Source organism: Triticum aestivum, chromosome 7D (genome assembly GCF_018294505.1).
Source record: "Triticum aestivum cultivar Chinese Spring chromosome 7D, IWGSC CS RefSeq v2.1, whole genome shotgun sequence".
NCBI classification, from domain to species: Eukaryota; Viridiplantae; Streptophyta; class Magnoliopsida; order Poales; family Poaceae; genus Triticum; species Triticum aestivum.
Genome location: NC_057814.1, coordinates 639,889,338 through 639,961,426, shown reverse-complemented (window position 1 = coordinate 639,961,426; position 72,089 = coordinate 639,889,338). Strand labels below are relative to the sequence as shown.

General features: G+C 45.4%; 2 protein-coding genes and 1 pseudogene across 2 annotated transcripts; 2 read left to right on the top strand and 1 right to left on the bottom strand.

Moving 5' to 3' along the window:
- Positions 1 to 39,629: 39,629 nt before the first annotated feature.
- Positions 39,630 to 40,970, top strand: LOC123164031 (uncharacterized). Its single transcript, XM_044581454.1, has one exon. The coding sequence runs from the start codon at positions 39,630 to 39,632 to the stop codon at positions 40,968 to 40,970; it is 1,341 nt and encodes a 446-aa protein (XP_044437389.1).
- A 1,210-nt stretch (positions 40,971 to 42,180) lies between these two features.
- On the top strand, positions 42,181 to 43,916 carry LOC123171518 (metal transporter Nramp3-like; annotated as a pseudogene).
- Positions 43,917 to 56,805: 12,889 nt separating this feature from the next.
- LOC123168879 (heme oxygenase 1, chloroplastic) lies at positions 56,806 to 59,386 on the bottom strand. The gene is made up of 4 exons (XM_044586742.1): positions 58,963 to 59,386; positions 57,685 to 57,908; positions 57,137 to 57,244; positions 56,806 to 57,045 (listed from the first exon to the last, which is right to left on the bottom strand). Exons 1-4 carry the CDS (start codon positions 59,354 to 59,356, stop codon positions 56,953 to 56,955), a joined length of 819 nt encoding a protein of 272 aa, XP_044442677.1. The 5' UTR covers positions 59,357 to 59,386; the 3' UTR covers positions 56,806 to 56,952.
- Positions 59,387 to 72,089: the final 12,703 nt, after the last annotated feature.

Here is a 72,089-nt window from a genome sequence, read left to right as displayed (position 1 = left end):
AAATGGGGAAATATTCAACACGAAAGTTGTGCACCTCGTCGAACCGATTGATTTTGATATAAAGATCATCCCAATCTGAGGTCGTATGCAGAAGTTAGAGCCCGCACAGCGCGACCCTCTAGTGAGCAAAATATGACGCCCGGAATCAGACACATATGTGGGTATGTCTGATGAGCTGCGTGAATAATTAGCTTTTTTGCGCGAGCGATTTGACACTCGAGATGACCTCTGATGAAAAAACGTCCAACACGAAAGTTGTTTGTCTCGTCGAAACGGTCAAGATTGCTTTTGGGCTCGTTTCCATCCGAGGTCGTTTACCACCTCAAAAAAGACCCACAAATTGCAGCCAGTTTTAAACCGAACCGTTTTGGAAAGTTCGGACAAAACTAATCTGAATTTGACTAGGGTTTTGGACGTGAATCCCAACCTTTTCCTTGCACAGGAAGTCCAGGCGCCTCTTATATACCTAAGGGGTGACGGCCGGTTGAACAACATACAATCGATCAATTCATCTACCACTTTTTATCTTTTATCTTTTCTCCTTAACCCTAGTTCTTCTTCTTCCTCGTTCTTCGTCTGCTCTTCTTGTTGCAGGGCGGCGAACCTCGACGCCCTAGGGGCGATCAGGTCGACCTAGGGTAGCCCATAGCTGCCGCGCGCCCTGACGGGGTCCCTCCCGGGCGTGTGGGGTTTCGGGTCATCTAAAGCGCCTGCCGGATTGCTTGAGTACCGCGCTTCCGGACGGGCCTCCTTCGATGTGAGCTGCGGTGCAACACCCCCGGCGTCGAGGGTACATGGTGACGTGTTCGTGTGCGAACACACTTTTTGGCGACTCCGCTGGGGACGAAGCTTTGAACGGTCTCCATCCCGATCTTGCTACGAAGAGATCGTCATCAAGTTGCTGCAATCTACAAAGGTAATATCAATACCCAATTCCCCTCTGTAGATGCAAATAATCCATATGTTGTTGCTGGATGACCTAATGAGCATAATGTATCAGCTAGCCCTAGTTTTATCAATCATGCATCTAATTATGCGCAAGAGCCGATGCAAAACAATCTTCATGCTTCAAATTCTTATGATTTTAGCAACGTACACCATATGTATCCAAACTCTCATGCATCGGCAACCCCACAAATCTATATGCCGATGGACAACATGATGGGTTTGGTTAATCAATTTGAAACACCTCATGTTAGAATTTCCAATGCCATGCAAGAAAGTGTTTCACCCTTTTATTCATCAACTAATGTGCAATATACTAATCCAACCATGCCCATGAATGAGAGAATTGGCCATGCTACTACTAGCTACTCGGCCAGTTACTCTCAACTGTCATATGCTACACCTCATGTTAGTAATTTTTCGGCACCATACACAACTGTAGATGCTCATAATTCGGCTTCACACCTTTCTGGTCATAGCCGAATAAATGGAAATTTTACAGGAGCGGTTGTGCCAAATATTGTAGAAGATGAGGTAGTGGTGGCCGCATTGAAGAGTTTAGCCCAGAATAAGAGGATTAGTGCTATTTGCCTTGAACAACATGAAAAAGGGCTATTTCCTGATTATGCCGCAATAAAAGCTAGAGTTTTGCAAGAAGATGAATCTTTGCCAATTGATAAAATTGGCGAGCAAAAATATGGTTTTACAACAATGCATATGCCTTCACCTAGTACTACATCATATTATACACACCCTACACAATTGCAAAATTTCGGCAACACCCTGATAACCCACAAGTATAGGGGATCGCAACAGTTTTCGAGGGTAGAGTATTCAACCCAAATTTATTGATTCGACACAAGGGGGGCCAAAGAATATTCTCAAGTATTAGCAGTTGATTTGTCAATTCAACCACACCTGTATAACTTAGTATCTGCAGCAAAGTATTTAGTAGCAAAGTAATATGATAGTAGTGGTAACGGTAACAAAAGTAATGGTAGCAAAGTAATATTTTTGGTGTTTTGTAGTGATTGTAACAGTAGCAACGGAAAAGTAAATAAGGGAAGAACAATATCTGAAAAGCTCGTAGGCATTGGATCGGTGATGGAGAGTTATGCCGGATGCGGTTCATCATGTAACAGTCATAACATAGGGTGACACAGAACTAGCTCCAATTCATCAATGTAATGTAGGCATGTATTCCGAATATAGTCATACGTGCTTATGGAAAAGAACTTGCATGACATCTTTTATCCTACCCTCCCGTGGCAGCGGGGTTCTAATGAAAACTAAGGGATATTAAGGCCTCCTTTTAATAGAGTACCGGAACAAAGCATTAGCACATAGTGAATACATGAACTCCTCAAACTATGGTCATCACCGAGAGTGGTCTCGATTATTGTCACTTCAGGGTTGCCGGATCATAACACATAGTAGGTGACTATAGACTTGCAAGATGGGATCAAGAACTCACATATATTCATGAAAACATAATAGGTTTAGATCTGAAATCATGGCACTCGGGCCCTAGTGATAAGCATTAAGCATAGCAAAGTCATAGCAACATCAATCTCAGAACATAGTGGATACTAGGGATCAAACCCTAACAAAACTAACTCGATTACATGATAGATCTCATCCAACCCATCACCATCCAGCAAGGCTACGATGGAATTACTCACGCACGGCGGTGAGCATCATGAAATTGGTGATGGAGGATGGTTGATGATAACGACGGCGACGAATCCCCCTCTCCGGAGCCCCGAACGGACTCCAGATCAGCCCTCCCGAGAGGTTTTAAGGCTTGGCGGCGGCTCCGTATTGTAAAACGCGATGAATCCTTCTCTCTGATTTTTTTCTCCCCGAAAGTGAATATATGGAGTTGGAGTTGTGGTTGATGGAGCGTCAGGGGGCCCACGAGGTAGGGGGCGCGCCCTCCACCCTCGTGGACAGGGTGTGGGCCCCCTGACTTGGATTTTTTTTCCGGTATTTTTCTTATTTTCCAAATAGATGTTCCATGGAGTTTCAGGTCATTCCGAGAACTTTTGTTTCTGCACATAAATAACACCATGGAAAGTCTGCTGAAAACAGCATCAGTCCGGGTTAGTTCCATTCAAATCATGCAAGTTAGAGTCCAAAACAAGGGCAAAAGTGTTTGAAAAAGTAGATACGACGGAGACGTATCAACTCCCCCAAGCTTAAACCTTTGCTTGTCCTCAAGCAATTCAGTTGATAAACTGAAAGTGATAAAGAAAAACTTTTACAAACTCTGTTTGCTCTTGTGGTTGTAAATATGTAAAGCCAGCATTCAAGTTTCAGCAAAGATTATGACTAACCACATTCACAATAACTCTTAGGTCTCATGTTTTCTCATATCAATGGCATAATCAACTAGCGAGCCATAATAATAAATCTCGGATGACAACACTTTCTCAAAACAATCATAATATGATATAACAAGATGGTATCTCGCTAGCCCTTTCTGAGACCACAAAACATAAATGCAGAGCACCTTTAAAGATCAAGGACTGACTAGACATTGTAATTCATGGTAAAAGAGATCCAATCATAGTCATACCCAATATAAATTAATAGTAATGAATGCAAATGACAGTTGCGCTCTCCATCTAGTGCTTTTTAATAAGAGGGTGATGACTCAACATAAAAGTAAATAGATAGGCCCTTCGCAGAGGGAAGCAGGGATTTGTAGAGGTGCCAGAGCTTGGTTTTGAAATAGAGATAAATAATATTTTGAGCGGCATACTTTCATTGTCAACATAACAACCAAGAGATGGCGATATCTTCCATGCTACACACATTATAGGCGGTTCCCAAACACAATGGTAAAGTTTATACTCCCCCTCCACCAACAAGCATCAATCCATGGCTTGCTCGAAACAACGAGTGCCTCCAACTAGCAACAGTCCCAGGGGGAGTTTTGTTTGCAATTATTTTGATTTAGTTTGCATAAGTCATGGGACTGGGTATCCCGGTGACCAGCCATTTTCTCGTGAGTGAGGAGCGGAGTCCACTCCACTTGAGAATAACCCGCCTAGCATGGAAGATACGGACAGCCCTAGTTGATACATGAGCTATTCGAGCATACAAAACAGAATGTTTATTTGAAGGTTTAGAGTTTGGCACATACAAATTTACTTGGAACGGCAGGTAGATACCGCATATAGGAAGGTATAGTGGACTCATATGGAATAACTTTGGGGTTTAAGGGATTGGATGCACAAGCAGTATTCCCACTTAGTACAAGTGAAGGCTAGCAAAAGACTGGGAAGCGGCCAACTAGAGAGCGACAACAGTCATGAACATGCATTAATATTAATAAACATTGAGTGCAAGCATAGGTAGGATATAATCCACCATGAACATAAATATCGTGAAGGCTATGTTGATTTGTTTCAACTACATGTGTGAACATGTGCCAAGTCGAGTCACTTAAATCATTCAAAGGAGGATACCATCCCACTATACCACATCACAACCATTTTAACAGCATGTTGGCACACAAGGTAAACCATTATAACTCATAGCTAATCAAGCATGGCATAAGCAACTATGATCTATAATTGTCATTGCAAACATGTTTATTCATAATAGGCTGAATCGGGAACGATGAACTCATCATATTTACAAAAACAAGAGAGGTCGAGTTCATACCAGTTTCTCTCATCTCGGTCAGTCCATCATATATCGTCATAATTGCCTTTCACTTGCACGACCGAACGATGTGAAAATAATAAGAGTGCACGTGCATTGGACTAAGCTGGAATCTGCGAGCATTCAATAAACAGGAGAAGACAAGGCAATATGGGCTCTTGGTTAAATCAACAATAATGCATATAAGAGCCACTTCAACAATTTAATTATGGTCTTCTCCTATCGACCCCCAAAGAAAAGAAAAGAAATAAAACTATTTACACGAGAAAGCTCCCAACAAGCAAAAGAAGAACAGGAAATCTTTTTGGGTTTTCTTTTTAATTATTACTACTACAGGAAGAAAAGTAAACTAACTAAAAGTTACGCTAATTTTTTTTGTTTTTCTTAAGGTTTAACAAACACACAAGAAGAAAGCAGGAAAAAAATAAACTAGCATGGATAGTACAGTGAAAGAGTATGAGCACCGACATCTAGCAATGAGTGTGTGTAAACATAAATGTAATGTCGGTGAGAAATATGTACTCCCCCAAGCTTAGGCTTTTGGCCTAAGTTGGTTTATTGCCAAGGATGGCGTGGCGGATATCTGTAGTTGTAGCTGGGGTCGTACTGAGATGAAGAGGACTCTGACTGCCACTGGCTGGCAGTCATCTCCGGATCCCAAAAGTAATCAGACTGTCGTGGAGGCTCAAATTATGGTTCCGGCTCCGGGGCTGGTGTAGGGTTCCGGTAAGCGTAAATGACCGCCCACGGAACGAGATACGGACCTTCAGATAAATTAAACAAGGAAGGAGCAAGCAAGGTAATAGTCTCAGGGTGATGTTTATCAAAGAACAATTTGTATTTAAGCTCCCCTTCCTTGTTCTTAACAATAAAGTCATGCGCTACCATACTCTTATAATCTAAATAAGCATTGGACAGCAATTTTTCTTCTTTCTCATAGAGCCTAATAGGTATGTTATAATGTGCAGCAAGGCGTGAAGCATAAATACCTCCAAAGATGGGACCCTTAGTACGGTTCAAACTTAACCGTTTAGCAATAATACCGCCCATACTAACAGTGTTATCGGAAAATAAACCATGGAACGAAATGATAATATCAGGAACACTAAGGTTTCCACAGTTTCCGCGACCAATAAAGCAACGACTAGCAAATATGGCAAAGTAGCGTAAAACAGGAAAATGTATGCTAGTGATTCTTGCATCGGAAACCTTCCTGGTTTCCCACCACAATAATGGTGTCAATAAACCCGTCCACATCTTTACGATGTGGTTCATCTAAGGTACCCTCGAAGGGTATTTTGCAAACCTTGCAAAATTCATCTAGTGGCATCTTCTTAACAACATCATATAAATGAAACTCCACTGAAGGAGGTGTTTCTTTAGGAAAGTAGTAGAAGTTTTGCACAAAAGTATTGGTGAGTAAGAGATACTGATGACGTTGGTCGCGGAGGAAGTCGGTGAGGCCAGCATTCTCAGCCAATGAATAGAAATCATCATAAATCCCGGCTTCTCTCAAGAAATCATCGGAAGGCCATTCACCCGGCCGGACCTCCGCGGTGCGAGGCAAATTATATTTGGGCCTCTGTGCTTCCTCACTTTGCTTTTCCTTCGAGCTTCGGCTCGATGAGCCCCTCAAAAATCTCTTCATTATTTTCTGAAAAATTCTGAAATTTTTAGTAACTTCAAACAAAAGTGAACCAAGCTCAACAAAATTGATAGCAACTTCACCTACAAGTGCCTAGAGCCTATATCAAGCATTAGAACTACTTGGAACCATATAAATTTGACATGCAAGCTCAAGAACATGGTCACCTAGGCAGCACAAATTTGCAATGAATAGAGCACTAGAACAAAAACTAATTGGACCAATGGAGGAGTCACATACCAAGGAACAATCTCCCCAAGCAGTTTTGTGAGAGGTGCTTTGAGCAAGGAGATCGAAAATCGCAGCAAAATGAGCTAGAACTCGTGCTTGAGCTGGATATTGGTGTTTGTGGGAGGAAGAAGAAGTGTGTGGGTGCAGGAATAAGTGGAGGGGAGCCACCGTGGGCCCACGAGGCAGGGGGCGCGTCCAGGGTGTAGGGCGCGCCCTCCACCCTCGTGGCCAGGTGCATGCCCCTCCTGCTGTGTTCTCAGTGCCAGATATTCTCAAATATTTCAGAAAAAATCATATTCCATTTTCAGGGCATTTGGAGAACTTTTATTTTTGGGGTATTTTTATATTGCACAGATAAATCAGAAAACAGACAGAAAAATACTATTTTTACTTTATTTCAACTAAATAACAGAAAATAGAGAGAGGGTACAGAAGGTTGTGCCTTCTAGTTTCATCCATCTCATGCTCATCAAAAGGAATCCACTAACAAGGTTGATCAAGTCTTGTTAATAAACTCATTCCGAATAACATGGAACCGGAGAAATTTTGAATAACACTATATTACCTCAACGGGGATATGCACATCCCCAATAATAAGAATATCATATTTCTTCTTGACAGTAGGAAGAGGAAATTCGAAACCTCCAAAAATAATCGATGGAATTTTTCCAATAGAATTTATACTGTGGACTTGAGGTTGTTTCCTTGGAAAGTGTACCGTATGCTCATTGCCATTAACATGAAAAGTGACATTGCCTTTGTTGCAATCAATAACAGCCCCTGCAGTATTCAAAAAAGGTCTTCCAAGAATAATAGACATACTATCGTCCTCGGGAATATCAAGAATAACAAAGTCCGTTAAAATAGTAACGTTTGCAACCACAACAGGCACATCCTCACAAATACCAACAGGTATATCAGTTGATTTATCAGCCATTTGCAAAGATATTTCAGTAGGTGTCAACTTATTCAAATCAAGTCTACGATATAAAGAGAGAGGCATAACACTAACACCGGCTCCAAGATCACATAAAGCAGTTTTAACATAGTTTCTTTTAATGGAGCATGGTATAGTGGGTACTCCTGGATCTCCTAGTTTCTTAGGTATTCCACCCTTAAAAGTATAATTAGCAAGCATGGTGGAAATCTCAGCTTCAGGTATCTTTCTCTTATTTGTAACAATATCTTTCATATACTTAGCATAAGGATTCATTTTGAGCATATCAGTTAATCGCATACGCAAAAAGATAGGTCTAATCATTTCAGCAAAGCGCTCAAAATCCTCATCATCCTTTTTCTTGGATGGTTTGGGAGTAAAAGGCATAGGTTTCTGAACCCATGGTTCCCTTTCTTTACCATGTTTCCTAGCAACAAAGTCTCTCTTATCATAACGTTGATTCTTTGATTGTGGGTTATCAAGATCAACAGCAGGTTCAATTTCTACATCATTGTCATTACTAGGTTGAGCGTCATCATGAACATCATCATTAACATTTTCATTGGGTTCATGTTCATTACCAGATTGTGTTTCAGCATCAGAAATAGAAATATCATTTGGATTCTCAGGTGGTTCAGCAATAGGTTCACTAGAAGCATGCAAAGTCCTATCATTTTCCTTTTTCTTCTTTTTAGAAGGACTAGGTGCATCAATATTATTTCTCTGAGAATCTTGCTCAATTCTCTTATGGTGACCTTCAGGATACAACGGTTCCTGAGTCATTCTACCAGTTCTAGTAGCCACTCTAACAACATAATCATTTTTCTTACTATTCATTTCAGCAGATCATTTTGAGCCTTAAGTACTTGTTCTACTTGAGTGGTAACCACAGAAGCATGTTTACTAATGAGTTTAAGTTCACCTTTAACATTAGCCATATAATCACCCAAGTGTTCAATCATATAAGCATTTTGTTTTAATTGTCTACCAAAATAAGCATTGAAATCTTCTTGCTTAACCATAAAGTTATCAAACTCATCCAAGCATTGGCTAGCAATTTTAGTAGGAGGGATTTCAGCTTTATCATATCTATAGAGAGAATTTACCTTTACTACCTGTGTCGGGTTATCAGGACCATGAGTTTCTTCAATAGGTAAAGGATTAAGATCATATGCTTCTTCAACAGGCGGTAAATTAAGACCGTGTATTTCTTCAATAGGAGGTAAATTCTTAACATCTTCAGCTTTAATACCCTTTTCTTTCATAGATTTCTTTGCCTCTTGCATATCTTCAGGACTGAGAAATAGAACACCTCTTTTCTTTGGAGTTGGTTTAGGAATAGGCTCAGGAAGTGTCCAATTATTTTCATTTGTCAACATATTATTCAATAGAATTTCAGCTTCATCCGGTGTTCTTTCCCTGAAAACAGAACCAGCACAACTATCCAGGTAATCCCTGGAAGCATCGGTTAGTCCATTATAAAAGATATCAAGTATTTCATTTTTCTTGAGAGGATGATCAGGCAAAGCATTAAGTAACTTGAGAAGCCTCCCCCAAGCTTGTGGGAGACTCTCTTCTTCAATTTGCACAAAATTGTATATATCCCTTAAAGCAGCTTGTTTCTTATGAGCAGGGAAATATTTAGCAGAGAAGTAATAAATCATGTCCTGGGGACTACGCACACAACCAGGATCAAGAGAATTAAACCATATCTTAGCATCACCCTTTAATGAGAACAGAAATATTTTAAGGATATAGAGGTACCTGGTTCTCTCATCATTAGTAAATAGGGTGGCTATATCATTTAATTTAGTAAGATGTGCCACAACGGTTTCAGATTCATAGCCATGAAAAGGATCAGATTCAACCAAAGTAATTATATCAGGATCAATAGAGAATTCATAATCCTTATCAGTAACACATATAGGTGAAGTAGCAAAAGCAGGGTCAGGTTTCATTCTATCATTAAGAGATTGATGCTTCCATTTAGCTAATAACCTCTTGAGCTCATATCTATCTTTGCAAGCTAAAATAGCTAAAGTAGCTTCTTTATCGAAAACATAACCCTCAGGAATAAAAGGCAAGTCTTCATCATCACTTTCATCAATATAACTAGTTTTAATAATTTCTTTCTCTCTAACCCTAGCAATTTGTTCATCAAGAAATTCACCAAGTGGCACAGTAGTATCAAGCATAGAAGTAGTATCATCATAAGTATCATGCATAGCAGAAGTGGCATCATCAATAACATGCGACATATCAGAACGAATAGCAGAAGCAGGTTTAGGTGATGCAAGCTTACTCAAAACAGAAGGTGAATCAACTGCAGAGCTAGATGGCAGTTCCTTACCTCCCCTCGTAGTTGAGGGATAAATTGTTGTCTTAGCGTCTTTCAAGTTCTTCATAGTGACCAGCAGATATAAATCCCAAGTGACTCAAAGAATAGAGCTATGCTCCCAGGCAACGGCGCCAGAAAATAGTCTTGATAACCCACAAGTATAGGGGATCGCAACAGTTTTCGAGGGTAGAGTATTCAACCCAAATTTATTGATTCGACACAAGGGGAGCCAAAGAATATTCTCAAGTATTAGCAGTTGAGTTGTCAATTCAACCACACCTGGATAACTTAGTATCTGCAGCAAAGTATTTAGTAGCAAAGTAATATGATAGTAGTGGTAACGGTAAAAAAAAGTAACGGTAGCAAAAGTAATATTTTTGCTGTTTTGTAGTGATTGTAACAGTAGCAACGGAAAAGTAAATAAGCGAAGAACAATATGTGAAAAGCTCGTAGGCATTGGATCGGTGATGGAGAATTATGCCGGATGCGGTTCATCATGTAACAGTCATAACATAGGGTGACACAGAACTAGCTCCAATTCATCAATGTAATGTAGGCATGTATTCAGAATATAGTCATACGTGCTTATGGAAAAGAACTTGCATGACATCTTTTGTCCTACCCTCCCGTGGCAGCGGGGTCCTAATGGAAACTAAGGGATATTAAGGCCTCCTTTTAATAGAGTACCGGAACAAAGCATTAGCACATAGTGAATACATGAACTCCTCAAACTATGGTCATCACTGGGAGTGGTCCCGATTATTGTCACTTCGGGGTTGCCGGATCATAACACATAGTAGGTGACTATAGACTTGCAAGATAGGATCAAGAACTCACATATATTCATGAAAACATAATAGGTTCAGATCTGAAATCATGGCACTCGGGCCCTAGTAACAAGCATTAAGCATAGCAAAGTCATAGCAACATCAATCTCAGAACATAGTGGATACTAGGGATCAAACCCTAACAAAACTAACTCGATTACATGATAGATCTCATCCAACCCATCACCGTCCAGCAAGCCTACGATGGAATTACTCACGCACGGCGGTGAGCATCATGAAATTGGTGATGGAGGATGGTTGATGATGACGACGGCGACGAATCCCCCTCTCTGGAGCCCCGAACGGACTCCAGATCAGCCCTCCCGAGAGGTTTTAGGGCTTGGCGGCGGCTCCGTATCGTAAAACGCGATGAATCCTTCTCTCTGATTTTTTTCTCCCGGAAAGTGAATATATGGAGTTGGAGTTGAGGTTGGTGGAGCGTCAGGGGGCCCATGAGGTAGGGGGGCGCGCCCTAGGGGGGCAGGCGCGCCCTCCACTCTCGTGGACAGGGTGTGGGCCCCCTGACGTGGATTTTTCTTCCGGTATTTTTCTTATTTTCCAAATAGATGTTCCGTGGAGTTTCAGGTCATTCCGAGAACTTTTGTTTCTGCACATAAATAATACCATGGAAAGTCTGCTGAAAACAGCATCAGTCCAGGTTAGTTCCATTCAAATCATGCAAGTTAGAGTCCAAAACAAGGGCAAAAGTGTTTGGAAAAGTAGATACGACGGAGACGTATCACACCCATGTGTCATTGCCGAAAGAATCTAAAAGCATTGGGGGGCAATCATATCCGGAGTGGTCTGAAATTGAGAAAAAGCTTAAAGCCAATTTTGCCGCTCACCACAAAAAACAAATAGAAAAAGAATTGACTCAGATAAAAGAAGCATTGCCAATTGGTAGTATCAATGAAAATAAGGATAATTCGGAACTTGAAAGTGCTTCGGTTGAAAAAGCCGAATCAAGTAGTACATATTCTGAATCCATCAAATCCAATGAGGCAAGCATTATTGAGAAAGGGCATGGCAAGCATAGGAAAACAACAGTGCTTGATTTTTCTGAAGTTAATGGAACCTACTTCCTGCCCTATGAGTTCTGTGTCGTAGAAATTGACAAGCTTCAAGGACAAGAACAAGTAGCCGAACAAAGTTCAGCCGACAAAAATCTTCAGTGTAATGATGCACGGAATCAAGAAAAGATGATGAAGAGGCGTTGGGGAGCCATCCAAAGGCGGAGCAAAATATTGTTCAAGTCGCACCACCATCATGCTCTCCCAACATATTTGAAGAGGTAAGTTTCGCAAGTAATTTACCTATTTTCAGATTTGGTCAAAACTTTATTGTTGATGCATCTATTAGAAAATTCCTCTTAAGTTATGTTGAAAGACCAATGAAGAAGGGTAATTTACTTGTTAGCAACAAAATCGTTATAGAACGTATCGGTCAACCCATTGCGCCATTTATAAAGGCCGATAATGACTTATTGTTGCAGCCAAAGCTTTCCCTGTTGCTTTATTTAAAGTTCTTATCTACATGGGTAGCTTTACTTGTTTCATACTTCGCTTACTCTTGGTTTCAATTGAGGCATGCATGTTCTAACTATTTTTGTTTCAGAAACATAAAGCCAATGTTAGATTCTTTTCAGAAAACCGATGCTAGTATAATATCTTATCCAATGACATCGGTAAAAGAATGCAAAATAAAAATCATAGCCGAATGGGGTGATACAAAATCTAAACCATTCGTTTGCTTAACTCCAAAGCCGTTTTCACAGCAAGATCGGCTAGAAAATAAAAAAATTACCTTCAATTCAAACATGTGTGATCAAATCTTTGATTTGTTGTTCAGAAATAATTCTATTAGAATTCTTGATCACCATGTTGAGCCAACTGTCCAGGGACGAATGTATTGTAAGTTGCATGATTCGTCCAAGCATAATTTTGAGGATTGCAACATGTTTCGTCAAATAGTTAAATCGGCCATTGATAAAGGACGATTGAAATTTGTTGAGACACCAAGAGATGACCAGTCTATTCCGATTGGTCCCGATGGCAAAAAGATTTTGCATCGGCTGCTTCAAGCCGATCATTTAAAGAGAAGGTAAAAACTGCAGGTGATGAGATCAAGCTTTCAACTAAAGAAGTTGTTGAAGAGCATAATGAACATAATCTTGAGGGCGAGAATTCCATCGAAGCTACAATAGAGACGCCAAGGACTGGGGGGCAGCAAGCAAATCCAACGATCGATGAAAGCAAACCAAAAGAAAACAAAGGCCGAAATAAGCGCAAGTGTAAGAGATCAAAAATCACCTTTGCTGAACTATTGGAAAAATATCAAAAGAAGAGTGAAGAGAGAATGCTTATCGGCCAAATCATGCAAAGAATCCAAGATCACCTCCAAGGCGCAAATATGAGGATCGGTATTGGCAAAGTGAGAATTTGAATGGAACATATTCATATCCTTATTTTGGTCCGTCAATACCAATGCCGTGGATGCCTCCCTATGCTCATATAGAATCATATCCATCATGGACATGTATGATACAAGGGCACATTCTCCATCTTATGTTAGACCATCTCACCAATATTATGCATCTCCGAGAAGATCAACATTTGAACAATCACATGTTAAAGACCGTTTCAATCATAAGGAATCGGTCCAGAGCTCAAGGAAGAAGAAAGAGGTGGTCAAGCAAGTTTACCGTGTTAAAAGAGATGGTCGTAAGAGTGCAACTTCAGATTTGATCTCAAGTGAAAAAGAGCCAATTAAAGTGTTGACATTGGCTACTAAAGGCAATGAGACAAAGCAACCAATTATTGAGAATCAAAGTGCCAAATCTGAAGAAAAGAAGTTGAGAGTGCATAAGGCCAAAAAGGAATTGCCATTGGCCAAAAAGAATTACAGCCGAGATGTCCACTCGGCTTATCATATTGACAAAAGAAGAAATTACAAAAACTTAGTGCACAAGAACTTGAAGAAAGGAACATGGCATGGGTTCCCAAAGGAAGTGCTCAAAATAAGAATTATGTGCAAGCTTCCATTATAAGAAGTGCGGCAAAGGTGAAGAAGGAAAAGAGTGAAAACTATGAAGCACCAAGCCGAAGGTTTCAGCATCTTCGGTCTACACATTATCAATATTCTTCAACTATGCCATTAATGCCTATGCCATGGAATTCGTCATCAGGTATGATTGGTAACCCTCAATGGGCTTATTTTAATTCATGGATGCAATATGATTTCTTACATCATGAAAGGGTATTACCAAGTCACTACATTTGATTAGCTACAAGTTTGTTGCTGATCCAATGGGCCGAAATACTTGATTTGTCATTTAATTTGTTTGTTTCGGCCATATGTACTTTGAACGAAGTTTACATGGTAATGGCCGATAGTTATCTATCGTCCTAAGAGTATGTCAATGCATGGCCGGTGTAGTATTCTAACATCGTCCTTAGTTCGATTGGAGAGTGAGAATAGGTACATGCTCATGGTAATTTATATTTATATTTGAATGGATTTGAGACATCATGATCGATGTCATTGAATACATGCTGCATAGACCAATTCATAGTTGCAAAATTGGCTAGTGGGCTTATACTTTGTTTGTATATGATTTGGCTTATGCATCTTTGAGATCTATAAGAGGCCAAATCATAGTTGATTTTATTACTGAACATCGGATTAATGACATGCATAATATTGATGTTAGCCTTGTCTCTCTAGTACTCTGGAGATTATGTTTTGATGGTTCAATCCGTAATGGCCAAAGTGTTGGTGTTGTTTATATATTTCCTTATGGCGCTATTTTTTGAAGCCTCATGCCGCTTAGAATAATTTTATGCACGATTAATCAAAGCCGAATATGCATTGTTATTCGGATTGAATCTTTTTACTTGCTATAGGTGCTATACATATTGAGGCTTTCGGTGATTCGTTATGAGTAGTACAACAAATATCCAAGGGTTATCAATGTTTTGACGAATCACTTATAGTTTATCTTGGGGTATGTCTAGATGCAAAATTTACCTTGGTTTGCTTTGAAAAATTTCATATATTTAGACATGACAATTCGAAAGAATTGGCACAGCAAACATCCGGCTACTATGTTAATCATGTTGTATTGCATTTCTCTCAATAACCGATGCTTAGTCTCGTCAACATAGGTAAGGCCGAACCGAAGTCCACAGCTTCGGCCACTAATGAAATTTTTATGCAGGCGAAAGTAAGGATTGGGGAAAGTTTAGTGTTGATTATCTACAAAATCCTAGCAAAAGGGTGAACAATATGGTTCGGAGGATGACCTTGAGATACATATCTATGGAACTTTATCATCGGATTGTTATTGAAGCTGAGAAGGTTTCACCCAAGTTTGCATCAAAAAGTTCACACAAGACATGGCCAATATATACTTATCGTCCTAAGAACATATAAATGGCCGATGGAGTGTTGACATCGTCCTTAGAATAAACTTGGTACAAGTTATTTTTCGGCACGCTAGCTTTGCCGAAAAACAGGGGGGGCATGTGTTGACACTCAAAAGTGGCACCATTATAAAAAGTGGCTTGAAGCTGTGCCAAGATTAATTCAAACTTACTATTGAAAGTCACCATGAGATGGCTCTCTTCGAGAAGATCAAGATGAATATGAAGATGGTCTAAAACGGAGCTCGGATGTAAAATTAATGACAAGTTCACAGATGCTCATGTCGACACCAGATTAAAGAATGGCTAGAAACCCAATTAAGGTGGCTTCAAATGGGGAAAGATTCAACACGAAAGTTGTGCGCCTCGTCGAAACGATAGATTTTGATATAAAGATCATCCCAATCCGAGGTCGTATGCAAAAGTTATAGCCCGCACAGCGTAATCCTCCAGTGAGCAAAATATGACACCCGGAACCAGACACATATGTGGATACGTCTGATGAGCTGCGTGAATAATTAGCTTTTTTGCACGAGCGATTTGACCCTCGAGATGATCTCTGTTGAAAAAACGTTCAACATGAAAGTTGTTTGTCTCGTCGAAACGGTCAAGGTTACTTTTGGGCTCGTTTTCATCCGAAGTCGTTTACCACCTCAAAAAATACCCACAAGTTACAGCCAGTTTTAAACCGAACAGTTTTGAAAAGTTCGGACAAAACGAATCCGAATTTGACTAGGGTTTTAGACGTGAATCCAAACCTTTTCCTTGCACGGAAAGTCCAGCCGCCTCTTATATACCTAAGGGGTGACGGCCGATTGAACAACATACAATCGATCAATTCATCCACCTTTTTTATCTTTTATCTTTTCTCCTTGACCCTAGTTCTTCTTCTTCCTCGTTCTTCGTATGTTCTTCTTGTTGCAGGGCGGCGAACCTCGAGGCCCTAGGAGCGATCAGGTCGACCTAGGGCAGTCCATAGCCGCCGCGCGCCCTGACGGGGTCCCTCCCGGGCGTGTGGGGTTTCTGGTCATCAAAAGCACCTGCCGGATTGCTTGCGTACCGCGCTTCCGGACGGGACTCCTTCGACGTGAGCTGCGGTGCATCACCCCGGCGTCGAGGGTACATGGTGACGTGTTCGTGTACGAACACGAAGCACAAGGTGCCCTCGTCGTTGACCATGGCACGGTTGGAGGCGGACACCGGCCGCCAGCGATACCTTGCCCGATGGAGGAGTACGTGCAACTGCCAACGAGCGGCGGAGCACATAGGCCAAATCCGGCAAAACCACATGACCATGCTCCTGGCTCCTCTCCGCAAGGTGAGTACCGGCGACCCTACGGACTGGCTCCGTCACGAGGTCCTCGCGAATTCCGATGACCTTCTGATCTCGATGTTGCCCGGATCTCCACTGTTGTGCGGTGTCCTCCTTGATCCTGAGTTCCATCTCCCAGCACCGATCTTCAACGACGAGGACTACATCGGTGTTGACTGTTGAGCACGAGCTAGTTGTATGACTGCATGGTGGCGTGGCGTGGCTGAGCAATTGGTCGCCGGAGCTGGATCAAGGAAGAGGCGGTTGTCGTATCCGACGATCTAGCTACACGGTGGAGACGACACTCCCTGTTCCGTCCAGATAAACGGGCTGCACGTCCAAGGTGGAGGAGGAGTCACATCCTCGGAATAAGAGGAAGATCCCTAGGCGAATCCACACCATGTTCAAACTGCAGGACCTCATCACGGTAACTTCCTCTCTCCCGTGGCATCCTCCATGGCCATGGCGACCAAGAGGTAATGGATTTTCAGTTTTTCATGATTTGAGGTTCCCCTATAGTGTGACAGAGATCAGGATTGAGTAGAGTTGATCTCCCTAACCCTTGGCGCTAGCTTACCGTACCCCCCTAGCTAGCTACCCGTCCACCTATGTAAGCAAGAGGTTGAGCGAAGCCTAAGGGAAAAGAGGCCAACGCTGCTCTGTGGTGGTCACGTGTCATGACGGCAATCTAACGATATGGTTGTTTAAAGTTGACCATGCTGCTGCATAATTGATACACTACCAATTGGACAACCTACAGAGGACAAAAAGCACATCGATTTGTCATCCGTTCTCAAACTACACAGGCAAGTAACCTATTCTGAAATTCTTTGAATGTGCTGCTTGATTTTAGCATGATACACTCATGACAAACCTAAAAAATTATTTTCATGCCGAGTGTCCGATCAAGAGAAAATTGCTACGTAGATGCCTATCCTTCTCTAAATCTGATTATGTTGTAGAGAAACAGAGTAGATTTAGCTGGGGTGGTTTGGATCATATCTAGCAACATCACATAATCCTTGAGGTAGGTTAAACAAGGAACAAGGGGCATATGTGGCGTCCCAGAACTCTGGCCTGAAGCTGAGAGATGTTCTTTGTCTAGAATTGCCCAGGAATTAATTGATGTCTTCCTATCTAGAGGGTGTGGTTGCTATATAGTTCTTTCAGTAGTTGATAAAACTCTCATTATACACATTGTACTATATAGCAGATTATTCTGCATTTTATTATCAAAGAAACACTACCAGAATAACTGCTTGCGCCGACGGCCTCATCTATGCCGACGGCCCCCGTCGATATAGATGGACCTATGCCGACGGCCAACGACAGGCCGTAGGTGTAGAAAAGCCGTCGGCGTACATCCATCTATGCCGACGGGGCCGTTGGCATAGACGAGGCCGTCGGGACCGCTTGAGATACGCCTACGGGGACCGTCGGCATAGGCGCGGCCGTCGGCATAGCCCGGGCCCACCTACCTGGCCAGCGCTGACTGTTTGACGGCGTTGAAGCTACGCCGACGGGAGGTAACAGCGGCCGTCGGCATATCTACGGCAGAGGTATGCCTACGGCAAGGCCGTCGGCATAGACCGGGCCCATGCCCCTCTGCCACGTCATCGATCCGTGTGCGCAGCTATGCCGACGGCCTTGCCGTCAACATATGTTTATTTAGTTTTATTTTTAGTTTTGCTTTATACTATCCATGGCGAAGGTATGCCTACGGCATAGCCGTCGGCATAGGCCCCTCTGCCACGTCATCGATCCGTGCGCCATGCCACGTCATCGATCCGTGCGACTGCACCTCCGTGTGTGCACAGATATGCCGACGGCCTTGCCGTCGGCATACATTTATTTTACTTTATTTTTTTATTTTTACTTTATTTTTTATTTTTACTTTATTTTAGTTTTTGTTTTTCAATAAGATAATTATGCCTTATCTAAAAAAACATACCCCGATGGTATATCGATTGCCCCCCGTTACGAACGTCGCTATTGCTGTGTCACGAAGGGGGGAAACGGTCGACACGGAGGGAATTCTTGTTGGTGGGGGGATTCGGGGTGTAGCTATGTCACCGAAACATCACACGGGTCCCCATGCATATGTGAAAGTGTTCAGGCATGCGTAGACGCCCGTTGTTGATTATGATGATGCTTATGCATATATTGTTGTGATGGTGACGGATGATACTTAGATGTGTTCTATATGTCTATTTCCATCTTATATATCTGCTGATATGTGATGTATATCTGAATTGAATTGATTTGAAAACAAACAGATAAAAGAAAAAAATCAAATACAAACTAGCCGTCGGCATAGGGCTGGCCGGAGCGCCCAGTTGCTGACGCGTGGCAGCTATGCCGACGGCCAGGCCGTCGGCATAGATTTAAACTAAGCCGACGGCTAGGCCGTCGGCATAGACGCCACGAGTCAGCAACTGGGAGCTCCTCGGCAAGTATATGCCGACGGCCTAGCCGTCGGCATACATATAAACTAAGCCGACAGCCAGGCCGTCGGCATAGCCTTGCCCCAGGAGAGCCCAGTTGCTGCCACGTTGCACGCCTATGCCGACGGCTTGCCACGTGGCGAGCAGGCGTTGGTCAGCACTTGACGGGGGCCGCCGTTACGACGTAACGTTGCCGACGGCCAGGGCCGTCGGCATAGATGTACGGACACCGTCGGGATAGGGCCTATGCCGACGGCCTTTCTATGCCGACGGCCTCCCGGGCTACGCCGACGGATATGTTGCCGACGGTCCTGTGCCGACGGGGCCGTCGGCATAGGCCTGTCCCGACGGCCAATCAGGGCTATGCCAACGGCCAGGGCCGTCGGCATAGTGTGCGATTCCGGTAGTGAAAGGTATACAATGCCTAGGCTCTGAAGAGTCCTGAAAAATTAAGTTAACTGAAAGGACTACTTGAATTGTAAAGGTTTCTCTTTACATGGTTCTTTTATTATTCGGTGAACGTGAACCATCTCCAGGCCGAGAAGCTGAGGTGGTGATCATGCGGACAGAGCCGCCATTATCATATCGCTCCAAGCTACTACACTTCCTTTCCTAATTGGATATTTTTTGACTGTGCAATTAACATTATGTAGACTTAGTGAAGCATTTATTTAACGATCCCATGTTATTTTATTGGTGGTTATATCAGTTTTTCCTGAACTGGCTTTTGAGTAATGCATTTGTGACCTCCTCTACATCAGGTAAACACGTTTTCTTTTTGCCAGTCATTACGTACCCTTGACTGTTTAATGTGGGAGCTCATGTACAAAGTTTCACTTACTACACCCATGGTGACAGGACATGTTTCTATCTGCAACACTCCAATTAAAAGTCATCTCAGGTCAGAAAAGAATTTGTTTACTTCTGCAGCTGAACTCGCGAACTATAATTTACCCAAAAAAAAACATGCAAGCAACACTGCAACCACGAAGTATTGAGTCTTCTGTTTGTACCATCGAATATAGAAAAAGTTCTATGTTTATTATAATCCTTGGGAAAAAAGTTATTGGCCAAGTGCACGTCTCTACTACTGATTGGAGTTCAATTTCTTGAAGTTATATTAGTGCAAGTCTTGAATTTTTTGACCAACTTTTGTCACTCACGAAAATTTTAGTTCATATTAAAGATATATATGCAATCTTTGTTGTCACAATACTATCTTGGTAAAGATTAAATTGTGCATGATTGCAAATGCGTTTTGCACATAAAATCGTTCCTCCCGTTGCAACGCACGGGCTTTTTGCTAGTATATACTAAGGAGGAAAGGGGTTAAAAGCGTACCTCATATCTTTGTTTCATCGGATTTACTAAGCAGGCCTCCATGTCATGGCTTGTGTAGAGGCGGCTTAGGTAGCCTGTGTGGATATCATTTGCATTGTAATATGAATATTCTTCCAAGTCCAATTTGGCTTTGCCCTTCTCCAGCGAAGGTGTTTCTTCTTTGGCCGAGTGCTTGGTTAAAACTCTGGAGACCTCGGGCGGCTTAAAAGCTGACCTGGTAACAGTGATGTCGTCAATATCAGTAGCGGCAGGATTCTTGTCAGTGGTCTTGGCAGGACTGGGCGGCTTAGGACTTGATGGATCATGATTGACAGCCGGGTTAATTTCAATATCCATTGGTTCAAGGACCGTAGCATCAATTTGTGGTGGCAGATCATTGACAGGCTCTTCGGGGCCTTGGATGGGGGCCTCAGGATTCTCCTTTGTTTGTTTCTCCGGCTTAGAACTCTTCGGGTCTTCGGAAGAGCCGCCCACCTTTTGTTTCTTGCCTGCTTTTGCTTTGCCCCTGTGACAAGCATATAAAAGTTTGTAAGTCTATAGCTACAAGGGTTTTTATACGGATGAAAATACTTACCCATGGGCAACAATAAAAGGAGGAAGTTATGTTCCGGTTGAGTCGCCAGAGGAAGGTGGCGACTCCTGGTAGCCAGAGTCAGAGGGATTAAGAGGATGTCTTATAAGACCAGCTTTGCGCAACAGGAAGGTTGGATTGTGTGGTACCTCAGCTAGGCGTTTACGGGCACAGGGTTCATTACTTAACCCGGCAACTAATTCGCCTGAGCGCCACTCCATGTCTGGCGTCTCGTCTCATGTTGAGCCTTCTTAAAAATAAAGTGTGGATCCAAGTGAGCATCTGGGTGAGAAAATTTTACTTTTCGGACAACCCGCCGCACTTTCTTTGAAGGGGTCGAGTCTGAACCAGATGAAACGGAAATTACCTCAATATCATCTGCCCGGCTTGTAGCAGCCTCTTACTATGAGGAAAGGGTGTCAGCTAGTAAAGAGTCGACCAAGCGAGTCAAGTTCTACCTCTGATGGGTTTTCAACATCTGCTGATTTGCCCATAGCAGCCGGCTCAGTAATGGTAACCGTCTTATTCTTCTTTACTTTCTTGTTGGCCCGAGTCTTGGCCACGACAGTTTTTAGCTTCTTGGTCCAGAAGGCGGAGTCGGCCTGTATGAGGGCAGAAAAGATTAAGTAAGCAAGACATGACGTGGATTTAAAACATATTGAGCCAGATGAAGACAAACACTTACAGGTGGAGCTGGATTTTGTTTCAAGAATGGCGGTAGGCCAAATTTATTGCAGTTTTCTTGAGACTCGCCAAGCAAGGTCCTCACAGTTTTAAAGACTTCTTCAGCTGCAAAATTGTCTTCAGTGTGCCGTTGTGGATCGTTTGGCTCACCAGAGTACTCACACATTAAGCCAGGATGGCGGCTTAGGGGGAGTATTTTCTAGGAGACCCAGCACCGGGTCAAATCAAGTCCAATTAACCCATGGGCCAATAAAGCTTTAGCCTTGGAGAGAAATGGGAAGGCCTCTGCATGTTCTTCTGGGATAATTTTGCTTGGCGGGTAAAAATCCGCTGGAAAACGTTCAGCTCTAAAACCAGGCAGAGGGTTCTCGGTTGCTGGAGCAGTGTTTTTGCAATAAAACCAAGTGGTTACCCATCCTTTGGGGTGGCTTGGCAAGATTGTGGAAGGAAAGATGTTGTCTCTCCGTCTTTGAATAGAGATTCCGCCTAATTCTTGGCTCGGACCATTCTGGCATTCAGTCTGGCGATTTATATAAAAGAGCTTTTTAAAGAGGGCAACAATAGGTTCTATTTGTAGGTAGCCTCACAAAAGATTTGGAAGTGGCAGATCTTGGATACAGAGTTTGGGCCTTTATCTTGAGGATGCAAGTTGAAGTAGTGAAGGAGGTCCCGAAAAAACTTACACCCGAGCGGAGTAAAACCCCTGAGTATATGATCAGTGAAGACTACAATTTCACCATCAGCGGGAGTAGGGATTGTCTCTCCTTTGCTAACCCGCCATCCAATTTCCTGCTGAGTCGCCAATAGGCCTTGGCCTACATAATCGTCAAGGATTTCTTTGGTAACCAGAGAGCGCTCCCAGTTGCAGATAGCTAGTCATATTGAGTGGCCTAAAGGTACAAAAGTAAATTACAAATAAGGCTGGATTATAAGCTGTAGTAAATAATGGCGGGTTAACAATTCAATGATAAGTGGTCCGTACATTGAGGGGCGGGTCAAATACCTACAAATCCAAGTTGTTGAAATTTCGCTAAGTGTAGGGCAAATAAGTTTTGCAGATTGCAGTTGTATTTACAGATCTACAGCAGTTCAAAAAAGATGCATAATTGCTCCTAGTATGTGGCAGTGGAAGAACTAGCAAGCTGGGTATTGATTCATAGAAGAAGGGATTTATCCAAGATGTGAGATAAGGGCTAAAACTACTACTGCACTATTTCCGGCTTGTTTTTGGATTAAAATACCACTTCTAAATAGAGGAATGATGAACTAGTATGGGTTCGGATGAACGCCGATGAATTCAAGGTGCCCTAATGTAGATCTGAGAAGAGAGAAATAGGGGTACCTGACGGTGCAGATGAAGAGCGGATGAGCGCCACGGATTTCTGGTTCCAACAGGTTGATGCAGCGGCCTGGATGAAGTCGCTGGTGAAGCTTGGCTGGGGCGACGGAGTACCGGTCGCGGCTAAGGTCGCGCGGAAGAAGAAGGGGCAGAGGCGATGGAAGTGAAAAGTGAAAAGACAAGCCCCCCGTCCGTACTTATAAGGAAAAGTGAAGCAGTGAATGGCATGCGCAGAGATCGAGGAGGCGTGATAATTATCTCACCAAAAGAGGCGCCTCGATTTTCGGAATGGCTTGTTAGTACAAAGATCCGTTGTGACGTCATAAAGATTTGTCTTAATTTAGTGATATGACATCATCTTATGGCGGGTCATGCAGATTCATTCAAGGGCAAGTTTTTCAGAAGAATTCAAAGAGACTCGTCAACGGGAGGATGAAGATTGACATGAACAAATTCAAATCAATCTGGGGCATAATGTTGGGATATAACCCCACGGGTGACCCACCCAAGAGGGGCCGGGTTACACTGTTGGCGACTCATAAGTAAAAGCCTAAACAGGCCCAAGAACATAAGATATGAAGACTGGAGGCGGCTTACAAGGCGGGCCTGTTGAAGGCCCAAGACCCGGAGGTGGTGCTGTAACCCGGAGATGTGAGCCGCCCGATGGTGACTTGCCTAGTAAGGCAAGGCGACTTAGAACCTGAGTTGGTCATGTTGTATGATCCGACTTGGACTCTTGTAAGCCCAGGGCCTCGACCTGTGCATATAAAGGCGAGACCCTACGGCGGGTTAACTCAAGTTACAATCAATCGAGAGCTAGGTTAGCGATTCCGCTCCCTTGTAATCGATACTCAATCAATACAACACAAAGCAGGAAGTAGTATTTTACCTCGTCGGTGAGGGGCCGAGCCTGGGTAACCTCGTGTCTCTCGTCCCGCTCAACCCCTTTAAGCTAACCTACATTGCGATGGCTCTACATCTAAGTCCTTTCACAAGGACAACTGCCGTGACAAAACCACGACACTCTTGTTTATAGCTTCCAGAACTTCATTAGTTTATTCTTCTCCCAATATATGCCAAAACGCATGATGAAGATTGCATGTAAGCCATATGGCCCCAGGGCCTTCATATCACCTATCTGGAAGAGGGCCTTCCACACATCATCACGCGTATACGGCGAAATAAGTTATTCATTCATATCCTGGGTAACAAGAGTTTTGATGGAAGACAAAAGTCCCTCATCAACCTCTCCTGAGCTAGAAGTAAACAAATTACGGAAGTAGTCACTAACAAGAGGTTTGAGGTTATCATTGCCTTCGAGCTAGTGTTGGCTGTCATTTTTCAACTTTTTTTTATCAAGTTCCTCTGCCTTCGAGCTGAAGCGAATTTCTGAAAATATGTGAAGTTCTATTCCCACGCCGAAGCCAGTTAACATGCCGTCTCTGGGCCCAATATATCTCATCTTACTCAAGTAGATTCTCAATAAGAACTAAAAATTCTTTTTGCTTCATTTTGGCTTCAGTAGTATAAGGTTCTCGCATAGGCTTCTCAAGATCAACTTGCGCCTTAGAGCATCTCCAACATGTACGCTAGATATGGCACGTGCGTGAAAAACGTTGTTTTTGCGCGCGAGCCCGGTTGGCGCGCTCCAGCAGGCGCGGGAAAGTTCGGCGTGGTAAAATAAACTGCGTGCGTACGAAAAAGCGGGAACGCGTGCGGCAGTTTTGGCGCGCGGCGTACAACGCGCTCTATAAAAACCGCCCGCCAACCATCGTCTTCCTCGCCTCTGCCGCCGCCGCCGCGCCCTTCTTCCTCGCCTCCAGCACCTTCTCCCCTCCCGCCGCCATGCTGCCGCACCCGGAGCAGCTCCGACTACCACGGCGTCCGCGCCCCTCCAACGTGTATTACGCGGAGATCCGCTCCGATGATACACGCCTCGGCCTCGGGACGTTTGAGACCTCCCATGAGGCTGCCCGCGCGTACGACGCGGCGGCGTGGCGCCTCGGGAGGCCACGGTCACAGATGAACTTCTCGGACGCGTGGACACGCGAGCAGGTGTAGGACCTCGCGCGTCCCCCGCGGCTAATCACCGAGGAGGACCGCCGCATCCAGCGGAGGCGGGAGCGCCGCCTCCTCATCGCCGAGGCAGATGAGCACGCCATGGTGGTGTGGCGTGAGCGCTTCCTGGAGGATGTCGCCACCAAGAACGAGTTTTGGGCGCAGAGGAGGGCGGTGCGAGCCGCAGAACGGGCGGACAGGCGTAAGTGGAAGGCACTGGCGGAAGCCCAGTGCGAACTGGGAGCTGCGTCGACCTTGGGCGACAATGATCCTCGGTGGGACGATGCGTTTCTGTCGTCGGACTACACCACCGAGGCGGATGACAATAAGGAGTAGTTATCTAGTTTATCGTCGACATAATCTATTATATTTGCATCATAGTATCGTTTTTATCTAGATTTATTGTATCGTATGGACTAGCTTGTGTTGTTGGGCTTGAACTATGCTATGAATAGTTGTTTCATATTAATTTGTATAGGTTTTATCTAAATCTATATGTTATTTCATATTTTTAGTATGTGTTGCATCGTAGTACCGCCTGATCGCACACACTGAATTTTGTAGCGTCTGCTGGAGCAAGTGCCCTCCTAGGCGCTAAAAAGGGTATTTCGGCACTGTAAAAATAATTTAACGCGTCGCGCGCAACCGCGCCTGTTGGAGATGCACTTACGGAGTCTGGCCCATGGTGCCTTAAAGACGCGACGGTCCCATGCATGCAAACCACGGTGCACAGAATTTAGTTTGTCTCTAGCTGTAGGGCAAAGGCCAAGGTGCAAGCCTTCTGCCAAGCAGTCTTGACTCTTGACAACTTCAGCTCATCTCTCGATCGATTCTCTACGACTCCAGCAAGATGCTCAGTATCAAGTAAGATGGGCCTATGATCAAACTTCCCCATCTCTAAGTTACAGAGCACAGCATAAGGATGAACTTGTGACCATGCAGCGTTGGCCACCCAGGCCTGAATTTTGTTGTTGTTGTTGTTGTTCAAACAAAGCTCTTTGGTTAAAAAAAGCAGTTCTTGCTTTCCATCGTACCACGTCCAAAAAAAAGTGCCGTCCTTGCAATTCAAAGAGCGTTTTTTATTTGGAATTGGCTTGCACGTCGGCTTGTCTGCCAACATGCCCAAACTGGACTTGACACGTTTCACCTGTTTGTATATAACAATGTTAGTACATAACATTTACATCTTTAAATCTCAGCCGTTCATATCTAAACTTAATGGTTGATATAATTTAATCTATTTGGACAAACGTGGTTGTTCTTTTTTCCCTCCGTATTCTGCTTTTAGTATATATGTTAGATAGATAGATCATACAGAGAATATAGATTGCAAATAAATTCTATGGTAATTTCATTCTTTTGCCAAGCCAAATACTCAGCAATGATGATCTTATTGCACAGGCATTATTTCTTTACTGGGACAAGTAAATATGCTTGTAAGCCCCAAGGCTGGAAAATTAAGGAGGGGATGTCATCGCCAGTAATATGTCTTCTGAAGATGACGTTTCTTTACACTCTATCTTGCACTCATCCATAGTTACGTAGCATACTCCATCTATAGTACAACGGACGCACGCTTCAGGATTGGTGCATTGAGACTTAGGCTCATAAGCACATAGCCCATATGGTAAACTGATCTTGCCGCTATCCGTGTCAGCCATGATTTGGCCTATGGAATAACAAATGAACAATTAATTGTTATTCGATTATATATTTGAGAGTAGAATAAATAAATGCACAACAGATTGAACAAAACCAAAAGAAAAAGGCCTCCTTCACTAGTTATAGTACTAACTATATACTGAAAAAGATTAAGGTTGCATAACACGACTTACATTGAGCAATAGTAGCATAGCATACGAGATGTAGGGACAGTAGGGCTGGTGCAAGGATGCCAATCGTGTACTTGTCTATACCCCACGCGATACAACACTAGGATGTCGATCACTTGGGTTGTTGATGGCAAATATTTGGTAGCAATCAACACAAGACATCCCTCGTACATATATAGAGAGAGGATGAGAGAAGATGTCTAGTGTTATGACTTACCACGATCCACTGCAGTAAACATCTATAAAATTGAAATTATTTAGTATGTTTTTAGACTATGAAGCCTCATTCAAGGACAGCCCCTAGCGCATAAATCAAGGAAGATTATTTTTCTCCCTTTTTAGAAAAGTTTCCGAAATTTTGTGGCAAAATAAATACGAATGCAGGTAATTAGGAAGATATTGTTTGTCAGAATCATCACCTACTATGTTTATACTTCCGAAATGTAATTCTCCAATATGTATTGCCTTGTGTATGTTGTTGTACTATTGGTAATAAGCTACAATTAATTATGCCTATTTTTGAAAGAGAGATTAAATTAATAAGGACGGTCAAAGATAAAATTAACCCAAAATGATAGCATTTTAGTCTAGACAATTATGGTGGATGGGCCCTACACACGGCAAAGAGAAAACGTTAGATTTTTGGTTTCTCTCAGGATCAAGAGTAAAGAACTACTCAAGAGTGGAACTGCAATCCGTGAGCAAGCAAGCCTGTAGTTTGTCAGGGACTCCTTCCGGTCTCCTTTTAGTTTGGGAAACGTTTGCCATCTACACCCCGGCCGAAATTTCGGCCGGTCCCTTCGTTGCGTGAGGCGTTGGCGCGTGGGCCCCAGCAGCTGCTTCTTTGACGTGACCACACTCCTGCACGTGGATGGCTGGCGAGTGCGGGTGGACGGGGGCAGCGAGCGTGGCGGTTGGCGTGACCAGCGCGGGTGGTCGGGAGTGATGAGCGTGGGCGGCGCCAAGGTTTGCAGGTCCGGCAAGGACGGGGCGGTGATGCTCCTAGCAAAGGATGGCGAGCGCGGCGGTGGCAGAAAAAAGCTTCAACCAACCACTGCAGAACAAAAATGTTACATCCAGTGTCCCACAAAGCTTTCAACCGGCTTTGAAAAAGCTTCAAACAGCAAATGCCTATGCTAGGGATGGCTACGGCCAACATGGGCCACGGGAGTTGCGCTCTTTGACAGCGAGGTTGCAACCGAAACGTCGGAGCTGCAACCGGCATGGAAGAAAGCTTCAACCCCATGGAGAAAAGCTTCAATGGATGTGAAAAAAAGCTCCAATAAAAGAAAAAGCTTCAACCGATGTGCAAAAAAGCTTCAACTGGCAAACGAGGTACCTCCAAACCATAGAAAAAGCTTCAATCTATGTGAAAAAAGCTTCAAAGCGTGAAAAAAGTTTCACCCGGAGTGAAAAGCTTCAACCATGTGGATTTTTGCCACTACCGTTCACGATTTTTGGTACATCCATTTTTCACGACGGCAAGATGCCGGTGGTGGGTTGCTGTGAATTCCGGCGGCGAGATCCAGCACGGGGGCAGGGGGCGGATGCTGCAACCGATCGCCGACGAGCTGCAACGGGCGGCGACTACGCGGAGGCTACAACCTAGTGTCGGATGTGCTGCAGTTGCGCCTTGTTTTTTGGCCGGAACTGGCAACCGTGGGGATGATCACCACGGCGAGCGCGGCGAGCGGGGATGGTGGCACGGGGTGCCGACGGGGCGCGTGCGGGAGGAAGGAGAAGGAGTAAATCCTGTGGCCCATCTCCCTCAGATCGGGCCGCTGCTAGCCGACCGGCCGAAACTTTCGGCCACCGCGCCGGCGCAGAATGCTGGCCTTTTAGTTTTGCCTCAAATGCTAGCTCGTGTGCCGTAATATTGCACTCCCTCAGGGCGGAGGATATTTTATAATCTGCAAACATCGATAAACCGTGCTTGATGTCTTGGATCAGGGTGGACACGGTCCGGGCCGGTCCGGTCCCTGACCGAGCCGTCCTTTGGACCGGCCGTCGGCGGTCCGGACCGGACCGGACCGAGCAGGGTCACGGTCCTGTTTCTAGGGACCGGACCGGCAGGGACGAAGCCCGAGCCGGACCGAGCGGCTCGTTTGGACCGGCCGGAGTTCACCACAGAGCACGCACCAGAGCATGGCAACGTGGGGAGGGCGCTGGAGGCAGCGGGGCTCGTCGTGGAGATGTCAGACAGCTTTGGAAGTTTCAGAGGGAGATAGAGGAGCCAAGAAGATCACCAGAGCAAGCTCATCGGCGACAAATTTGGCACGACGGCCGGTGGACGGAGATGAAAAAGACGATGCCCGATGCGGCGATGCAGGACCTCCCACGTCGTGTTCGTTGATGCATACGATAGATCCGAGTGGGGCGCATCCAGTGGACATATTTCCCGGGGCCAGCGAGTCCAGTGGCCGCACGGACGACGGCCCCCGCGGCGGCGGACATGAACGGCGACAGTTTCTTCAGCCCCCGCCGTGCCTGGGCCGCCACACCCCCGCCACGCCCCCGCCACGCCCCACCACGCGCCCGCCATGCTCTCGCCATGCCCGGGCCACGCTCTCGCCATGCCCCCGCCACGTTCTTCGGTCCGCTCGGTCGGCTCGGTTAAAGCCCGGACCGGACCGAAGTTTTGTCGGGCTGGATTCCTGAGCTCGGACCGGCCGATTTTTTCAGCGGGCCAGGACCGAGCCGGCCCGAGCCGAGCGGGCCACGAGCCGGACCGCGGGACCGGACCGTGTCGTCCACCCTGAGTCTTGGATCATTCCACGCAAGGGTGTCAGGCAGCGTCCATCAGAGTTCAATTCATTGACAACTGTTTAGTCCATCTTCAACACCACAGACCCCGTGTACACATCGGCCAAGGCATGTAAGCCTATCAGAGCCGCTCGGTTTTCCGCTTCCTCCACACTCGCCGAGACAGGCAACCATCTAGCAATCGACAAGTAGACCAGTCCTCTGTGATCCCTGGCTATGGCACCGGCCCAGCTCTCACCACTGTCTGACAGGAAAGCTGCGTCAGAGTTGATTTTGGCGCAACCTTGTGCTGGTGGTGTCCATGATTTCATCAATCATTCCGGCATGTTAGACATGTGATTGGTCAGCGACCACACCTCTTTACCCGACTCCGGGGAATTGTTCAGAGTAGCATTTCTCAGGTCTTCCTTGTACTGCAATAAAAACAGTACAGATTGTCTGGTGGATTCTTTACCTTTCCCATGCACACAATCATCTCAAATATGCCAACATCTCCAGAATAACATAAGAAGTCTCCCCCTCATATCGTCGGTTTCCTGACAGAGAAGCATGTGTAGCCGATCCGGGCCAGTGCGCGGGAAAGCTATTTCAGGTGGGAGGTCCCATTCTTCTCTCATTGCCTCTCTTAAAGCTCTGCTTTTAGTGCATTCAACTACGACATGGAACTCGTCTTCTTCTCCAGAGCCGCAGATATTGCAAATTGCGTCCAATTCATGTGTCCATCTGAATTTATTATTTTTTGTAGCTAGGGATTTTGTGGCAATTCTCCACCCAAGAATTCTGATTTTTTGAGGGACCCTGGACTTCCAAATGATGTTCCAGATACTCCTGTCTTGAGCTTCGCTTGACCAGCCAGATGGTTCCTGGAGTACATGGCCTTGGATGGAAGCAACCAACTTATATGCACTTTTTACTGAGAAAACTCCATTCTTTTCGTAGTGCCAAGCCATACAGTCCTCCGCGACCGAAGAGGCAATGGCAATCCTGCAAATTTCATTTGCATCAAAACCATGGAAATTTTGTCTAATGAGATCAGCATTCCACTCTTTTCTGTTTGGGTGCATTAGTTGGTCGACCCAACGAAGTCTTGATCTCCTTATGAAAGCTGTGGTTCTAACGCCTTCCTTATGCGGAATCCACTAGTCTCGCTGAATCTGAATGTTTTTGTTGTCTCCCACCCGCCAGATAATACCTTTCCTCTGGAGCTCAAGACCCGCCTCAATCCCTCTCCAAAGTCCAAACTGAGGATGCATCGGACACAAACACCATGTCAAGTAGGTTCCCATGTGGGTAATATTTTGACTTGATCACTCTTGCACACAAATTGTTTGGTTTCTGGAGCAGTCTCCAACTATGCTTGGCAAGGAGCGCTAAGTTGAAAAGGTGCATATCTCTGAATCCAATGCCACCAGCACGTTTTGGCCGGTTCATATGATCCCAGGACATCCAATGAACTTTCCGGTGCCCCTCTTCATCTCCCCACCAGAAATACCTAATCATTCTTTCATATTTCGCACAAAATCCTTTTGAAAGCACGTCCTTTGCGGCATACGACATGAACTTCTCAGACCAGTCATTACATCTCTTTCCGACCTATCCATAATTGGTTGGAAATTTTTGTCCTTCATCCTCCCTTCCGGGGTCGGGAGCCATAGGTACTTGCCTTCAAAAGAGGCAGTCACCACATCCAACGTCCTCTTAATGGCCTCTCTAGTTTCCTCTGGGCACTGTTCACTAAAGAGGAGGGAACACTTTCTCTCGCTAAACAATTGTCCCGTGCTTTTCTGAACGGTGGCCACCTTCTTCATAGTCACAGCTACCCCTACTATGGTCCGAAGAAAATCAAACTATCATTGGCAAAAAGTAGGTTCGATGTACCCGCGCTGTTTCTTACAATTTTTAGCGGAGTCAGATTTCCTTCATCAATCTCCTTGTTCATGAGGTTCACTAGGCCATCCGTGACAACCAGAAAAAGATAAGGGCTTAGCGGATCACCATGTCGCAGGCCGCCCGATGGAGTAAAATGTGTCAGGAGTTCTCCGTTGCATCTTATTGAGTATCTGACAGAGTGAACACATTGCATTACCCAAGCAGTCCATTTCTGATTGAAACCAGTCCTTAACAACAATTTTTTTGGGGGATGGGGGCACGAATAACAAGGTTCTGTTCTGTTGATCTTGAGATACAATGCACTCTACAATTTAGCACATGCCTACTTCCTAAGAAATTGGGATAGGAAAGATTCCCATTGCATCAACTGCAGTAGCTTCAAATTTCTAACTAAATACATTTGTGCAGACATGAACTCGCTCTCTAGTTGCTCTGGTGTTGCTTGGGTCATACACCTGGAGTTGGATGGCGAATGTTAAAAATAGTCCATATGTAGTTCGATATGTCTGTATTGGGTGTTGTATGTATCTATGTAAGCAAGAGATGCTGGGAACAAGACTCGTACTGATATTTGTGTTGGGAGATTGGCAGCCAGGTTATGTTAGTCCAGATGGTCTATCAGTAGTTGAGAGTGCTAGTTTTTCTCTGTACGACTGGATGAGTTAGTTAATATTTTGTATTAAGATTCTGCTGATGAGTTCATCTATAAATCTATAATGCCTCCCAAATTGTGGATGAGCCGCTATGGTTCAGTTTCTTGAGCAGTGCAAACATAGATGTTTTCATTCCATAGAACCAGAGGCTGTCCGAGAGTCCATCATGTATATGGCTGATGCATGTAAACATCAACTTTGGGAGCATCAGGTTTCATATCTCCAACGCCTTGTGTCAGCCAGTCTCCATGCGCGCCTACTGCTCCTCTGTCAGCTCAACCTTGCTTTGCTTGCTTCCACCATTCTCACCTCCATCTTGATGCTTCTCTGCCTCCCACGCCAGGTCCTGGTCTGATTCGAGGTTCCTACAGCAGCATCTACGATAACACAACAGCACAGGTCTACAAAACACTCATGCTGAACAACAAAGTCCATAAACTTCTATGTTTTGTTTAGGAAACTTCTGCGTTGGTCAAACATGTAAGTGCCATGTATTTGCGAGTTCGGTGTAATTTTGTTTATCTACTTATAATCTAGTGCCGAAGAGAGTAAGTTTTCCAAGTCGATAAATAACTATGCACTCATCTAAACTGTACTATTGCAAACCCCTTTTTCTTGTATTGATTGCTTTTCATCCGACAAAATGGTTTTTTCGATAAAAGGCGTTTTTATTATCTCGAAATGTAGCATCAAGCGGATACAAAGCATTATGAGTAACACCCGGCCTCTGCATAACTAGGATGCACACAACCCAGCACGGAAAGTCTGACAAAATGAATGGAAAAAAACGACAAATCGGCGACAGTAGAGTCCTATAGACCGACACTATGCCTATGTCGCAAGGGATGGTGGACCGATCCGGAGATTATGCTGCCACCCATGTTGGGTAAAAACCACCGTAGCCACCTGCTCCAACCGCGTACACACCGCCTTGAACAGCGGTTGGTACTCCACTCGTTGTAGCGTAGACCACGTACGAAGCGAGTGCATACAACGGAAAATAACCTGCAAAGGAGAAGCATTTTTATCATTGAAAACCAAATCATTTCTACATAGTCAAAGCGACCATAGTAAGGCGTATGCTCCCACCTGTATTAGCGTTTTGAATCTATTTGGAATACCGTCCGACCAATGACCAAAAATATTGGCGACACTTGTAGGCGGATACAAATTTGACGCTATTTGGATGATTGACCACGTAATACGTGCAAACTTGCATTGGAAAAAGAGGTGTTTGATTGTCTCTTCATGAGTACAAAAACAACACTTCTTACTCCCTGGCCAGTTGCGTCGTGCGAGGTTGTCTTTGGTTAGAACAACTCCCCTACGAAGATACCACATGAAGATTTTAACTTTTAGTGGAATCTTCGACTTCCAGATTTTCTTGTTGTTACTCATCGGTACCTCAGAATGCATGAGTGCACGGTACATAGAGTCTACTGTGAATGACCCTGATGTAGTAAGGTTCCAGCGAAACACATCCCGGCCTTGTCTAATATTAATCGAATCCAGACGGGATAAAAGATTGTGCCATGACATAAGTCGGGGGCCAATCAAATCCCGCCTAAACGAAATATTGGGTGGGGATGAACTGAGCACCTTGCGCAATAGTATTTTTTTTTCGCGAGCAATGTTGTACAGGGCTGGATATTGTTCTCGAAGACTGGCATTGCCTAGCCAGATGTCTTCCCAGAAACGAACCTCTGACCTGTCCCTTATCGCGAAAGACCCAAAGCGAAAGAGATGTTTCTTTGCCGCCATTAGGCCAGCCCAAAAGTGCGAGTCGCCAGGTGTCCAATATGCCTGAGACACTGCCTTTTGGCCTAGATACTTGTTGCGCAGCATGGTTTGCCAAACACCATCCTCAGTAAGAAGTTTGAACAACCATTTACTAAGTAGGGCCTCATTCTTGATTTGCAAGTCATGAATTCCAAGGCCACCTTGGTCTTTCGGCCTACAAACCACACTCCATTTGGCCAGTCTATATTTTTTCTTTTCACCATCTCCTTGCCAAAAGAATCTGGATCTAAAATAGTCCAGTCTTTGCAAGACCCCTTTTGGGAGTTGGAAGAAAGAAAGCATATAGAGAACCATATTTGTGAGGACAGAGTTAATCAAAACCAGCCGTCCTCCAACTGAGAGCAATTTGCCTTTCCAACTACTCAATCGTTTCTCTAACCGCTCCTCTACATGCTTCCACTCTGCAATGGTGAGACGCCGATAATGAATCGGTATTCCCAAATATTTAATCGGGAATTGGCCATGTGCGCAACCAAACAGGTCAGCATATTCGGCCGCCGCCTGAGTGGCTTCTCCAAAGCAGAAAAGTTCACTTTTATGGAAATTTATTTTAAGACCCGACATTTGCTCAAACGCTGACAACAAGAATTTAAGGTTTCGAGCCTTGTCCAGGTCATGTTCCATAAAGAGAATCGTGTCATCGGCAATGGCTAGTTATATATGTTTACTGACACAATGGTTACTGACTAGTTATATATGTTTGTACCTATGGGCAATGGCTAGGATTGGTGGAGATGTAGCATTGGATGATATATAAGATTGTTTTTTCCTGGTGTGTCATATACTTCGCTGGTAGGCTGTAAAGGCAGGGGGCATAAGATTGTTGTCTCCTGAAGAATTCCGATGCTCTTTGTGGATATTTATCTATGCTGGTTCACTATTTCAGACTGACAAGCCACAGTGGGATCGCTCGATGGTTCACTACTATTGCACGTCGCCGATCGGCCGGGACTGCAATGTAGTATCGCCGGAATGCACCTCGCCGGAGAGTCGCCGGACAGGATGCTGATGCAGTCACTGACGTCCCCTCTCCCTCCCCCACCTGCCACGTGCGCAGCCACCCTCGCCCAGCCCCAAGACGAGCGCCGTCGTACCAGGGGCATGCCGTACAAGCCGTATCACACGGCGCCCTGGCATCTCGCCTTCTTCGCACATCTTCGCCGAAGCTTGACCGGACTAGCTACTCTCTAACCTATCCAACATGCATGATGAAAGCAAACTAAATATGCAGATACATATATCAAGATTAAAACTAACATTTTCGCCCTTAATCTTAATTCTCCAATCTCCGACGCGGATCACCCGCAACCACTTGCCGAATGTAGCGACTTCTCCTTGCCGAGGACGACGCCGTCGCAGCGCCAGACACCACCATGCACCATCTTGTCGTGGTCGACGCCGTCGCAGCGAGGGACACCACCGTGCACCATCTTGTCGTGGTCGACGCCGTCGCAACGCCCATCACCACATCGTCCTGCCACACGCAGCAGCCACCTCTTGTCGTGGACGGCGCCTTGGCAACACCGATCACCATGCTATCATCACCTCGCGGCATCACACCGCAACCGGCCACCAGCGGCATCGCGCCGCCGCCAGCCATCACCTCGCGTCGGCATCCTCCACCTCACATGGAGTCCACCGCATCGTCGCCGTCGCAGCCGTTGCCTCCGCAACCGCCATGACGGCCACCATTGCCGCCGGCACCACTGTCACCGCCACGGATCGACAGGGCTCTGATACCAATTGTTGGCGCCGCCTCTTCTCGCAGCCCGCCTTGCCGCAGCATCATGCTGCAACTTTTGTTGGCTTCGCACCAACTCTCCATGATGACGATGGCATCGCACCACCGCCATCGGCATCTCGCCGTATCACACGGCGCCCTGGCATCTCGCCTTCTCCGCACATCTTCGCAGAAGCTTGACCGGACTAGCTACTCTCTAACCTATCCTATATGCATGATGAAAGCAAACTAAATATGCAGATACATACATCAAGATTAAAGCTAACATAAACATACTCGTGTTTTTATTGTCGACCTCCCTGATGATGTGTTGATACCGACGACAGCTTGTCTATTGTACTCCTGGCAAGCCTCTTACACCTCCTCAACGGTGATATACCAGCTGCCGTCCAGTACGCGAAAGGCAGCCAACAGGTGCTCCTCCCGATATAGCTTGTTGATGTGCACTGTCACTCCGATGAACTCATCGTAGTCGATGCTCCTGCTCATGCTCCATCTTTCCTAGCCCTCTCACAATCAGCCCTGCTTGACGTGAAAATGAAAATTGGCCATGTAGTACATAAATGAGTCATAGATAGCAGACAAACCGTGCCGTTTCTCTATGCAATGGAATCTGGAAGTACCAGCACATACGGCCAGATCAAGCAAGGACGATGACACCCCAGCTATCTCCATCGGCAACTCCTCCGAGAGCATGACCAATGACTAATCAGTCGTAAATAAAATTTGAAAAGAAAACTGAAACTTAACCGCGAACATTGATCTGACCTCAAAATACAAGAGTTCAGAAAAGCTGCAAAAATTTCTGGAGGTACCTCGGCGTGACTTTGTTCAAATTGATTAATGTAGGAGTGTTGTACATTGGCATGTTTTTTATCCATGTACTGGTCCAAAACGAATTTACGGACACTATCTACATCCTGATGGAACATCCCTACCTGAATATATTGATCAAATAGGGGGGGGGGGGGGGGGGGGGGTTAACATGTCCTAGATGTTGGAAGCATGGGGTTTGAGAGAGAGAAGAAAAGTGAGTGGGACAATCCAAATCAGTCACAAATTCTATAGATAACCAGACATCAACTTCCTGGCGCATTCCGCAATTCAGCGTCCAAAATAAATCAATAAATAACTCAAGTAAAGTAGTAACCATCCACAATAAACAGAATAAGCATTAATATCGGGGGTTGTGCTAGCCATATATTTAAAATCTTGAAATATCATCAGAGAATATAACACACTGCATTTATAATCCAAATGAGATTGGCAATGTAGGAGTGGATTAACATCAGAGAATCGGATATGACCAAATAAAGCTAACAATTAGCAGCACTAAATTTATAGTATGTGTGTGTATGAAAGTCAGGATCAGGAACATGTTTAAGTATAGACATAAATAGTTATTCTAACTGAATGCAGAAGTTTCTCTGATGGGGTACTGTTAATCCTCATGAATTAATACTATCCAAGCATATTGCTATGATAATAAGTAAATCAATTCTGAAACTGTAATTTAAGAATATTAGTGACTCACATTGGGCTTCACCAGTCCCAGCCGAGACTGGCACATTGCCACCAGCTGGTTGGCGTTGGCCAGATGGAAAATGGAAAATGGCCGACTCAAATGTAATGAAATCTCCTGCCGATCTTCTTTTCAGACTCCAGGCCAAGGTGCGCCTCTATGTTCACCAGCTCGGAAGGCAGACCCATTGCTTGGAGTTGAATAAGAACCCTACCTCTACATACAAGATATAATTATCACTAGAGAATATATCTCGACAACAAGACATAAAAAATCACTTTTAAAAAGGTAAAACTTTGAGATACACCAAAAGACCAAATGCCGAGATGTATAATAACAAAAGGAAAAATAGAGGAAAAAACAGCCAGGATTTATTTTTTTATATATCAATACCTATTACTTGGTCTAAATGATGCTAATGTTAGTTAGGTTGTCTTAGAACCTCAAAAGTTAGGCCACCCTTCAGATTTATTGATAGACAGCTGCATGACATGTCAAAAATTGAGCAATGAGAGACATTCCAAAATTGATATCACACCAAAGATGAGAACTTGAAGTTTTACAGCATTAACCATGTATTACAACAAAACGTAATGCTTGCCTTCTCTACATCACTACCAAAGTTGTGTCTTGATTTACAAATTATTTTCACATTTTCCTCCTTGGTCATGTCATTCATGAAAAAAATACCAAGTAGTTCTCAGCATGATCAACCTCACAAGCTCTACAAATTATTTCGTCCAATCCTAGTCTTCTCCAAACCTCCTTAGCTTTCTGGCACTGAAACAACAAATGCTTCTATCTTCTAGACCAGGGAACAAGATGGACAAAATGTGAGACCTTCATGTCTCTATTGGCAAGGGTAACACGACACGGGAGAGTGCCATGCAATGTCCACCAAATAATTTTTTTAACCTTTGCCGGACATGATATTTCCAAATATTACGCCAAATGGGATAAAAGTGGGTTCGACCCATTCCGTTAGTATGACGGGATTTCCTTCCATGTTAGGGATCCCACTCAATGACTCGCAAAAAAAGGTAACCCACTCGAGGAAATAGGTGGATCGGCTAGAAAATAAAAACCATTCTTGGTGAAGGTCCAGGCAACAAAAGTTGTGATGTCATAGTGTGCATCAATGGGCCACAAAGTCTGAATAACAAGGTCTTCATCCCAGCTGTTAGACGAGGGATCAATGAAATCCGACACCTTAAACAGCAAATGATCCCCTTGTGGGGTGGTGACTTTTCTTGTAGCACAATTAGGAGTCACAACATCTTCCCAAATACTAATAGATGTCCATTTCCAACACGCAAAATATAACCATTCTCCATAACGCCCACCATAAAAATATTTAGATCCCTTCTTAAGCTTTGCATTCAATAAATCTCCATCAGAAAAATATTTAGCCCTCAAGACCCTGGCACATAAAGAATTCGGGTTCTCAAGAAGATGCCTAGCCTGCTTAGCCAGCATCGCCAAATTAAAACAATGAATATCACGAAAACATACCACCTTGGTTTTTTCGGACACACATTTTCCACCAAGCCATCCAATGCGTCCTCCTCTGGTTGTTGTCACCACCCCACCAAAATTGCGAGATCGTGTCAGTTACTCCTTAAAAAAAGTAAGAGAACTTCCTTTCCTCCTTAGAGTAAATATCGCATAGGTAGGGATGGCTTGAACAATATACTTGAGGAGAACTTCCTTTCCTCCTATGATAATTTTTTCCTTCCACCTGCTGATTTTCATGACAATACAATCGATCAAATACTGAAAACAATCAGACTTATCCAAACCCATATTGGCTGGTAGACCAAAATACTTGTCACTGAGAGCCTCTATCAAGATACCCAAAATTGAGCAAATTTGTTCTCAGGTGTGCAGTCCCGTATTTGGACAAAAAATGTGCTAGACTTTTCAACGCTCACCATTTATCCCGAGGCGACACAATACAAAACCGAAAATGATTTCAGAGCCTCCTCATTGCGAAGGTTCGCTTTCATGACGATCCACGAGTCATGGGTAAAAAGAAGATTAATAATAGGGGGAGCCTCTCTACAAACTTTAATACCAGAAGAAATATTTCCATTATCCTCTGCATGTGCCGAAAGAGCAGTAAGATCCTTTGTACAAAATAAGAAAAGATAAGGGTACGTATAGAGGATCTCCTTGTCTTAAGCCTCTTGTAATTGAAACTTTCACTTTCTTCATCATTATTCGAGACCCTGTAATCAACAGTGGAAACACATTGCATAATAAGACTCACCCATCTCTCCTGAAAACCAAGTTTCAAGACCTAAGCTAACATGTCTCCTGTATACTTTTCTTTTTAGTTTCTATTTATTTCGTCCCAAAAAGTCTTTTGTTGTTTTTTCAACACGAGGGGCAAAATTGTCTTTTCTTTTCTCGCTTAACATTGTTAGTGAGTAAAATTGACAAAAATGTCATATAAGGAACATAATTTAGCGTTAGTGTTAAATAGGAAAGAAAATATTACTTGGAGCCAAATTGGGAGGCGATTTGTAAGAAAGGGTCAAATAAGGAATTTTCTAAAAAAGAAATGGCTTTGTAAAGCTCACTATCCCACTCACTAGTCGCTCCCCTGCAGAAGATTTATCCCCAACCGTAACCCTAGATCCCCTTCCTCCACCCGGGTAGCCATGGCTCTGCCGATGACGGCCTCCATCCCCCTCCCTGATGAGCTGTTGGAGGAGATCTTCCTCCGCCTGCCCACCCTAGACACGCTCGCATGCGCCTCCGCCACCTGCACCTCCTTCTGCCGCGTCATCAAAGGGCGCGCCTTCCGCCGCCGCTTCCGTGTGCTGCATCGGCCTTCCCTCCTCGGCTTCATGGACGCGGCCGGATTCCAGCCCGCCCAGGCGCCGCACCCCTCCGCCCCGCTGGCCGCCGCCCTCGGTCCGTGCGCCGCGGATTTCACCTTCGTCCCGGCCATTGTTTCTTCCTCATCCTACATCCTGCCTGAGGAGGAAGGCCCCCGTTGGCGTCCTCGTGACGCCCGCGATGGTCGCGTCCTCCTCGATTGGATCTCCCTCCAACCACGCGTCGTCAAGAACTGGAGCTACTCCGGAAAAGGCTCCGAAGTAAGCATCCTCATGGACAGGAGGGAGCTCGTTGACTTCTTCGATGATGGTCGCCGCCTCGCTTGGACCAAACGGGAGCGGTGCAACGCCGCCGACTTTCACCTCGCCATCTGTGACCCCCTGTCCAGGAGATACGTGTTGCTTCCAACCATACCTGAGGACCTCGCCGCTCAGCCACATGATCGCCTTTGGGAATTTGAGCCCGTACTTGCTCCAAATACCAGTGATGAGAGCGAGGAGAATCATTTCAAGGTGATATGCATAGCAAGATACCTGAAAAAGCTTGTCCTTTTTGTCATCCAGTCCACAACTATGCAATGGTGTATGGTTGAGTCCCCTGTCCTCCCTTGTTTGGACGACATGTCCTATTTTGACTGTGTACGCGGCTGCTTCTGCTGGACACAGTGTTGGTTTTGGAGTGACAATTTGATGGTACTTGACACATGCACTTTGAGGTTTTCAGTTGTCAATTTTTTCACCGGCTACCATCTGAAGCTCAGAGATACTTACCCGGGCTTTCTTCGTCGGCGTCCGAATGCAGTTGTTGTGGGTAGGGAAGGAGCCATTGAGATGTTTTGTCTTGTTGGTCAACATGGGTCATTTGCTCTCCATCATACCTCTCTACAGGATAGTTCGCATGAATGGAAGCTTGAGAAGATTGTACAGCTACCTGGGCAGTATCAGGAGTATTCTATTTCCACAGTGGGTGCAGCCGAGGGATTCTTGTTCTTCCAGGGCGCTCCGCTTGGCATTGAGTTTCAGAATGTTGATTGCTACTCAATGGATGTCAAAACTTATGAAATTACCAAGATCTATACAAAGATGGGAAATTTCTTTGATCGCAAACGTGCCATCCCCTACTTTAGCTTCCCAAGGCTGTTATCAGAACCAACTATTTGATCAACTGGTAAGCCTAATCATATTATTTTTTGTTGTCATTGGGTGCACAATTTTCTTGTTCTCCTCATATGGTTATGAATAGACTTAGTTATTGTGCTATTGAGCTTGATTGCCTTGTCAAACTAGCTAGGATATGTAGCCAATTCATGCTTTGATTTTGCACATATATTTAACAATTACATCTTAGGAGTTCCTTTGTTAGTAAAAAAATACATACTAGTTTGGAAAGCTAATATTTGTTGCTCCATCTTAGGAGTGAAAATGGCTTCGCTTGCATCGTCATATGGTACATCTTTAGTCAAATCTTGCACTTACACAAGAATGTTGCATAGCCTGTAAGTTAAAAGCTCTTAGTCATCTATTTACGAAGACTCCTTATTTATCTTGTTCTGTTTCCAAGACAAGATAGGGTTCACTTGTTATGATCTGCAAATGTTTATGTATATTGCTTCCAAACTGCAATTAAATGGGTCTGGAATTATTTGTGGCAACAGGGGGGGGGGGGGGCATGAATAAGCAGGTTCTGCTCGGTTAATCTTAAACTACATTGGAAAGATTCCCATTGCATCAACTGTGGTAGCTTCAAGTTTCTAACTAAATACATTTGTGCAGACATGAACTCGCTCTCTAGTTGCTTTGGTCTTGCTTGGGTCATACACCTGGAGTTGGAAGGCGAATGATCAAGATGGTGCTGATGTAGTTTCATATGTCTGTATTGAGCCTTGTATGTATCTATGTAAGCAAAAGATGCTGACAGCAAGACTTGTTCTGATGTTTGTGTTGGGAGATTGGCTGCCAGCTTATGTTATCTGAGAGTACTAGTTTTCTCTGTATGAGTGGATGAGTTAGTTAATTTCTTCTATTAAGATGCTTCTGATGAGTTCATCTATAATGTCTTGCGCGCCATCTGGTCCTCTGTCAGCTTAACTTTGCTTGGCTTGCTTCCACCACTCTCACCTCCATCTTGGTGTTTCCCTGCCTCTCTTGCAAGCACATGTTCTTCAGCGCCTCCCTCGCCAGGTCCTGGTCTGATTCCAGGTTCCTGCAGCAGCATCTATGATAAGACAGCAGCACAGGTCTGCAAAACATTCATGCTGAACAACCAAGTCCATAAACTTCTGTGCTTTTTTAGGAAACTTATATTTATTCTCATGGACGAGATGAATGATATCGATCATACATGTGTGTTTACTTAGAGCTAACAACAGCTATGTCAGGTTCATCAAGGTATAGTATGAACTTATATCATCTGTGTTTTGGTATATTTTGTTCAGCAAGTCCTCTTGCATGGATCCACACCATTACTGTCCGTCAGCTGTGGATCAATATTTTCTTGCGCCGACTCCATGTCATGATTGTCCGTCGACGCAGGTTCAGTGGGGTTTAGTGGGGTTTGACGAGGAAAACAATGTGATGTTTGTAAGGACATCTTGTGGTGTCTTCATGGTCCAGCTCCAGTCAATGACGTTTAAAAGACTTCTGTCTGTTGTTGTAGAATGTCCTCGGGAATTGGAGCTCAAAGGTGTTCGCTATTGCCTTGTTGGCATCTGGCCAGATTTCTACAATTACAGGAACTTATGCAGGACAATATGTCATGCAGGGTTTGCATCTCTTCTATTACTATTCTTTATTGTCAGTCATATGTTACAAACTGCAAAGTTTATTGGCACACCATATCTTGTTCTAATGCATGAAGACTCAAAATATACCACTAATGTTAATCACAGAGTTAACAAACTAACCATGTCGTGTGATTGTTAATGGCATTTAGTATCTTTTTGAGCTTTATGTAGGTTGGATGTTGAAAATAATCATTAGAAGAAAACATTATGTTCTGAATGTATGCTGATATTGCTGTTCCATATTTTCTTGTTTACTGAAATTGTGAATAAAATGAGGATCTACTATTGGTAGTGCAATCTTAATCAAGCTAAACTAGATTGTGGATAAAATGTGTACAGATGGAAGTAAGCTTCGTGCAAAATATGACTGAGATTGCCTTACTTTTTTTATTGTGGATAAAATGTGTAGAGATGGAAGTAAGCTTCGTGCAAAATATGACTGAGATTGCCTTACTTTTTTCTTCATTTCTTTTACCTGTATAAATGAAAAAAGATCATATTCCAGTTGTATGAATTGTCATCTAATAGAGGTTGACCTTTGCTCTTTTTCGTACTCCAGGGGTTTCTGGATCTTCGGATGGTGTTCTGGTTACGAAACCTTCTAACTAGGTCCTTGGCAATTGTACCTAGTCTGATTATGTCACTAATTGGTGGTTCCTCGGCAGCTGGGCAGTTGATTATCACTGCTTCGGTAATCACCGAAACTCTGTTCTTACCATCACGCTGCTGATATTCTTTACTTTGGTGCACATGGAAGTCACATTTCATGCTTCCTAAGTCTACCTTTAATTAATTCCTCGCTGTTATATGCAGATGATACTGTCATTTGAACTTCCTTTTGCTCTAGTACCCCTCCTTAAATTCACCCGCAGCAAAACAAAGATGGGGCCGCACACAAATTCAAGATTCGTAAGTCGTCCATTGCATAGTTGGATACGCACAATGATCTTGCAGCGATCCAATTACTCACTACAATGCGTTTAATTTCTATTGCGATGCAGATTTCCATGCTAACATGGGCGATCAGCTCTTTCATCATGGTCATCAACATCTACTTCCTGATATCGTCTAGCTGCTCCTCCACAGCGGGCTATCCACCGTTTCCCAAGTATTCACTGGAATATTTGGGTTCCTTGGCATGCTCATATACATCGCCGCGATCCTATACCTCGTCTTCAGGAAGAACAGGAAGTGAACCTTGCCATTGCTCGAGAGCGAGGCAAAGCTTGAGGTGCCAGACCATGCTGAGGGAGAAGGTGCTCTGGGTCATCTTCCCCGGGAGGATATCTCCAGCATGCAGCTTCCTCATCAACGCCCTGCGTGAGCTAGGTGTCATCAGGTATGACATAGATAATTGCAACAGTGTCATCAGGTATGTCAAGGATATCACCATGTATCATACCTTCCAAAATTTCTATGCTACAGGTAATTGCATGCCATTTATTGTTTTCTTTTGCTGCCGGATGCAACTCTGTAACAACAAACAGTAGTCATATGCATTGGTTGGCATTCTTATGTGGATAGCTGTAGTATAAAGTATAAACCTTTTCAGCATCAGATTTGGTAACAGTTGGAAACTGATGACTAGTACATGTAGATCATCCTTTTGAGCCAACTTAAATGTGAAATGAGTATCTCGATTGGCAGTCACATTTGGAACCTCGGTGCTAGTTACATTCTTTCATCGGCACTTTAATCTCCTGTGATATCGCTATAATTCTTAAGGCCATAAAATGATTTGCTTTGAGCCATATTTCCAGCTCATATTTTTATCTTGCATAAATTGTGTTGGGATACTATGTGTATGTAATACAGCTGTAGATCGATACATAGCAGTTGAAAATTGAAGAGAGATAATTGAAGTGGAACGCTGAGCTTGAACCAACTGGAACATTATACGATGAGAGACCTGATTGGCACTTTATTAGTAACTTATTTGTCTTTTTTTTCTCTGTCCATCTTGCTCTCTAACAAATACCGCTTTCATCCATCTATTGTAAGCCTGTGAACAACATTTCCATGGGTATTGTTGTGAGGTGGATGAGTCGGTCAAAATGCATTTCCCAGTATCAAAATGAGTTGGTCAATATCTGGGCACATATAAATGCCATGTATTCGGTGTAATTCTTTTTATCTACTCATAATCTAATCCGAAGCGATTAACTTTTCCAAAGTCAATAAATAACTACGCAACAGAATAAGTGTTGGTTACTAACTAGTTATATATGTTGTCTCTAATAAGGTGGGGTCTGGTGATGGACAATGTGAAGGTGAAGCATTGGATGATATATAAGGTGGGATGTACATTGCTGGTTGCTACGCCCTGGTGACTTGAAAGGCCAGTGGCATGAAGATTGTCTCCTGGAGAATTTTAATGCTGTCTGGATGTAGTAGCTTTCACACTATTTTTCCAGGTTGCCTCTGTAAACTTTTATTAGAAGTTCTAATAGTATACACCTGAACTGAACAGCTAGATTCAGAAACTATATATGCTTTGGCATTACACATTAATAATATTGCTGGCCATTTTGGGTTGCTCGCGCCGATTGATTAATTAATTCTGTATGGTTGATTGTTGATGTGATTATGAATATCGTGTGGTCGTTTGTTGACGTGATTATGAAGATTGGTAGCTACATGAAAGAAATTCTACTAGACATGGCAAAATGGTTAAAAAAAAGAAAACAAATGTACTGCATGAAAAGTGGTTTACACAAAGGGAAAAAAAGGGGGCATTCCGAGAATTGAGCGAGAATTGAATCCTACCACTAGACCAAATGCCCTCTGTTATTTCTTCAACGCAGTAAATATATTTTTATAAAATATAACTCATGATGAATTTTAATAATGTATAGTCGGTATTATATAGTACTATAAGTTAAGCATACAAGAGGTTGACTTTAAAAACAAATACGCCTTATATTTTACAGTCAAGGTAATCTCCATAGCCTAACAAACCCAACCGAGTGCATGCATTGTGTAGATATAAGAACTACAATAATACTTAGTTGTGATTGTACAACTTGTACATGCGATCGGCAAATTTGCCTTTCTATATACATGAATGTATGACCACGGTTGACAAGTTGCCACTCCTTTTTGTTTTTCGTTTTGCTTTTGTTTTCTAGAGCGCCACCGGCATCGTCCTTGACGTGCGTATCATTCAAGCCAATCTATCTCCACCTCAACTTACAGTAAACCCATGCCGATCTAAGAGCATCCCCAATAGCAGCGTGTGCAAGAGACGTTTTTAGGGCACGGGAGGTCAAAAAACGTCCTCCAACAGCTGCCCAATCCTAGATTTGAGCAACATATTTTTTGGGCAGCCCTAAAATAGAGCTCCAAATGCAGCAAATATACGGTAGTTCGGTGCTGCCGCAAAACCAAAACGCCCACACCCACGCCCACGCCCAGCCGCAGACCCAGTCACACAGCTACACAACCACGCCTCCGCCTACCGCAGATCTGGCCCGCCACACTCTGTTGCCGTCGGATCCATTCCCCCGCCGAACCCTATCGCCACCGGACCGACGAATCGCACCACCGCCGTCAGTGGCGTAGCCAGCCCAATACACCAGGGTGGTCCATTAATAAAAATATTAACATAAGTTATTTATTTTTTAAAAAAATATTTATTTTACTACATTATATACAAGCTATGGGGAAATTCCAGGGTGGTCCATGGACCACCCTGGCCACCCCCTAGCTACGCCACTGACCGCCGTCCCATTCCCGCTGAAGTGCGTCACCGTAGCCGCCGCTTTTCTGCATAATTCCGGCGCGCCGCCATCGCCGGACCGATGAATCGCACCCCTACCGCAACATTCCCGCCAAAATCCATCATCGCCGCAGCTGTTTCTCCTCGCAGCCGCCTCTCCGGAGCCTCGACTTGCTTCCCCAACGCCGCTGCCTCCTCGCAATGCCGGATTCAATGGGGTGTGTCGGCGGCCGTCCGCAACTACGACATGGAATTTCAACACGCCTACCAGAGGTACTGTCTCGACATGTTCTCAACTGTGCCTACGATGTCGCCACCATGTGGAGGCTCGGCCTCCCCCGCTTAAAGCTCAGTTTCCTAGAGATTGAGTCTGAGGCGGATGCGGATCTCATCTCACCCTCAGTGACAATCGAGTCGAGCCCGATGAAGGCCGACTACTCGCATTGTTGTCGACGAGTGGGAAAACATCAGAGAGAGCTATGAGGAGGCCATGCCGGAGTTTTCTAGGGAACATCAGCAGTGTGTGTGCATGCCGAGTTGGAGATCTTCTGTAAGACAGAGGCCGAGAAGCGCCGAGGTAGGGCCTTCGTCATAATAGGGCAAGAAGAAGAAGAATGCAGGAACCCCCAGGGTGTTCAACGTGAATTCTGACGACGAGGGGTCCGATGATATCGACTGGGACAACCTGTAGTGATCGTAGTTTGCTTGTCATAGTTTGAGTTGGTAGTTTGAAGTGGCATGTTGTATTTGAACTATGTTTGTAGTCTGCATGTTCAAACTTCAGTCAAACTGTGTTTGACATATGAAATATGGTCGAAGTAGTTCAAATGTTAGTCTTTTTTTTTTTTGATAATCCGGGTGCCCTATTTTAGGGCTGCTATTGGAGACAAGCGCTTGCTCGTAGAAAAGAACGCGTTCTCGTGCCCATTTTTTTACTCCACTATATTTCATACGCAAAAATAGGGTTGCAATTGGAGATGCTCTAAGCATTGATTGGAAAGTTATTTCCAAGAGTTCATGAGCACTTCGTCCCTCTAGGTTAGGCTAATTCTTCCCTCCCCGCGTTGGAGGCCACTCCGGTCGCGGCGGCCACCTGCCACCCCGCCCGCTAGGGCTCGGACGCCTCGCACGCATCATGGGTCGCTCCCCGGTCTCCACTCCTCGCGTTCCTCCCAGGATTGGTCTTCTAAAAATTCTAACCTTCATGGCTGACAGGTTTTCGCCAATACTAAAACAAACATTGATTCTCTCATGGTGGTCACCAAGAATGGTTCCTGCAGAAACGATTCTTGGCTTATTCGCATCGTATAACCATTATTGGTGACGGGTGCCTTTTACAATGACCAAACATCGTACCATTTGCCATCAATAGGAACCGCTCCAGGCCCTAGCGCTCGCGTCGCCTCAGGGGGGCGGCTCGGGCGCCCTAGCCGCCGTCGCCTCCAGGCCCTCCCTCCCCCCCTGATTCTCCGCCGCCGTCGGAGGAGGCCGGCGAGCGAAGCTCGCCCGGCGGACGGCAGACCTTTCTCCTCTCCTCGCGAGGGGATCCTCTGCCCGAAACGTGATGGCGAACCTGGTCGCCCGGTGTAGAGGCGGAGTGGGCGTGATGGGGCGGCGGCCCGATCGGATTCCTGCGGCGGTTGTGCCTCCACGGCTGCGGGGGCAGCGTGGGGCCGGCCATGGCGGCTGGCGCCGGCGGATCTGGGGCCCCCACCCCAGATCGGTTCCCCTCCAGATGGTGTGGGCTCGGGCACCGTCCCGGCGGCCCTGAGCGGCGGTGGGCGCGCGCCGAGGTTGTCCCCACTCTCCGGCGTGGTTGGGGGTGGCCAGAGGTGTGTGCGTGAGGCCGGCATCGTTCGGAGTCGGCTCTGACGTGCGCGGCGGTGGGAATCTGGCAGGCGGCGGCCGGCTGTGAATCCCGATAGCGTCATCTCCGACTCGATTTGCTCCGGTTCGTGCTAGTTCCAATACCTACCCGGTGCTGGCTAGACGGATCTGGCGGGTGGGCATGGATCTGGGGGAAACTCCAGACCGACATGGCGGCCGCACCAAAGTCGACGCCCTCGACGCCGATTCCCTTTCTGGAGGCTTCGGTGTGGATCCTACGCCCCCACCTCTGCCATGAGCGCAGGCGAAAGCCTCTATTCCTCTGTTTGGGCGATGACGGCACTTTGGTGTCGTGTTCCTTCCTGAAGGCGTCGGCCAAGGACTGCTCAGGGTGGTGGAGTTGATGGTAGCTCGGAGTCGACGCGAGATGGCATGTAGGTGGAGCGGTGTGGCATCAACAGTATCATCGACGGTGGGTCTCGGCGGCATGGCGCGGTGGAGACTCGGCGTCCGATGCGCGGAGATGGACTCGCGCAAGAGGAGGAAGCTGTCTGGCGTTGTGGTGGCATCGACGGCAGCTAGACCGTGCAAGGTAGATGCAGCAGTACATCTCTGAAGATGGATTGGTGGCAGGTGGCTGCGGCGGCCTCATACCCGGCAGGCGTCCTGGTTGAGGAGTGCGCCGGACCGATGGGTGCCCCATACCCGGCAGGCGTCCTGGATGGGACCTCTGGTCTTAGATGTTAGGTTTGGCTGCGAGGTCTGTTTGGTATTAGGCCCAGACTATCAGCATCCCTTCATCATTTGGATAGGAATAGCGACAGATGTTGTCTAGACGGTGGCTTTAGTCTTGCTGTTATATTACTTTGTAATGTCTTGTGTTAACAATTAATAAAGTGGCTGCATGCATCGTTCAGATGCAGAGGCCAGGGGTCCTCCTCCATTTCTAAAAAAACATCGTACCATTTTAGAGTTCGAGATTAACAACATCGTCTCTCTACTATAGGTAAGTCAGTCTAGATTTACCATCCCACATAACAAGAGCGAATAATATAAGAGTAAGTCGGGATGGTGATCAACCCATTCTACACTCAAATCATTAACTTGTATATGTTTTAGCAAATCTTGCTTGATAACTCTCGGGCATCCTCACAACCATTGAAAATTTTCTCATATTCATGAACTGGGTTGCGATAATTCCATTTGTCTTGCACGCCAAACAAAAAGAAAATATGTCGTTTCGTTCAACTCCCAGAGCTGCGTCAATTGCTACAAAAATCTCTATTGATGAATTGTAGCTTCCTCCAGGGTTCTTCCTTCATCAAGATTGTTCTTGCTTCTTGTCGGCTCCTCGTGCATGCGGTTAAGCTTGAACTCATCACTGGGTTGACTACATCTTCATTTCAGTCTTGACATTTGCAACAATGTAGTAGCTCCTATAGTGTAGGGCTTAGGTTTAAGGTAAAATAGATTATAGAGAGGTGGACACCCATACAACATCACACTGGAACGGCGCCGGTAGCTTCAGTGGAGCACCAGCGTGCTGGAGCAAGAAGGGAAGGACGAAGGCGGCGGTGGTGCATGGGCTGGTTGTCTGTGATGTGCACGTGGTAGCTGAAAGCTCCTCCCGGTCCGGCACGAAGCCGCCGATCGATGTCCTCGATGTTGGCGAGCCATCAAATCAGCGTCCCGTCCCGTGTTCGCGTGTACGTTTTTGATCAATAAATCTTAGTCCAGATCGATCAGTCCAGCCGGCGGTGATTAGCTAGTTTAATTGAGAGATAAATATACCGGCGGTCAGTGACGTTGAGACCAAAGCACAATACGATCAGTGGACTTTAAAATAAGCAGAATACGGTCACTAAATACGAGTTGTGATAATTATATGGTCACTGGCTCATAACGCTGAGTTGTCTCCCTGCTCTATGGGTCCCACCTGTCATTGAGTATATAAGAGAAAAATGAATAATGCGAGGGTGGGGCTTCAAACAGGAGACGCCGTGATCGTAAGCCTCGTGCTCTAAACACCTGCGCCATCTTCTTTTTGTGATAATAGGCCGAGGCTTAATCTTCAATAATTATACAAGCTACAATGTTTGGACGCAATCTGGCTGTGCGCCCATAAGCTACTATGTTTTTTCAGAAGCATAAACTAGTATGTTGATGGCTAGTGCATAAGCTAGTATGTTTTATTTTTCCTATATGTGTTTTTTCCTTTTCATTTGTGTTGTGCATGCGAACATGTTAGTGTGTTTTACATGTGATATTTTCTTTAGTTTCCGCTGTGAGTGCGTATGTTGTGTGCATGCGCTCGCGCGTGTGTGTTGTGTGCGTGTTAGTGTGTCCGTGCGCATACATGAGGCCTCGACGTGATGTTCCGTGGAGACGAAAACCAGTGCAGTTGATGTGGGCAACCCCTTGTCGGCGCCAGGCCTTCTCCCGCGCCATGCTCAACAAGCTGAACAACACAGTCGTCTCGACCGATGCCGTGGCGCGCCTCGCCGCGGCCAACCCCTTCATCGCCATCGACATGCTCGTGTTTTTTTTGTGCTCGCTGTCTGCTACGGCCGACGTGCTCCTGCATTACATGCTCAGCGTCAATGGGCTCCTGCATGGAGTCCTGCTCGTGCATGAGCCACCCTTGAGCACCTGCCGGAGTATCCCCTCGGAGAACCTGATCGTCTTGCCACCACGGCCCTAGCTCCCGCTCTGCACCTTGTCTCGAAATAGGCTTTCGCCCCGCTATATAGATATTAACCACCCGATACATCTGAGAATTCATTGCTGGGGCAGACAACACAAGCACGCCCAAAAAAAATAGAGAAGAAAGAAAAAGAAAATAATGACAAAAGAGTCGGATCGACGAAACAATGATGATCCACAGCCGTTGCGCCCACCGAAGATTTCCACCGCACTCCTAGCACTTCGGACCGCCGCATACCAAGCAACACCTTCAGGAAGGAATGCGACGATGACGACGCTGCTGCCCGGACAGGTCCTAGGGTTTCCCCCGGTACGCGGAGAGGCATGGGTGGGGGATACCCGACGCCCTTCAGGAAGGAAAGATGGCGCCCACGGGCGTCACCGCGTCGGTGCCGGCCAAGCCGACAGGGGTTTCCCCCGTCCGCCACACACCCACCACCCCGACCGATCCGCCGTGCTCCGCCACACTTGCCGCCCACCAACATGCGCCACCACGGACTTGGAGCCACCATCGCCGTCTCACCATGGAGTCCGAAGCGGGACCGGCGGGTCTGAGAGGAAGTAGCCGGGAACGAGGAGCGGCAGCGTCAGCAGCCACGCGGGAGGGGACAACCTCCACCGCCATCGGCGGTCACCAACCGGACGCAACAAGAGGAGCAAACCAGGCGCAAACGGCCGGCCGAGCTCGATATGGCTCGTGAAGCTCCCGTCATCGCGATGCAGTGGGCGCGCCGCCGTCTCCGCAACCCCTCGCACGAGCAGCACCTCCGTCCGCCGGAGCCATCGCAGGTAGAGCCGAGCCAGGCCCGCCTAGACCCAGATGGGCCCCCAAAGGGCCTAGATCTGGGGCGGGAGGGCGCCGCCGCCGGCCGCCGCGCTAGCCCGCCGCGAAGAAGCTGCGCCACCACCTCCACACCATTCAGAGCTGCGCCGCCGGAACTGCTGCTGCCCGAGGAGCACCGTCGCGCGCCCGCGATGGGGAAGGAAGGACACCACCCACAGCCGCCGAAGGCCCGAAGTCGAAGCCCAGCTGCCACCACGCGGCCCAGCACACACCTCACCGCCGCCGCAGTCGACCGGAGGGATCGCCACCGCGCCGCCGGGCCCCGTGCACACCCGACGCCGCCGCCTGGGATGGAGGCCCCGCAACCCCCACGACCGAGACGAGAAGAGGGAAGCCCCCGCCGCCAGCCATCGCGAGGGGCTTCGCCCTGGCGGCTCCGGCCGGCGGCGGGGGAGGGAGGGGAGGGGAGTGTTAGAACTAATCTTGATGCTTTGTATCACATGTATAGTTTAGAGTTTTGCATGTAGTTTAGATGGTCTAGGGAACTGTACGTAGGCCATGGTGCTTCAGTTGTGCATGCAAAGGAGGCAAGATGCCGGGCTGCTGTGCGATGCGGCGAGTACGGCGAGATGCCAAAGATGTCGTGCGATACGGCGATGTCGTGAGAAGCGGCAAGGTGCGCCAGAGGTTGGAGCGTGACGAGCTATACGAACAGGTTGAACCGGGTGAACCGGTGAGTCATTCAGATGGGTTTGAAGCAGCCATGCATGCGTGAGGTAGTTGGCATGTTGCCGAGTGATTCGGTCATGTTCATTAGTACATGCACGTCATTAGCTGGTGGAGGTTGCATATAGGTAGGATTAGTTAATTAGTGCACGGTGGACGGTTAAGTTAGTGGCCGAGCCATCTGGACCTGGAGTGATTCTAGGAGATGATGGACGAGTGCTAACGGTAGTGGGTGCGTGTGCATGGGTTATGGACCAGGCCGTTGGCTCCTGGCCGTGTATAAATACCTTTGATTTAGTAAGAATGAGAAAGGCCGAGAGGGCTGTAGCCAAAAATGTAGCGTTGCGTACACCAAGGGAAGGGCCTCACGGCAAAGCTCTTCTGGTCTCCCTTGGTTCATGCGTGTGTATGTGTGTGTTCTTTGTGTTGTGTAAGACAAACCAAAGAGAGAGTTGTGTCAGATAAAGGCAGAGTTGTGCGAGACAGCTCAAGGAGGAAGAAGAGGCGGGCGCTGCGAGAGGGCGGCGCCAACAGGGAGGCCGTGCGCGGCTGGGTCTGGCGCCGCCCGAGCCGCCCGCGGGGGGAACGGCGCGGGGGAGGGGAAAGAGAGGGGGGAGCCTTCCCAACTGTACTCGCTGTTGCTTCCCGCCCTGCACCTTGTGCCTCCTGCCATCGGCCTCTCGTCCATATCGTCACCATCTCAGTCCCAGAAGATATCGCCCATCGTTGTCAGGCATGTTGATTATGGCGCTTGTGCTTTCCATCGGTGCTAGCTATAAGGCCGAGATTGCGGCCGCCTTCGTCTCCGGCAGGTCGTCGAACAATGACGATAAAGAGGTGCCGCAAGAGATGGAGTATATATGGCGCCATTGTGGACAAGCTTTGCCATAGCACGGCGAACCAGCGGCGAACCAACGCGCTGCAGATGGCGCACGCCATGACGTCACCATGCAGCCGAGCGTGTGCGCATGCATATGTTGTGTATGTGCATTCTGCGGCCGTGTGTGTGCGCATGCGTCAGTGCGTTGTTGTGGCTTGTGCGTGTGTGCATGCGCTGTCAGCGTGCGTGCGTTGCATGCATGGCAGTTCACAAAACAAATAAAGAATTCGTCATTAAGATGCACCCTCCCTAGCGGCTAGGCAATGTGAAATCGATACGTCTCGGGCTCGAACCCCTCGTTTGCGTGCGCATCAGCTCTTTTATTTGTTTATTTCATCAACTGACAGGGGGACCTCAAGACAGAGAGAGCAGTGGCGGAGCGAGACAAGATTCTCAGGGGACCAAACATTAAATATGGCCAAATGCTATAATTTTTGTAATCTAATCAGTCTCGAAGAATAATCTTCCTGCTTTTAGACAAGGCTGGGGTGGCCACGGCCCCTCCAGCAGTGCACGTAGCTCCGCCACTGATAAGAGAGGACATGGATGCTGCACCTAGTGCCACCTAGATTATTTGACCAGTCTAGGAAGACCATACTGATAGAATACCGAGCTATCGAGCTATACGGTGAGTCAATAACCGTATAATCATCGGAACTCTTATTCAACGATCGTATTGAACGTATTTTAAAGTTCAGTGATCACCTAGATCATTTGGCCAGTCAACAAAGACCATATTGATAGAATACCGACCTATACGGTGAGCTAGTAACTGTATAATCATCGCAACTCGTATTCAACGACCGTATTGAGCGTCTTTTAAACACAAGGTCGCCATACAACACCTGCACAAGCAGCGGTAGTCGGGACCGAGGCTAATATCTCTCTTGTATACTTTTCTTTTTAATGTCTGCAAAAAAATAATTCTTTTTAGTTTCTATTTATATCGGCCCAAAAAGTTTTCTATAACATGAGGGGCAAAATTGTCTTTCATTTCTCACTTAACATTGTCTGTGAGTAAATGGACAAAAATGTTGTATAAGGAGCAGGCTTGAGCGCACTGCAGGGACTTTGTAGTCGCCGACGATGATGACGAGACCCTTGGGTCCCGGCATCTTCATCTTCAAATAGGCGTAATGGGAGACCGCCATGAACTTTTCCAGTGCGGCCTTCCCAGAAGCGCGTGGTAGAGGTTGTCCAGGTCCACGACCTCGAACCAGATTGGCTCACGCCGAAAGTAGTCGATGGAGCCGAAAAGGACGTCAAGCCGGATCCGGCCGATTGGGGAGCATGAGAGGCCGGGTATGATGTCGTGGAACACTGTCCGGGTCGTGTCCAACTGCTTTGCCTCGATGCCGAGTTTGGTCATGGTGTCGTGGTAGAGGATGTTGATGTTGTTGCCGCCATCGATGAGGACGCGCGAGAACTTGCAGGTGCGCTTTGCAGCGACTATGGTGAGATCAAGGACCAGAGCGTAACTGCCAGGTGTCCGCATGACGGCCGGGTGGTCGTCCCGGGACCAAGTGATCGGGCGCCCGACCAATGCATGAACTCGGTTGTGGCCGGGATTAAGGTGTTTACCTCCTGCCGGAGTAGGCGGTCGTTGTGCTTGTCGCCGCCCATGCTGGTGAAGACAACGTAGCAGGCGTTCGGGTTGAGGAAGGCTTCATTGTGCATGGCGCCGGCTGCCGGGGGCGGAGGCGGCGGCGGAGGAGGCGGCTGCCCCGCACCCGGAGCTGGAGGAGGAGGCGGGGAACGTCGCCCCTCATCAATCTCTTGGTGATGGCGCACTGCCGAAGCGTGCGCATGGACGGCCTTGCGCCGCAGTGGTGCTTGCAGGGAGCGTCGAGCATCTGCTCAAAGCTCATGGCGGGCTGCCAAGCGGTCTTGCCGGTTCGTTGACGCCGGCCGCCGCCTTGCTCGGCGGGCGGTGCCTGCTCGGTCGTGGCGACATGGCGGTTGTCGAAGAGGGGAGCCGGTTGCTCGCCCCTATGCTTGTTGTTCTACTGGGGGTTCTGCTGGCGGCTTCTCTCGCTGGCCGGCTTGGAAGGCGGCACCGGCATCGCCTTGCTGGCAGCGTCCAACACCACTTGGATCTTCATGGCGGAGTCGGCGTTGGCGTACTTGTCCGTCGTGACCATGAGTGCCGCCATGGACTTCGGCTCAGTGCGCAGGAGCTTGTGCTTGAGCAGGGTGCCATCCCAGCAGCCACTCGTGAAGTATTGGATGACCTGGACCTCGTGAACCCCCTCGTAGTTGTTCCGGAGCTCGGTCCAACGAGCGAGGTACTGGCGACCGGTCTCCTCCGGCCCCTGGACACACATGGCGAGCGGGCTGGGCCGGCCCGGGCACTTGTAGGTGCTGGTGAAGTTTCGCACGAACGCCTGCTCGAAGTCGAGCCAAGAGTTGATGCTTCCGGCCGGCAGGTTGTTGAGCCATGTCCGGGCTGAGCCTTGCAGCATGAAGGGCGCGTAGCGGATGGCTAGGCGCCGGTTGCCGCCGGCATTGCCGACGGCGGTGGTGTAGTGGATGAGCCAGTCCTCTGGCTTGACGGTACCGTTGTACTTAGGAATGTCATGGGGCAGCGTGAACACCTTGGTGAAGGCCTCGTCGTAGATGCGCGGGCCGAAGCAAGCTGGACCAACCGCGTCGTCTTCCTCGAGCTGGAGGGAGAGGGTCAGCTGCTCGATGTTGTGGCGGGCGTCGGTGTTGTCGATGTCGTGTGGACCCAGCCGGATTGTGACTGGGCCCCGGGTTCCCATCCCAGCCTGGGCCGGCTGGCCACGCCGGCCGGTGGGTGGGGGAAGATCCTTCTGGCGCCGGTCGTCGCCAGCCGGCTCCTCACATAGGTTGTCGCCACGGCACGGCTCTGCCAGGGTCGGGGGCCTAGGGTTCTTCCGGACTGGGCTTTGCTACCAGGTGGAGAAAACGCGTGATGGGTATCAGAACACTCTGCATTATCGAGTTTGTAGGTGTGAGTGGTTGCTTGGGTAGCTTGATATATGTTCTTGTTAGATCTTCGTTGAATAATTAATAATGATGGCTGTATGCATCGATTGATGCAGAGATTGGGGGATTTAACCTCCTTTTGTACAAAAAAATCAATTCAACTGGTTGGTCATTTCTAACGCAACCATTTATGTGTGCATGGTTTGATTTTGTATTTTGTTTGCGCATCAGCAGACAGCATGAGACGCTGCTAGTTTCCTGAAGCTGTAGCTGTGGGAACTGGATAAGACCCCGAGAGCTCTGCTGAATCTTTTTTTTTTAGGGAAAACTCTGCTGAATTGTTGGCAGTTTATCTAGTACTAGCTTTGAAGTATATTGGCCTAAGCCATTTGTTTTATGGGTTTGTATTTATATTCAATATATGAAAGCAACATTGATCGGCCTTTATGAAGGAGATACAATATGCTCAAAATTCAATTTTTTAATTAAATGTAAATACATTTTCTGTATTTTTCAATATAAAAACCTAGACTAGCGGTTCCACAGTGGTATTTCATTAAGAGAGTGGTGAGTCAGGTGAGTGGCGAGGCTGCCTAGCACACCAGCTCATGTGCTTGCCCCATGTCTTTCCTGTATTATTCAATATATAGATTGACAATACTAAAAATGAAAATCACATAGTATCGTGGTACTACGATCCGCTCCGACGATCCGATACAACTGACAAGAAAATGATACAACCTAGTATCTTCTTGATACTGAAAACCTTGGGCTCAGGTGAATATCTTGCGCAGACGATCTACTGAATAGGCGAACGCCGTCTCAGTCTCCTCCAGGCAGTGGTTCTTCTCTTCCTGGGTCCAGCTCTGAGCATAGATGTGATCGGGTTAAGACACTGAGAGACACACCGGCAGAAAAAAACAAATAAGAGCACGAAATCAAAGCTTTTGGACTTACAGAAGCAACTTGGTTAAGTTTTTTGCGGACATTCTGTAGCAGCTCGGACAGGGTACCTTCCCACTTGTAGAATTCCAGCTCTTTCTTGTTCAGAATCTTCTCAGCAATCTGAAATGAATAGAGGGCGTGATTACTAGGTCAAACGATAGTCATCAATGGAGGAACAGGTAACTCTCGCTCACACCACACTGACAGATTACAGTCTGCCATGATGCCTGATTTGCATTGGATAAGAAAATATAAGGATTCCTGCTCCGCAACGAAATGGCCAGCTATAGCAGAAGAACGAGATATGAAACTGATCTGTATATAAAGTGACCCTCAGTGCATGGAGTGCATACAGTAATAGCATAATACTATCTTCTTTTGGAGTTTCAAAAATAAGAAAAACCAGAAGATTGAGAAGAACCAGAGACAACATCACATTGTTAACAACAATAGGGAAGCCATTCAAACACACACACACACACACACACACACACACACACACACACTATTTGACCTCACATGAGCGTTTTGGTACAAGGTTCTGTGCTGAGAAGTGGTACCTTTTTGCCGGTCATTCGACCTCCAGCAGATTGAGCAAAGTACAAATTATAGAAGTGACAGAAAAATGCTTGCTGGTCCTTTTTAGACAATTCTTCGAGATAGGAAGCATATGTAGTTTCAAGAGCAGATGGTTCTGGAATTGTGTGACCCTGTTCGCCGAACCATTTCAGATCTTTCTTCAGTGCCTCTGATCTCTCTAACCCAGTATTCCGAAACTCCGCATCTGATGAGCATAGATAACTAAAATGTCAATCAGCAGCATCTAGCCAACAATGATGAAAGAAATGTTCCAGCTCCTTCCTAGGGAACTGTAATTTACTGTCACATAACCACTATGAGATTTCAGTAATTACACCATTTATTGTTCGAAGCAGAATAAACAAAGTAAAAAAATAATCTAAAACTTTCCAGTTCCAACTGATTGACCACACAGTGTTACTGTTAATACAACTATGCAGCTAAAGGTCCCTATTGTTTGTTCACGAATTACTTGTTGCATAACTGAAGGCGGAACAACCATGGATTTCACAAGTTCAAGTAAAACGGCAAGTAAAACATTTATTCATCAAACCAGATTAATATAGACAATCTAGATATGGTCAATTTTAATTTAAAATATACATCTGTAATAGGTAACGTTACAAATCTATAAACCGTTTGTTTGTTTGCTAGTTTTGAGAAAAAAACTATTATTTTTGTTCCAAAAAACAGAATAATTAACAATAACAAAGTTTATCACACCCCACTGACCAAACCAGTCCATAACGAACAGCAAGCGGAAACATTACAACAAGTTAACAACATCAACTGAAAACTGAAGTTTACTACGAGGGAAAGGTCCCTGACAGACACAACTGAAATGTCTTCAATTATCCTTTCAAGACGGAGAGACTTCACATGCACACAAGTAAGATGGCAGATATAGCTTGCCAAGTAGAGGAAAAACCACTATAGCACCACGTACAGTTATATGTGAAGCAAACAAATACACCACATCTATATCACAAGAAAATGCGAATAAAAATGCACCAGTTACAAATAATTTTAGTTGATAATAACTTGATATATGAGCACTGTCACTAGAAAATGTTGATGAAATTATTCAAACTGGGAAGTGTGACAAATTGAAGCGAAGTGTTTCCCCTGGAGCGAAGTGTTTCCCCTAGATGCAAAATGTTGTCGAATCACCAAAGAATTGAACATGCCTCTACGCAATAGGTAAAAAATTGACAATTACACAAAAACACGGAAGGACGGGTTTGCTTGCAGTGACTCACAACATGGGACAGCGGCGCGGTTGACGATGTTCTCGAGCGTTTGGAAGATGAGCTTGCTGTCGACGAGGAAGCGCAAGTAGGCCTCAAGGTTAGGCTCCTGCTCGTGGAGTGACGGTCCCTTGAGCTCCTTCTCCCCTTCGCCGGCCTGGTCCTTGGTGTGCAGCCGCATCGCCGTAGCCCTCATCTCCTCCACGAAGGTCTTCACGGCCCCTTCCTCCCCTCTCGCTGCCGCTGCCATGACCATGCTCCTCCGCTGGGAATGAATTTGCACAGAAATCCCCGGCACACGGCGCGCCCCGAACGACACGGACAAGCCGCTGCTGTTCATCCTAGCGGCGGAAACAGAGATAGATACGAGCGGAGAGGAGCCGAGGGTTGCTGCTGCGAGCGCCATGGAGTCGACGATGGCGAAAGGGAAGTGCGGCCGGTGGGTGGTGGCGAGATACTGCCATGGGAGCGGCTTCTCTTATAGCGCTTGGGTATTCCTCGTGGCAGGGAAGGCGAGTCGACGATGTAACGTGAGCAATTCTAGGCCATTAGATTTAACATCTGCAGTTCAGATTTGGTCCTATAGAACAGGTGCTATGGGAAGAAAGAATAGTACAATTTTTATCACAATCAACGGTGCACTAGCTAGAGTTTCGATCCAACGGACAAGAATACAAAGTAGGAGGATCTCCCATAAAAGATGCAAATTTAGAGGTGTAAAACATTACATCTTCAAAAGGTGCTTTTTGCGTCTCAAAAAAGCCAACTCCAGATGATGCAAAACGGATATGTCGAAGTGCAACTCCAATAGGTGATGCAAACTGGAGATGTAAAAATTAGAAACTGAAAATACTACTTCATTTCAAACATACTTTAAACATAGTTGGTTCAACTACTACTTCATTTCGAACATAATTAAACATAGTTCCAATGAAACATAACTAAACATAATTCAAATTTGAAGGACTACTACTAGTTCAATCTACTACATCCATCAAACAACTACTCCAATGTCTACTACTAGTTCACACAACTACTACTCGAAGATTAAACTCCTCGTCGGAGCTCCTGAACTGCTCCCAGAACTTATCCTTGTCCGGGTCATCACACCCCTTGTCGTCCTCCTCCAAGTCACCCCAGTCCGACGACCCAGACTCGACGGGGATCACCGTCGAGGGGTCGGCCTTGTCCTCCTCCTCTTCTGCTCGACGTAGCGCTTCCAGAAGAACTCATGATTGGCCAGCACATACTCCAGATGCTCAAGGGCGAACCTCGCCATCGCCGCCACGTCGCTATCGCCGGGACTAACGACAATGGCAGGCCTCCTCTTCGTCTTCTTCGTCGTGATCTCTTCCATACGAATGCCCCTTGCACAAGCAACTCCGCATCCGCCTGGTTCTCGATCTCCAGGAAATTGAGGTCCATCCTCGGCCACCTGGCACAACACACCGCCATGTCATAGGCACTCGCGGCATCGTGGACGGTCAGGTATGTGCCGAGCCGAAAGTCGCGGCCGGCGTCGCTGAACTCCACCCCGAAGTTGCCAGAGGGCTTCGCCCTCACGTCGAAGAACACCGTCTTGCTCTTCGGGGTCTTCTTCGGTGGCATGGTGACGGCGGGGTGATGACGTGGTGGTGGGTTGGCGACGGTGGGGCGGGGGAGAGCATTGCTGGTTGTAACCATCAATGATTGGTCTGCCCTTAGTAACCTTTCAGGACAGACAAACAAGGGATACAATGCATGCACACATTGTTTGTATATATTTGGATAAATGTAAGGATAATGTGTACGTGGGACATCATCGATTTCTTTCGATCAAGCATCTCTTAAGAAAGAAAGGCAAGCATTTCAAAGGTGAGGCAGATCACCGGAAGAAGCCTGACCACCGTACTGGTGATCATATACTCTATATGGTCAAGGATTTAAAAGTAGTCTTTTGAAAGGGTCCTAGCGGACAATCTGTTCCGAATAACGCTGACGGACACGCACTGCACCCATGTGGAAGAAGAAATCTATATTTTGGGATATACCCTATTGGAAAGTCCTAGACGTCCGCTCTGCAATCGACGTGATGCACGTGACAAAGAATCTTTGTGTGAACCTGCTAGGCTTCTTGGGCGTGTATGGGAAGACAAAAGATACACCAGAGGCACGGAAGAACCAGCAACGTATGCACGAAAAAGACGGCATGCATCCAAAGCAGTATCAAGGTCCTGCCAGCTACATTCTTACCAAAAAAGAGAAGGAAATCTTCTTTGAATGTCTGCTTAGTATGAAGGCCCCGTCTGGCTTCTCGTCGAATATAAAGGGAATAATAAATATGGCAGGGAAAAAACTCCAAAACCTATAGTCTCATGACTGCCACATGATTATGACACAATTGCTTCCGGTTGCATTAAAGGGGCTTCTATGGGAAAACGTACGATTAGCCATTGTGAAGCTATGCGCATTCCTCAATGCAATTTCCCATAAGGTAATCGATCTAGCAATCCTACCAAGGTTACATAATGATTTGGTGCAATGTCTTGTCATTTTCGAGTTGGTGTTCCCACCATCCTTCTTCAATATCATGATGCACGTCCTAGTTCACCTAGTCAAACAGATTGCCACTCTGGGCTCTGTATTTCTACACAATATGTTCCCCTTTGAGAGGTTCATGAAAGTCTTAAAGAAATATGTTCATAACCGTGCTAGGCCAAGATACGTCTCCAACGTATCTATAATTTTTTATTGTTCCATGCTATTATATTATCAACTTTGGATGTTTTATATGCAATAATATGCTATTTTATATAAGTTTTAGGACTAACTTATTAACCCAGTGCCCATTGCCAGTTTGTGTTTTTTCCCTTGTTTTTGGCTTTCACATAAAAAGAATATCAAACAGAGTCCAAACGGAATCAAACTTTACAATGATTTTTCTTGGACCAGAAGACACCTACGAAAATTGGAGAGGGGCCAGAAGATCCACGAGGAGACGACAAGCCGTAGGGGCGCGCCCCAGGGGGGCTGGGCTTGTGGGCCCGTCGGGACTCCCCTGTACCGCCTCTGAGCTCTATAAATACCTAAATATTCCAGAAACCCTAGAGGAGTCACCAAAATACTTTTCCACCCCCACAAGTTTCTGTTCCCGTGAGATTCCATCTTGGGGCCTTTTCCGGTACTCCTCCGAAGGCGGATTCAATCAAGGAGAGCATCTACATCAACCTTGCTGCCCCTCCGATGATGCGTGAGTAGTTTACCACAGACCTACGGGTCCATAGCTAGTAGAAAGATGGCTTCTTCTCTCTCTTTGATCTGCAATACAATATTCTCCTCCATGTTGTTAGATATCTATTCGATGTAATCTTCTTTTGCGGTGTGTTTGTTGAGATCCGATGAATTGTCGATTTATGATCAGATCATTTATGAATATTATTAGAGTCTTCTCTGAAGTTTTTTATGCATGATTAACATAGCTTTGTATTTCTCTTGGATCTATCGATTTGGTTTGGTCAACTAGATTGGTGTTTTCTTGCAATGGGAGAGGTGCTTTGTGATGGGTTCAATCTTGCGGTGTCCTCACCCGGTGACAGAACGGGTAGCGAGGCACGTATTGTGTTGTTGCCATTTAGGATAACAAGATGGGGTTTACTTCATATTGCTCGAGTTTATCCCTCTACATCATGTCATCTTGCTTAAGGTGTTACTTTGTTTTTATAACTTAGTACTCTAGATGCATGCTAGATAGCGGCCGATGAGCAGATTAATAGTAGTAGATGCAGGCAGGAGTCGTTCTACTTGTCACGGACGTGATGCCTATATTCATGATCATTGCCATTGATGTCGTCATAACTTTGCGCTTTTCTATCAATTGCTCAACAGCAATTTGTTTACCCACCGTATGCTTTATTCGAGAGAGAAGCCTCTAGTGAAACCTATGGCCCCCGAGTCTATTTTCCATCATATATTTTCAGATCTATAAAACCAAAAACCCAAAAATACCTTGATGCAATTATTTTGTGTTTACTTTATTTTGCCTTTTACTTTTATTTTAAATCTATCTCTATTAGATCTCACTCTCGCAAGTGATCGTGAAGGGATTGACAACCCCTTTTCGGCGGTGTGTGCAAGTATTTGTCAGTTTGTGCAGGTGCATAGATTGGAGACTTGCTTGTTCCTCCTACTGTATTCATACCTTGGTTCTCAACTGAGGGAAATACTTATCTCTACTTTGCTGCATCACCCTTTACTTTTCAAGGGAAAAATCAATGCAAGCTCAAGAAGTAGTAGGCCAGAAGGAAGCATCTCCAAGGGCCATGAAACAGAGGATGTCATTGAGTTTTGTGTTGACTTTATTCCTAACCTTAAGCCGATTGATGTTCCTGAATCGCGGCATGAGGGGAGACTGGGTAGAAAAGGCACGCTAGGAAAGGATTCAGTAATATGTAGGGACGGACATTCTTGGGCGCAAGCACACCACACAGTTCTACAAAATCCCACCTTGGTGGCTCCGTATATCGAGGAACACATGGATATTGTACGCTCCAAGAACCCGGAGGAGTTTGAGCCCTGGATTAAACATACACACATGGCGACTTTCGGCGGTTGGTTGTAAACAGGTCTCATGAATGACGACACTATTGGAGATGAGCTGTACTTGTTAGCCATGTCACTATCTTCGACTATATTGACTTTCAAAGGTACAAGATAAATGAGAATACATTTTACACGATCAACCAAGATAAAAAGAGCACCAATCAAAATAGTGGTGTCCGCTTTCATGTAACAAACAACAATAGGAAAAAGGACGCATATTATGGTTACATAGAGGAGATATGAGAACTTGAATATGGACCTTCTATTAAGGTCCCTTTGTTTCGGTGCAAATGGGTCAATCTGACAGGAGGCGATGTAAAGGAACACCTGCGGTATGGAATGACTACAGTGGATCTCAACAATCTTGGGCACACATACGAACCATTCGTCCTAATCAATGATGTGGCGCATGTTTTCTATGTGAAGGACATGTCTACCAAACCGAGAAAAATAAAAGATAAGGAAGAGAATACATCATAGGATGAGCCAAAGCGCCACATAGTTCTTTCAGGGAAGAGAAACATCATGGGAGTGGAGGATAAGACAGGCATGTCAGAAGATTATGAAAAGTTTCATGAAATTCCTCCCTTCACAGTGAAGACTGACCCAAGCATATTATTAAATGATGAAGATTGTCCATGGTTACGACGCAAAGGGACACACGTGAAGAAAAAGTTTTATACCCCAAGATCCCACTCTAGGATGTGACCGGCTTCACCGTCATCACTTTCTTCTCTAGTGAGTTTCCAGACTTATATATCTGGAAAGTCCCACTTCGGACAACGGAGGGAATCTTTGCAATAGTTTTGCTCATGACCATTTGGCAATGTGGTAATAATTTGGCAAAAGAATAACAAGAAAACATAAACTAAAATATTTAAAACAAATGAAGATATAAAGCTAAAATAGTTAAACAGAATCTGTTTTTGATAAAAAAATACATATTTAAAATAACCTAAAATTACCAAATTGAACATACTGATAAAACACAATAATTTTAAACAGCGGGAAAAAGAATCACTCAAAAATCTATTTTTAAACTAAAGTTATTCACAAATAGTGATTCACACAAATTTCAAAAAATTGGAATGTAAACTATTCAAATTTCAAAACTACTAGCACTAATAGAAAGTTTGTATGTTCTGTGACCAAAAGAAAAAAGATTCACTCAAAAACTATAAATATTGCCTGTAAGTAGAAACAAAAGAAAAAATAGAGGAAGAACAAAAAAACTGGAAAAAGACCCTTAGTCCCGGTTGCCACCGTACCACCAGCCGGGACTACTGGTCCTCCTCCCGCGCTGAATTTAGGCCACCCTAAAATGCCCTTTAGTCCCGGTGTGTAGCTAGGACCGGGACTGAAGGTCCTTTAGTCCCGGTGCGTGGTTGGAACCGGGACTAAAGGTCCATCATATATATATATATATATATATATATATATATATATATATATATATATATATATATATATATATATATATATAACACTTACTTGATTCCCGGTTCCAGCAACCGCCCGGGAGAATAGATCGACCACCACGCTGCCGTGCCACTCGTCTTCAACCTCGCCGGAGATCGCCGACGCCATCCCGCTCACTCCGGCCCCTCCTCGTGCCCGCTGAGAGCATCACCTCGACCTCACCGAGCCCGCTGTGAGCCCCTCTCCTCCCTTGAGGCCCCCTCCTGTCCGCCATTGCCACCATGGTCGTCACCGTCCTCGGCCTAGATTCGGGCAAGCCCGAGCCCATCCCCCACCTAGAAACCACTGGATGCCCCCTAGGGCAGCGGCCCCGTCCATCTCCGACGTAGGAGCCCGGCCGGTGCCGCCGCTAGACCTATAGCTCACCACCGGTGGACACACACACGCGCGCGCACACACACACACACACACACACATTTACTGAATATAAGTTGGATGATATTTGGTTGCAAATATATTCGGATGATATTTGGTTGTATAGTAGATGAATGGTTGGATGATATTTGGATGAATATTGGTTGCAAATACATTTGGATGATATTCGGTTGTGTAGTAGACGAATGGTTGGATCATTTCTATGTTAATTTAAACTGAAAATGCATGTCTATAGTCATAATTCTTTACTGAATAAGAGCATAATATGTGCTTGCAATAATTTTATAGTTCTCTGGGTGGGTCTTCTTCGTTGAGAACTATCTGGACATGTTAGGCTCCTTTTTTAATGTACTTTGTGCTTTTGTAATGAGTTGGTGACTGGGGTACAACATTATGACGTGTGTGATGTCTCTGCGTCGTAGAGAGTTTTTCAAATTTGCCCATCTACTATATAGGGCATGCAGCTTGGTGAGGAATCGGGCTCACGTCATCGACCCGGAGCTTCTTTGGTGGCAGTCGCGTGGGCCACTACCGGTGTGGAGTCAGCCGGCCCCCGAGGAGGTGGTACGTCGCCATGTCAGGGAGGAGGACGAGCATGTCCGTCACTACATGGTTGCGTTGGACGTCAGGTTCGCCAATACCTAGCAGGTTCTTCAGGGTTCTCACCCGAGCTATGATCCTGTGATGGTTCCTTCTTTTTGGGTGTCCACCGCCCGTGCCTCAGGAACCACAAGTCACCTGGATTATTCGATAATATTCAAATTGTATTAGTGATATTATATGATAATATTCGAGATGTATTAGTGATAATATTCGATAATATTCGATGATGCATTAACTGGATTATTCGAGATGTATTAGTGATATTATATGATGATCTTGCTAAAAGAAGTAATCCTCCTCACCATCCCTCGCCCCTCAGATCGAACCTCGTTGGCGACTGACTACTTTGATTCAGTTTTTGCTTATTGAACGCATTGTAATTTGAATACTGAATTGTTTTATCTTTCTTCTGGATTAGTTAAGCTATGGACGATAGCGACAGAGACAACCATGAGCAAGAGGATATCATCTTCGACATGATACGCTCCCAAAACCCAGAGAATGAACTAGATGACGGCTCACAATATCTGAACGGGTCCGATTAGGGAATTGAAGAAGAACCAAGAGACAAAGGGCACACAAACAATGATGGCGAAGTAAATGTTCTTCAATTAACAAAGTCCTTCGGATCAAGCATGGTTCGTTAATATATGTAAGGCCTCTGGTGATCATTACTTGTATTAATTGATATATATATATATATATATATATATATATATATATATATTTTAATGAATCTTTCTTCTTTTAGTCCTCCGGATCAAGCAAATCTTCTGCAAGGGTACGAGACCAGGCCAAAAACTTGCCCGGTAGCATAAAATACAACATCATTCAAGTAAAATCATATGGTGAACTGATTGCTCCTAAAAAGAATGCCAGCAAATTTATACGTCAACGCGGAGTTATTGTTAGGGACCAAATCCCAATCGCAGTTCAAGAATGGAATAACCCAAAAGAAGCTCGAGGAGTTAGTTTTGTCGACGAAATAACACGGAGTTGGAACGCGTTAAAACGCCTTTAGTCCTGATTTATTTGTCCCGGTTGGTGACCCGGGACTAAAGGCCCTTCCCAACCAGGACTAAAGGTCGGTCCTTTACTAGTGTAAATCGTGCTGGTGGTGAATTTAATAGGATGTGGGAAACTGATGCTTTGCCTGGCTCGGTGTCATTAGCCAAACTAAAATGCCCGTTGGCTAATGACACCAAGCTAGGCAAAGCATCAGTTGGGAGACACAAAGCCTAAGATCTCGTGCTGGTGGCGAATTTACTAGGATGCAGGAATACGTAGTCTACTACCTCCCTACCAGTGCATAAGTCGTTCGAAAACCAAATAATTCAAAAACACTTAGGTGCGGTGCATTAACTCCCACCTCATTTTGTGTGTCTTGACATGAATAAACGAATCTACCAATAAGAGATGCCGGATGTGTACATTTTCAGTGACTTTAGGCTACCTAGCACGGCATGTAGTGGTCAGTTCTGCATGCAATGGTATTAATTAGCAAATAAATATTATTTTTTTCTTGTTTTCCCCTCCGCCCTTGTCGTGGTGCACAAGGTAAGATGACTTATGCACCGGTGCAGAGCGAGTACATGTTGTTTGATGGTGCTACACCAACTTACGCCGACGTGAACCTTTTCATTTATAGCCAGAGTACATTTGCTAGATGTGTTGAGCTGTCACTTGTAAATTTAGATCCCTTGCAGCTATGAGGCCTGAAAGAAAGAAAAATATGTGATTTCAATTTACGATCAAAAGGTATAGTATGTCATCTGTAGATATGATCAATAAAACCATTTATGCTACTAAACTTGAGCTAGCTGACTTTATAAATGATGCCAGATATGGATGGTGAATCTGGCCATTCATGCTCTCAATGTACCTGGTTGGCCCTCGCTGTGAGATAATAATCTTGATAATGAATGATGGCGGGTGTAGAAGATGCTCCTTTTTTAAAGATAACTGAAATGCGAGCATGTAGAGTAAACTATTTGGCTCACTCGAGTTCAATTTTGCGTACATCTAGAGAAAATTGGTATGTGCTATCTAAAAATAGGATTGTAAACATGACCCAAGGCCAGGGGTCATAATACAGCTAATTAGATTGTGATGATTCCACCAAAGTTCATAACTCCACAAGTGAGTCAAAGTCAATGCCCCCAACGGGCATGTAAGTTAAGCTAATGACACCGAGCCACGCAAAGCATTCGTTGGGAGAAACAAAGCCTAAGATCCCGTGCTGCTGGCGAATTTAAAAGGATGCGGGACAACGTACTCTACTGCCTTCGTACCGGTGCATAAATTATCTTACGAAAACAAAATATACCCAAAAAACTTCCGCGCAGTGCATTAACTCCACTTCGTTTCTTGTTTCTTGACATGAGTAAAGGATTCTACTAATAAGAGACATGAGGCGTGTATATTTTCAGTGACATGAGACTTCCTAGCACGGCATGAAGTGGTCAGTATATAGCATGCAATTGTATTAATTAACAAATAAACATTAAGTTTTCTCATTTGCCCCTCCGTCTTTGTCGTGGTGCACAACGTCAGATGACTTATGCACCTGTACTGAGGTAGTAAATATTTTTCGACGGTGCTACGGAAGGCTTATACCGACCTGAACGTTTAATACCCAAAGTACATTTGCCAGATGTGTTGAGCTGTCTCTGGTAAATGTAGATCCCTTGCATCTATGAGGTCTGAAAGAAAGAAAATTATGTGATTTTAATTTACGAACGAAAGTTATAGTATGTCATTTGTAGATATGATGAATAAAATTATTTATACTACTGTACTTGAGCTAGCAAACTGAATAAACCATGCCAGATATGGTGAATCTAACCATTCATGCTCGCAGTGCACCTGCTTGGCCCCCGCCGTGAGATAATAATCTTGTGAATGAGTTGCGAAGAGTGTAGAAGATGCTCATTTTTTTAAGGATAACTCATTTACGAGCATCCAGAGTAAACTATTTGGCTCGCTGGAGTTCAATTTTGTGTACATCTAGAGAAAATTGGCATATGCTAGATAAAAATAGGACTATAAACATGGCCAAGGGCCAGTGGTCATAACGCAGCTAATCAGATTGTGATGATTCCCACAAAGTTCACAGCACAAGTGAGTCAAAGTCAATGCCCCCAACGGGCATGTAAGTTAAGCTATTGACACCGAGCCACGCAAAGGTCAGTTGGGAGAAACAAAGTCTAAGATCCCGTGCCGGTGGCAAATTTAATAGGATGCACGAATGCATACTATACTCCCTCTGTACCGGTGCATAAGTCACCTACGAAAACCAAATAACTTCAAAACATTTAGGCGCGTTGAATTAACTTTCACCTCGTTTCTTGTTTCTTGACATGAGTAAAAGAATGTACGAATAAGAGACGTGGGACGTGTACATTTTGTATGACATGAGGCTACCTAGCATGGCATGCAGTGGTCAGTTTATTGCATGCAATAGTATTAATTAGCAAATAAACATTAAGTTTTCCTGTTTTCCCCTCCGCCTTTGTCATGGTGCACAATGTAAGAAGACTTATGCACCGGTACGGAGGGAGTAGATGTTTTTTGATGGTGCTACAGCAGGCTTACGCGAACCTGAACCTTTTCCTTAATATACGGAGTATATTTGCTAGATGTGTTGAGCTGTCACTGGTAAATTTAGATCCCTTGCAGCTACGAGGCCTGAAAGAAAGAAAATTATGTGATTTCAATTTACGATCAAAAGGTATAGTATGTCATCTATAGATATGATGAATAAAATCATTTATGCTACTGAACTTGAGCTAGCCGACTTTATAAATCATGCCAAATATGGATGTAGAATCTGACAATTCATGCTCTCAATGCACTTGCTTGGCCCTCACCGTGAGATAGTAATCTTGATACTGAATGATGGCGAGTGTAGAAGATGCTCCTTTTTTAAAGATAACTGAAATATGAGCATGCATTGTTAACTATTTGGCTCGCTAGAGTTGCGTACATCTAGTGAAAATTGGCATGTGCTAGCTAAAAATAGGACTGTAAATATGACCCAAGGCCAGGGGTCATAATCCAGCTAATCAGAATGTGATGATTCCCCCAAAGTTCATACTCCACAAGTGAGTCAATGTTAACGCCCCCAACCGGACATGTAAGTTAAGCTAATGACACCGAGCCAGGCAAAGCACTAGTTGGGAGAAACAAAGCCTAAGATCTTGTGCTGGTTTTTTTTTTTTGCAAGGAAGATCTTGTGCTGGTTGCGAATTTAAAAGGATGCGGGACAGCGTACTCTACTGTCTCTGTACCGATGTATAAATCATCTTACGAAAACCAGATATACCCAAAAAAAACTTACGTGCGGTGCATTAACTTCCACCTCGTTTCTTGTTTCTTGACATGAGTAAAGGAATCTATTAATAAGCGACGCAGGGCGTGTATGTTTTCAGTGACTTGAGACTACCTAGCATGGCATGCAGTGACTTGAGACTACCTAGCACGACATATAGGTGTCAGTACATTGCATGCAATTATATTAATTAATAAATAAATATTAAGTTTCTCATTTGCCCCTCCGTCTTTGTCGTGGTGCACAACATAAGATGACTTATGCACCGGTACTAAGGTAGTATATATTTTTCGACGGTGCTACGGCACGCTTACGCCAACCTGAACCTTTTCATTAATATCCAAATTACATTTTCCAGATGTGTTGAGCTGTCTCTGGTAAATGTAGATCCCTTCTAGCTATGAGGCCTGAAAGAAATAAAATTGTGAGATTTTAATTTATGGTTGAAATGTATAATATGGGATCTGTAGATATGATGAATAAAATCATTTATGCTACTGAACTTGAGCTAGCAGACTGAATAAATCATGTCAGATATGGTGAATCTAACCATTCATGCTCGCAATGCACCTGTTTGGCCCCTTCCGTGAGATAATAATCTTGAGAATGAATGACAACGAGTGTATAGCATGCTCCTTTTTTAACGATAACTCACACACGAGCATCCAGAGTAATTTATTTGGCTCGCTGGAGTTCAATTTTGCATACATCTAGAGAAAATTGGCATGTGCTAGCTAAAAATAGGACTGTACACATGACAGAGGGCCAGAGGTCATAATACAGCTAAACAGATTTTGATGATTCCCCCAAAGTTCATAGCACAAGTGAGTCAAAGTCAACGGCCCCAACGGGCATGTAAGTTAAGCTAGTGGCACCGAGCCAGGCAAAGCAGCAGTTGGGAGAAACAAAGCCTAAGATCATGTGCTGGTGGCGAATTTAAAAGGATGCGGGATTGCGTACTCTACTCTCTCCGTACAGGTGCATAAGTCATCTTAGGAAAACCCTCCAAAACACTTAGGCGCGGTGCATTAACTCCCACCTTGTTTGTTGTTTCCTGACATGAGTGAAAGAATCTACCAATAAGAGATATGGGACGTGTATGTTTTTAGGGACATGAGACTACCTAGCACGGCATGAAGTGGTCAACTCATTGCATGTAATGTTATTAATTAGCAAATAAATCATAAGTTTTCTCTTTTTTGCCCTCCGCCTTTGTCATGATGCACAACGTACGATGACATATAGAGAGTAGCCGTATTTTTATGGTGCTACGGAAGGCTTACACCGACCCGAACCTTTTCATCACTAGTAGAAAAAGGGGCTTTCGTTCGGGCCTGGCCAGCCCATTAGTCCCGGTTTTTATATGAACCGGGACCAATGGGTGCATTCGTCCCGGTTCGTGAGCCCAGGTGGCCGGCCGGGGCCTCGTGGGCTTTGGTCCCGGTTCGTCTGTAACCTTTTGTCCCGGTTCTAGGCACGAACCGGGACCAATGGGCCTCGCTCCTGGCCCACAACCATTGGTCCAGGTTCCAGCCACGAACCGGGACAAATGAGTTGCCTATATATATAGCCCATCGCCGGCGAGCAGAGCACTCCACACTGCTCTGTTTTTTGCTGGCCGGTGAGGGAAGGGCACTTGGGTGCTCTAGCTCACCTCCTATGCACATGAGGTGTTCGATGAAATGTCCGAGCCACACTAGTTAATATTTCTTCTCTCGAAACTCGACCTCCGATCTCCATTTTCCCCGAGATTTTTCTAGGTTTAGCGGTCCGT

Coding starts and splice junctions, on each gene's coding strand:
- LOC123164031 (XM_044581454.1), top strand. CDS start 39,630: ATGGCTCTGCCGATGACGGCCTCCATCCCCCTCCCTGATGAGCTGTTG.
- LOC123168879 (XM_044586742.1), bottom strand. CDS start 59,356: ATGGCGCTCGCAGCAGCAACCCTCGGCTCCTCTCCGCTCGTATCTATC. Junction 57,909..58,962: donor CCGCGCCGCTGTCCCATGTT/GTGAGTCACTGC, acceptor TATGCTCATCAG/ATGCGGAGTTTCGGAATACT. Junction 57,046..57,136: donor AACTTAACCAAGTTGCTTCT/GTAAGTCCAAAA, acceptor ATCTATGCTCAG/AGCTGGACCCAGGAAGAGAA.